Raw genomic sequence first — 58,305 nt, 5'->3', positions numbered from 1 at the left:
CCTCGCAGCCCCCTACCTCGGCCAGAAGCAGTCTCTCTAAGTCCCCAGAGCACTTCATTTAGACTCTTACAGAATTGGCTTATTCTTTCTTGTTCAAAGATTTACTTGAGCATTTTTCTTAATTAACCTTTATTAATTCTTTTTTCATTTCTGTAGGGCAGATACTGTCTTTTTTTTCTACTTTTTACCCCCTTAAGAAGCTGACGTGCTACATTGCACACACAGAAGATATTTAAATAAGCATTAATCAAATGTTGTAATTGATCAATTTATTTAAAGAATGATGATTTAACCGAAGGGGAAATTGGCAAATTTTTTTCCAGCCCATACCATCTACTGTGCACCTACTTAAATGTAGCTAAACTTGGAACAAGCAGTTTCTATACTTATTTAAACTCTTTATAGTTGATTTGTTCTTTGTTTTTGTTTGTTTTATCTGAAATAACCCCCAGAAGACTCTTCATTCCTGAAGGACACTGATCATCACTTTGGGAAGGAAGAAGGTAAGAGTTACATTCAACTTGCTTGGGAATACAATAATTGAAATTAGCAAGCATTGTTTTACACAGTCCCACTCTTGCTGCACTCATAAGATGCTAAAATTGATGAAATGGAAACCAATTACTTAAGTATTGCTAAGGGCAGATTATAAAACATGCAGGTTTTACCCAAAGAAGAATGATTCCTTAGCTTTGCTCATTACACTAATGAGTATTAAATACAGTGCAGGACTTTGACATGCAAGCTCCAGGTCAATATAGTGAGTTGGGCCAGAACATGATGCTCACAAAGGCAGGATTCGGTCTTCACACACAGGCTAACTTTGCTGTTCGTCGAGCAGAGTCTGCACCCCTGAATACACCCAGCTGTGTTCCTAAGAGAATAAAGAGAAATCAGTTCAGCCCAGCTGGCCCTGGCTCAGTGATTGAGTATCGACCTATGAACCAAGAAGTCATTGTTCGATTCCCAGTCAGGGCACATGCCCGGGTTGCGGGCTCGATCCCCAGTAGGGGGCATGCGGAAGGCAGACAATCAATGTTCTCCATCTTATTGATGTTTCTCTCTTTCCCTCTTCCTTCCTCTCTGAAATCAATACAAACTTTTTTTAAAAAGAGAAATTGATTCAAGCCCAGTCCCACTACCTCTTCTCCCATAAAATCTATGTTTATTAGAGGCAATTCTAGATGAACTAGGACCAAGAAAAAAAATTATGATTGAGTCATAACAACACCACCATTACAAGATACAGTAGCTGAGAAATTCCCAGGAGAGGGTTGAAAGTCAAGAGCAGAGTCATGATGCGCTGACAACAGACAGAGTCAGGGAGAGCACGCAGAAGGTAGTGATGGAGATTAGGTGACTGGTATGGCCCTCAAGTAGAAGACCCCTAAAGACAGTGGTAGATTTGGTGGTTGAAAGGACATGGCTATGTAGGGTTGGAAGCAGGTCAAGGTCTCAGAACAGAGAAGAGGCTAATTAGGGGACTTTCTGGGAGTGGCATACAAGGTCACCATAAGCCAGACCTAATAAGTGCTTTCACCCTTGGGTCCCAGAACACAGTTGCATAAATATGGGGAGAAGATCTGACTTAGCAACCGCACACCCACAGAGGATTGAGGGGCTTTGCTCACCAGTGAATGGTGAGTCAGCAGTGTGGTGAGGCTGCCAAAAGGCAGTCACCACCTCAGGCATGACACCTAGGTCAAGAGAGGTGAGGGCAAATGCTGATGGAAGACCACATGTGGTTTGGATGTCACACCTTAACAGATTAACAGGAGTGGGTTCGCCGTGATAGTAAAGATCCAGAAGCACATCACAGAAGAAGCAGTTGAAGATGGAGCTGGGGCTATTGAACATGGAGGAGATAAAACAGAGGAGAACACAGAGCGGCCATCAGAGGGGTGAAGGGGTGTCTCATGGGAAGAAGATTTGAACTCTTCCTGCTGTTACCAAGAGCTGGAATAAGGATTAGTCATCCTGAAGTTACTATGGAAAGCCATATTTTAGTTTAAAGCAAAAAGAATATTTTGCCTATGAAACCTGCTCAGAAGAAATTGTGAAGGTGTTGAGTAGGCTGAACAGCACTTTTGCAAGAATATTGCTGAGACAATTCTTGCAACATCTAAGTAGTAAAATTAAAAGATACAGTATTCTCCCCTGGCTGCTGTGACTCGGTTGTTGGAGCATCATCCCATACACCAGAAGCTCATGGGTTTGCTTCTTGGTTGGGGCACATGGCCAGGTTTCAGGTTTGATCCCATTGGAAACCTATCGATGTTTCTTTCTCTCTCATCCTCTCCCTGCCTTTCTCTCTAAAACCAATAAAAACATATTCTCAGGTGAAAATTGGAAAAAGAAAAGGTAAAGAATTCTGAGTCACTGTTGGAGTCATGAGTGAAAGGAGAAAATATTTCCACCTCAAAACTGATAGTGACTTGAAACCTAGATGGAAAGTTTTTCTATGATGCCTAAATATACAGTTTGACTGTGAGCTACTGTAGTCTTTCCCAAACTTCAGGCTTTCTTCTAATACTATCATCTCAGAATTTGCAGCATCCATCTTAACACCAGTGTTATTAATTCACTTAGTATTTTTAATTACATTGATTCCTTTTTTTTCCCTTAGATGTGTTGCTTGCTATGAAAGTGGAGCATCAGCGTCTGCTAGATATTTGTTAGATATTCACAAGTTCAAACACTATCCCATACCTGCTGAGTCAGAATATTATTTCAACAAGACTCTGAGTTGGATGTACATGCACAGTAAAGTTAGAAAAAAACTGTCTTATACCAACAGCATAACACTATAGCACACTCTCAGGATGGGAAGCCTTTATTGCCTATTTTATCTATTTTCATTTTCTTCACATTAAAAAAAATCTATCTCTGAACTTGAGATGCATCTTACAATCAATGGAGGGACTATTGTAATTAGCTATGTTTTTTTTTTATCCTTTACTTCTGGAACACTACATAGTCTGTCTTACACTCGATGTCATCTTAGATTTTGATAAATAAGGTAATAGACTTTGAAATAAACATATAATTATTAAAATTAAAGAACATTTGCCTAAAATCATGTTGTGTATGACCAATAGGACCATGGTTTTGAACAGAAAGGCTTTAGGAAAGCAAAATAATGCTTCAAACCAGAGGCTCCCAAACATCACTGTGTTTGAGGCCCTTGGGAAAACGTCAGATTCCTAGGTCCCAACCACAGATAGTTTTGATATGTTTCATCTCCCAACACTTTGGGTACCATGCTTAACATTAAGTCAAGGTAAATAATATAAAGTTGTAAACCTGTAACCTAACAAGATTCCCTCATGCTAAACTGCAACTGTTCTCAAAGTGTGGCCTATTGATCCTACGAGAGCACTAAGAACTGTTCAGGAGATACATGAGGTCAAAACACTTTTCATAACATTACCCAGACGCTAGTCACCTTTTTCACCATGTTGACCCAATAATGCAAAATCCAGATGTGTAGACATCTGGTTATTACAATTGAAGGTATGGCACCCAACTGTACTACTAGTCATTGTATACTTCATGCCATACACTGGCCCTGAAAAAAAATTGTTTAATTTAAAAAGCCAGCATCATTTAAAAATGACTTAAATTTTGTAGCAAGCAGTAAAATGTATTGATTTTATTACAGTTGATCTTTGAACAACACAGTATGAACTATGCAGGTCCACTTATATGCGGGTTTTTTTAAATAAATGCATTTTCTCTTCCTGGTGATTTTCTTAATATTTTCTTTTTTCTAGCTTACTTTATTGTAAGAATACAATATATCACATATACTTATTAATAGCCTTCTGGTCCACAGTAGGCTATTAGTAATTAAGTTTGGGGGGAGTCAAAGTTACCTGCGGAGATTTTACTTCATGGGGGTCGGTACCCACAACCCCCTCGTTGCTCAAGGGTCAGCTCTATATGTCAATTCTTGCACATCCATCTTTTTTTTTTTAAATATATTTTATTGATTTTTTACAGAGAGGAAGGGAGAGAGATAGAGAGTTAGAAACATCGATGAGAGAGAAACATCGATCAGCTGCCTCCTGCACATCTCCTACCGGGGATATGCCCGCAACCCAGGTACATGCCCTTGACCGGAATCGAACCTGGGACCTTTCAGTCCGCAGGCTGACGCTCTATCCACTGAGCCAAACCGGTTTCGGCCACATCCATCTTTATAACTTTCTATATAATGAGATAAGGTACCCCTGCCACCTCTGGTGTGCAGGCGGTTGTCTCAAGATAAAGCACATGCACAGATGTTTGAGTTGCACCATACACTCACCAATCCTATATAATAAAAGGCTAACATGCAAATCAACCAAATGACAGAGCGACCAGTTACTATGGCATGCACTGACCACCAGGGGGCAGACACTCAATGCAGGAGCTGCCTCCTGGTGGTCAGTACGCTCCCACAGATGGAGTGCCGCTCAGCCAGAAGCCGGGCTCATGGCTGGCGAGTGCAGCTGCAGTGGTGGGAGCCTCTCCCACTTCTGCAGCAGCCTAAGCCATCAGTTAGACATCCCCCAAGGGCTCCAGGACTGCAAGAGGGTGCAGGCCAGGCTGAGGGGACCCTCTACCCCTGAGTGCACAAATTTCATGCACCGGGCCTCTAATTTATTTATGAAGCACAATTCTTACTTGAAAATGTGACGAGTGGACAAACTATAGTTATTAAGACTTGGCTACTTAGCAGACATTTTCTCAAAATGGAATTAAGTATACTTGCCACTTTGAAAGAAAAAGACTTACAGTGTGTGTTATTAATGATTTATTTGAGTTTTCAAACAGAAACTTGAATTTTTGAAAACACACCACTAGCTTAACAACTTCCTAATATTTGAAGAATTTCTAATGAGGTCAGTTCTGATAATAATGATTGTGATTGCTTTATATTCTATAATAAAATGTGTCAACATTGGAAAGTTCTACAGTGAAGCAATATTTTTCAAATGACTAATGTATGATGTTTCTACATGGGAAAAAGATCCATTCAAAGCTCAAATACAGATCAATGGATTTTAATGTAATAGAGTACACAATTGTGGATATAATTTCAGATTCCACATTCAACTAGTCTTAAGAATCTACCAATTGTCAAGTTTTGGCATAATATCTAAGAAAAATATCCACAATTACTGGAAATACTCTTTCTTTTTTCAAATTACATAACTTTGTAAGGACGATTTTTCTTTCTTGTTTTAGAGAGAGAGAGGACAGGAGAGAGAGAGAAAAAAAAATTGATGTGAGAGGTTAACATTGGTCAGTTGCCTCCCTCACACACCCCGACTAGGGATCGAACCCGTAACCTTTTAGGTGTAGTGGACTAGGCTTCAACTAACTGAGCCACTCTGGCCTGGCCAAGGCTGATTTTCTATAATTACTTCAATAACAACAACAACAATAAAAAATAGCAACAGACTGAATACAGAAGCAGACATGAAAACCTAGCTGTCTTTTCTATAGCAGACGTTTAAAAAGTTGCAAAAATGGAAAATAATGCTATTCTCATTAATTTTTTTCAGTTTGGGAAAATAGTCATGTTCATAAAAACATGTTCTTTGGGTTAACATAATAGATGATGTAGTAATTTTAAATGAATTAATATTTTTAAATTTTCTCCCTTTTAATTTCTAATATAGTCAAGATCAGTAGCTATGACCTACATAAAGCAAAGCTGGTTGTGTTCTCATTTTTAAGAGTGTGAGGGGTTCCGAGAACACAAAGTTTGAGAACCGCACTTAAAAAACAAAGCTAGCGACCCCTTCAGCGAGGGAAGAGCGGGATGGGTGAATCCTCCCTCTTCCCCCAGGTGGTAACTGAGAAAATGCCAACCAGCATGAGGGCTGTAGGCAGGGACCTCATTGCGCTGCTGCCCTGAAAACTAGTCTCTTACTATGAAAGCCACAAGTTACACACGGTCCCGCCGAGCCACTGGCCGAAGTCGAACTAAAACACAATGCATCCGAATAAAGCTGGAGATAAGCAGTGCATCCCTTTCTGTGGGAAGGGGCCGGCAGGACTGCAGGAAGGGGTACTGAAGCAGCAGTTACCATGATGAGCCATTTCATACCATGGGAGGGTGGCTGTCAAGGGAGAACTATAAGATGCTCAACTTCCCACTTTTAATAGGGAGCATGAAAGGCCTTGTTCAAAAAACATAAACTTCTCTTAAGAGACGTGTGGGTGGGTGGGTGGGTGCGTGTAAAATGTAACTCTTTTTATGGTCAGTGTGCAGATGAGGACAAGGAATCAGAAAGCCACACAACCTGAGGGACCTTGGAGATGCCCTAGACCAGTGGCTCTTAACCTTCTGACACTTTAAATACAGTTCCTCATGTTGTGACCCAGCCATAAAATTATTTTCGTTGCTACTTCATAACTGTAATGTTGCTACTGTTATGAATCGTATTGTAAATATCTGATATGCAGAATGGCCTGAGGCGACCCCTGTGAAAGGGTCGTTCGACCGCCAAAGGGGTCGCGACCCACAGGTTGAGAACCGCTGCCCTAGGCTTTCTTCTTTGTTTTAAGTGGAAATAGACAGGGGGCTGGAGAAGTTAAGTGGTTTGACTGAAGTCAGTGCTCTGACATTAAGCCATGTTTTGGAGAAGGGCGATGAATGGGGATGATTTGGAGAGATGAGTGACAGGAAGGATGAGTGGGAGGTCGGGGGAGAGAGACACTTAATACCACTCACACACCACACACACACACACACACACACACTGGGCAGTGAGTTTCAAGGCAGCTATTAATCTAATTAAAACTGGTTGTCACACTCAGGCACCGCTACACACACCTAAAGTTTGGAGACCACCGCACCAGGCCCCATTCTTTGAACTCTGCAAGGCATGGAAATCATCTGGAGATCTTGTTAAAAGGCAGATTCTGATTCTGTAACCCAGGGTGAGTCTGGGATTTTGAATTTCTAACCAGCTTCCCGGTGACGCTGAGTCAACAGGTTCAAGGACCACACTTGCAGTAGGAGGCTCCGTGCCTCCAGTTCTCAGCGTGTGGTCCCTGGCCAGGCAGCAGCAGCACTGCCTAGGAACACTCTGGAAATGCAGGTTCTGAGGCCCCCCCGGGACCTGATGAATAAAAAACTCTGGGGTTGAAGCCTATAACCTGTCTTAACAAGCCCTCCAGGTAATTTGGTGCATGTGAAAATGTAGAGCCATTGCCCTAGGTCACAGTGCCTCCCCTCACCTTGTTGCCTGTAATCAGCTACCTACGTGTAGCAATACTGGATGTGCAACTCATTTTTTCCACTGGGTTGTCTGAAGTTTCTACTAGGAAATTCAACATTCCTCTAATTCTTTCCAGACACCCTTCAGGTTTGGTGATGACACCAAGACGCCGGGGCTTAAGCGTGATGCATAATTAAGGAAGGCCTCCTTTATTGGGATCTCCTTGACGTCCTCTAATTGGGTCACAATTCCAGGCATGGCACAGGGCTGAACTAAGAGAGATTCCCAACATCAGCACTCAGAAATAAAAACAACTCGTCAGACTTTTCTTTTAGAATAAAATATGCCCTGGGCTCATTCACCCTGCTTACCCGCTCTACACCCCTAGATCTGGTCCCGGATTCCCCAGGACCTCGGTTAATCCCAGGACCTTGTGAATCTGGCTCTCTGTCTGAATGGAAATAACAACGGGGGGCCCTTCAGATTCAGTTGCCCCCCAGACTCAGAGTCCACGTCTGGCCTTCCCAGCCCCCTGCAGTCATGAGCTCTGATGCAGAAATGGCCGTTTTTGGAGAAGCAGCTCCCTATCTGCGGAAACCAGAGAAGGAGAGAATTGAAGCGCAGAACCGCCCATTTGATTCTAAGAAATCCTGCTTTGCAGTGGATGATAAGGAATTATACGTGAAAGGTATGATTCAGAGCAGAGAAGATGACAAAGTCACGGTCAAGACCCTCGATGACCGGGTGAGTGCTGGTGTCAGATGTCCTTGGAGAGGAATATTGGAAATTGCATGTGGGTCCGTAGGAATCTGGCATTTATCTTGCAGGGAAGCAGCAGGGGGAGTTGCCGCTGCACACACCTTTGCTCCTGCTTCTTTCCTTCTCTGAGGTCTTGGGCTTTGAGAGCTTTTGTGATGTTTGCTTTGGAGAAAGGGGAAGGTGAGGGTGGAAGAGCTTGGACTGTTTAAGAAAGAGATTGGTGCTGATGGCTACTGGGTGGGCTGAGCAAATATAGCTCTTTAGGTTCCAGAGTGACTTACAGAGGAAGCTCCGGAGGCAATGCCTAGTTTAATGTAGAGAATTATAGTGCACCATTCAGTTCAATATTTACTGGGCGCCCACCACCTCTAGGTTACAGCGTCTCTTTCCAAATGTAATCAAATCTCAGCACCTGCCTCCCCAATGTTTATCACCTAGTGTAGAAGTCAAGATGGGCATGGCAGGTATCAGTCTCAGGCCACAAACTCGGACATATGAGACAGATCTTGTTTTTCTTTAAATTATTGAACTTAATCTCTGACTTCAATCTCTTTTCACTGGGAAATTATAATTTAAAAAATAAATGTTCTTCAATCATTCTTGGTGCCCCCCTCCCAGGCTTGTACCACATTTTCACAACCTTACCCAGAACCACACTGGGGCCTCACTGCCTCCCTGAAGGACCTGAAAAGAAACAAGTCCAGAGCCTGAACCTTGAGGTTCACAGACATTCCATCTCCCCTTGTGCTCCCTTGGGTGTCTCTCTCATCGAGGGCAGAGGGTAGGGGAGTGGAATTGTCTTCTTTCTTCAAGAGAATTGATCTATGTCAACAAATCCCCTTTCTTTTCTCTTTTCAGTAAAAACTTCAACTTTCTTCTAGTGACTTAGGCTTTTGGAAAGCAAAAGCCAGAAAGCCTTATAGGCTCTTTTCTGCCCTATTTTTTTTTTTTATCTCTTCCTTGTAATGGAGTGCAGAGCCGGTGGTGTGCTCGACTGGGGGACAAAGATGGGAAAAACACAGAAAGGAGAAAATTAAGTAATAGCCTCAAAATACTGTTCAGTCATGGACTATGATGCAAGTCCAAAGGCTTTAACTACTGGAGCAGAGGTGCAAACATTGTGAGAGCCTAGCCCTGGTGACTCCGTTGGTTGGAGCATCGTCTCAGGCACCGAAATGATTGTGGGTTCAATCCCTTGTCAGGGTGTGTACGGCAGACAACTGATCGATGTTTCTCACATCAGTGTATCTCTCTCCCTTCCTCTCTTTCTAAAAATCAATAAGCATATCTTGGGTGAGGATTTTAAAAAATTACGAAAGCCTTGAAAAGGCAGGGGAGAGAGGAAACACGTTATGGAGAGATGGTACTTGAGCTGAACTCTGAGATTTTCTAGACATCATTTCAACAGACATTCCAGACAAAGAGCCCACGTGAGTGGAGGTACTGAGGTGGAGATGCACAGAATACATTGGAGTCGTTCTTTCCAGCCTTCCGGCCTTTGTCTCACCCCAGTGCTCACAGCAAATGGGGTAAACAGAGGCCACTGCCCTGGCCCTGGCTGTCCTAAGTCCTACCTGGGTCCTGAGGGCCGAAGGACTCTACACTCTGCACACCTGTACCCTGCTCCTGACACATAGAATGGCATGCTGACTGGGGGCAGCAGACCAGAATTGATTATGCATTTTGACCAGAATTAGGTTAATCAAGGGTAGTTATTTGTGGATCATCTCTGAGCCTGGAAATGCACTGCAGTCTCTCACTGCTTCCTCTATACCAGCAGATTGGGGTACGAGTCACCCGCTCCACTCTCATCATGGTTCTTCCTCTCAATATCCAGACTCTCACTCTGAACAGTGACCAGGTCTTCCCCATGAACCCTCCCAAATTTGACAAGATCGAGGACATGGCCATGATGACCCATCTGCACGAGCCCGCTGTCCTGTACAACCTCAAAGAGCGCTATGCAGCCTGGATGATCTATGTGAGCGCCCTTCCAATCTATTTATTGTTTATCTCTCTGAGTAAAAACATGACCCACACGCTGCATTTTCTGCTTTCCTCAGACCTACTCAGGCCTCTTCTGTGTCACTGTCAACCCTTACAAGTGGCTGCCGGTGTATAACCCCGAGGTGGTGGCTGCCTACCGAGGCAAAAAGCGCCAGGAGGCCCCGCCCCACATCTTCTCCATCTCTGACAACGCCTATCAGTTCATGCTGACTGGTGAGTACTTTCTTCAATCCATATTCTAAAAACTAGTTTATAGTTAATTATTTGAGCCCTTCACAGGCCTCGGTCATCTGAATGGTTCAATGATCAAAGTGACCTTAGGAGACAGATGATTTCATGATGGAAAGCCAGGATGCAGTGTCTTCCACAAACACAGGCTGATCTGGGGGAATGTGGAACACAGGAGGAGCCCTGCTCCCACCTCCAAAGAACCCCCAACATGGGCACACATGAAAGAGAGACTATTGGTAGCCACTTAGGAATGCAAAGGGCACAGCAATGTCCCCTCACCTGTCTTCCTCCCAATTCCAGGCTCCTCTTTCTGTTCACTAAACTTCCAGAATGGCACAAGAAATAGAGAAGTGATAATACCATCACACCGTCATGCCTAATATCACTTCTGTCTGTCCAACATTTACCTGCCTTGCCGTGGAGCAGATACAAGTAGAAGCAAGCATCTGGGGTCTGATGACACTTAAGAGTCTACTACAATGTTGTCCAAACGCCAGTCATTCCCATGTCACATTCTCCATCCTAGTCATTTCTGCATGCTTAATATTCTTCTTCAAATTGTCTAAAGCTAGGGAGGATTAGTATCACTACTTGTAATAGCTTCCTAGGGGTTGCTGTAATAAAGTACCATGGACTGGGGACTAACAACAGAAATACCTTGGTCTGGGGGCTGGAAGCCTGAGATCAAGGGGTGGGCAGAGCTGGTTCCTTCTGACTCTCCTGGAGCTTTGGGTGGCTTGCTGGCAATAGGCAGCGCTCCTTGGCTTGTAGAAGTGCGTCCCTGATCTCTGCCTTCCTGTTCACGTGGCGTTCTCCCTGTGTGCATCTGTCTCCAAATTTCCTCTTTTTATAGTAAGGGCACCTGTCATATTGGATTGAATATCCACCTACTCTCAGTATGACCTCACCTTAACTAATTGCATCTACAATGACCCAATTTCCAAATAAGCTCAGATCCCGAGGTACTGGGGGTTAGGACTTCACAGTATGAGTTGGGGAGGAGGGAGAGACACAGTTCCAACCCCTAACACTATTATAAATGGAAAACCATCACTTTCCACAAGGAGAAGGTAAAGGTTAAAAAACATGCAATGTCAACCCATCAGTGTCCACACATTCTAATTCAAAGATGTGGCTTCTCACAGCTCTGAGTCTGAGGCTTCCTTTGTTGAAAAGGGAGATGAGGAAGTGCCACTGAAGAATTAAGATCTATGAACACAAGCCTCCCAGATCTTAATTGAACTGTGGGATTCACCGTTCACTTCCCATGCTGCCCATATGACATGTTTGGGAAATCTGCACAGATTATCTCGAAGAAGTTTACACATGTCCAGATCACCACACTTCTAGTTCGTGGCAAAGCCAGACTCTGACCACCCCCAACGTTGCCCAACTTTCATATTCTCTGTTTTTATTGTTTATGCATTTTGTTTTGCTTCCCTATGTCTTTCTAGATCGAGACAACCAGTCTATTCTCATCACGTGAGTAACCTGTGTTTGCACCATGATGACTGGGAGCCAGCGCCACCCTTTCCACTCCTTCACGTCACTTACTTTTAAATCAACAGCGGAGAATCTGGTGCGGGGAAGACGGTGAACACCAAGCGTGTCATCCAGTACTTTGCAACAATTGCAGTTACTGGGGACAAGAAGAAGGAGCAACAGTCAGGCAAAATGCAGGTGAACAGCTTCCTCCACCCCAGGCTCGCTGGGTGGGTGCCACGTGTATGCAGAGCTCTGTGCTCAGCAGAGATGCACAGCACAAGGTCTAGCCCCAGCGGAGCTTATGGGGTCCACCTAGTGGACTCAGGCTCTTGCACCAGCTCCACCAGTAACAGCCCAGTGACCTCGAGCAGCTGCATATCCTCCACTGGAGAAGGAATGATGTGGGCCAGTGGTTCTCAAACTGGAGCACGCGTCCATCACCAAGAGGGCTTGCTAATACCAAGGCTGAGCCCAGGCCCAGAATTCCTGATAGAAATTTCTATCTCACATTCACAATCCTGATATTTTGCATTTCTAACATATTCCCACTGTTCGTGCTATTGGTCCTGGGATCACACTTTGAGAACCACTGGGCTGGACAGTAGTTTCCAAACCTCTCTGGAGCCAGAACGATAAGTAATCATAAGTAATCATAAAAATAGATGGTAAACACTCTATTTTTATAAGTAGACTTCTGAGGAATCAGTCTCATGAAATATTTTTTGGTACATAAGGGCTGCGGGTTTGAGTCCCAGTTGGGGACATGTACCTGGGTTGCAGGTTCCATCCTGCCCTGGTGCGGTAGACAACCAATATATCTCTCCTCTCCTCTCCTCTCCTTCTCTTTCTCCTCTCTATAAAGCAATGTAAAAAATGTCCTTGAATGAAGCTTTTAAAAAATTATTTTTAAGTTTTTTGAGAAGCGATGTTTCTATTATGTGATCTCTTAGGTCATTTCATGGGTTCTATGTATCCTTCTGAACCCAAATGTCTATATTGGATGGGTCATGACACATGCAGTAACAGAGGCATATATTCTTAAAAAAATCTATGATTTATAATGAGATGTTATCAGAGAAGAGAGGCAGCCAGGGAAATCAGGATGGAACTTGGACCCTGCTGTGGCAGAAGCCACTTGGATGCTGTGCAAATAAGACCCCCTCTAGGGTGGGATCTGGAAGCCTCCTCGGGTGGGGTGGGGCTGTGGGTACACTTTGAACTGGCCACCACGTGAGCTGGTCAACATCTCTCCCTGGACCCTGCCCAGAGCATCCACACTTTTGAGTCATCAAGGGGCTACTTCAGAAGACGTTTAACGTCCTCTCTTTTCCTCTTCCTGTTTATTACCAGGGGACCCTGGAGGATCAGATCATCCAGGCCAACCCCCTGCTGGAGGCCTTTGGAAACGCCAAGACTGTGAGGAATGACAACTCCTCGAGATTTGTAAGACTCAGTCCAGTTTTCAACCCTCCCCCAAACCAGGCCCCTTCTTCCGGTGCCAGCTATGGAAATTGCTGCATAAACTAGGACGTAGCTGGCCTTATTCTGTCCCCACGTGATTATGGTCAATCTACCCAACTGGGATATTCTCATACATTTTGAAGACAGTGTTGGCTTGCTCCTGGCAGAGGGACGATTTAACTTTCCTAACTAGTCAGCATCACCTCAGAGCACCCTAAAGCCACATGATTCAAATTCCACAAGAGGGGAGCAATTCCTTTATGCTCAAGTTGGTGTGTCTCAGTGGAAACATTTTAAAGCACTGAAGTCCATTTAGCAACATCCATTGACTTATTAGCCACAGAAACCTTAGTGTGAATGAAGTTAGCAGATTAGAACTCCTCTGAGTCAGAAGGTATTGGAAGTAGGGAAAACCTGCTGAAGGCAAAAGAGTTCAAAACTTGGGAAGAAGTTTATATTGAAGATATTAAAGGATATGTTCATCCATCAACATTTCACTTAATATTAGCTCAACCAAGGATGCATTTACTTCCACATTGGCAAAAAACATAAACAAAATCACAAACAACACAAACAAAATCCAGCCCTCTAACTAATTTCACTGGCTAGTGGAGCAAGAACCCTAAGGGAAAGCCTTCATTTATGCCTGTAGTTGCAAAAGTGCATCAAAACGTCACATACGTCGATAGCAGAATGATCTCTAGCTTGCGTTTTATTGCTCCCTCTCCAAGATAAAATCATATTTGATGAGAAGGTAGGTGAATGAATTAAAGACTGTGGCTTCAAGCCCTGACCTCTTTTTCTTTCGCTTGTTCCTCTGTGCATTGCCCATTTGCACATCTGTCTTCCCAGTGCACAACGAAACTCTTCCTTGTAAGGGATGTGTTGCACAGCAGAGATGTGTTACACATACTTGGACCCATTAGTCATTGCATTAACCCGGCACCAGGTTCAAATGGAAGATGATGCTTTCAGGTACTCCCCATCGTCACCCCCATTTATGTTGTCAAAGGCCTCTTCTCTTGGCCCTGACCCAGAGGTCGCAACCATTCCGGTTATTCTGTCCACCTCTAACCCTCCAAACAAACATGTGCAGGCAAATTTTCCATCATCTTCCAATCAGCAGGTAACAATACTGAAGGCCCAACACTTACAGTTCAAACATACCTCCACTGACCCTTCACTGACTCCTCTTAAGCTTTATTCAGAAAATACTGAGAATATTTTTGAGTACCAACTACATGCCAGACTGTGGGTAAACAGGGAAGGCAACATTTTCACCCTCAAATTTGCTCACAGTGTGGTAGAGAGGACTCTAGCAAGTAAGACAAGAAGGGAGCGCGCACACACACACACACACACACACACATAATTTTACCTCTTCCTCCCCCCAAAATGGAGAATTCAGACTTTAAGTGGGTCTTTTGGGAGCCAGAGAGCCTGGCTGGAGCCTGGGAGATAGGTTTGCAGTAAGGAAAACTAAGGCAAGAAATCTCAGAATTAACAGCCAAAAACAAAAAATAAGTCAGACAGATGGTCCAATCAGACTGTCAAAAGTTTTACAAAGAATTTGAAAATTGCACCAAGGAAGTAAAATTACTGCGGTGTTTGTCCACTTGCCATTGGACAGGGGAAGTTCATTCGGATTCATTTTGGAGCCACAGGAAAGCTGGCATCGGCAGACATTGAAACCTGTGAGTCCAAACACTCTATTTTGGTACCTTGGTATTTGGCCACAAAGGCATCTCTGGGGAACCTGAAATCACATTATTTTTGTTGCTTAGATCTCTTAGAGAAATCCAGAGTGACGTTTCAGTTATCCAGTGAGAGGAGCTATCATATTTTTTACCAAATCATGTCAAACAAGAAGCCAGAACTAATTGGTAAGTTCTTAGACTACTGTTCTCATCTTCCAAATTTGTCACATTGAAAAAACAAACAAACAAAAATGCCAGCATAAGTTGTGCCTGAGAGGCTAAATGGATCTTCATGTTTCACAGACCTGCTTCTGATCTCAACCAACCCCTTTGACTTCCCCTTCGTGAGCCAAGGAGAGGTCACCGTGGCCAGCATCAATGACAGCGAAGAACTGTTGGCAACTGATGTAAGCATTGTGCTACGTGTTGCTTTAAGCTTGGATTATTGTGTTTATGAACTGAGAGGCACCTTAGAGATCTAATGAGAAAACTGAGATCCAGGGCTGCTGGGCGATTATACCCAAGAGCTCAGGGAATTAGCACCCTCCCCGCTGAGCTCCACTTCAGAATGGGAGTGCGGAGAGTTCTCCAAAGCAGCCTTCGTTCATTCACTAGCATTTTAGAGTACATTTCTGCATGTGCCAGGTTTTTAAAGGTTTTGTTGGATGTTTTCAGGTTACAAATCCACCTAGTGGTTCTTTAAGAACAGTTAGAAAATGCAGAAAAGTATAAAGCAGGAAGAGACAACCCCAGTCTGTAGCAGCCGCTCCATTCCTCCTGCTGCCACCACCTCAAGCTCCTGTCAGGCCCCTAGGTCCCAGCAGGCTGCTCAGATCTCTGCCTGCTGCTTGGGGGAGTATATACAGGGTTAAAAACTACAGTAACAATGACTCAACCCATTGAGCACTTGCGTGAGCTAGGACCTGACATGAGAGCCTGTGGCTGCATGGCCTCAGTTTAGCCTCAACACCCCTTCTGGGATAGGTACCACCATGGCCCCCATCTCACAAAGGTGGAAACAGAATCTTAGGAAAATGTAAATTTGCTTGAAGGCGTGGAGTTTATAAATGACAGAGAAAGTGTCTGAACCCAGGTCTGCTCAACTACAGAAGTTATATTTTTAACTAAAATACACCATCCCCGAGCAATCCATCTCCACCCTGCTGGCCGTGTCTGCACAGAAGCTGCAAGAGCTGTGGAAAGGGGTTTGTCCGGCACCCTAGGAGCACGGCCCAGGGCCCAGCTTCCTGGCCATCATTGTGTGAGGTTCCCAGGTGAAGCTAATTGTTCTAAAGCAGGCAGATAATGCTCGTGACCAAATACAGTTCAGTTAACATCAGTCGAGCCATTGCACCATTTTAACCAGGTTTCGCCAGCCTTTACCGACCGAAGGTACAGAAAGGGCAGGTTAGTAACTGATGCAAGGCCTGCAGCCCCTGAGAAAGGCCTCCCACATGATTCTGCGGGTCTCAGGTTCTCCCCGGAGGTCACCGGCTGTCAGGGGCTGCTGTTGCACGGCACCACCACCAACCCCCCATCCCCCGCCCCCTCCGCCCGGGCTTCTCCTGAGCAATGGTTTATGGCCAAGGAGGGGGGTCGCTGCCTCTGAGGGAGGCTTTCTCCAAGAGGCTCCCCGGCAGCAATGCCTTCACCTGGCTCCCTTCAGTTTAGCAACAATTCTTTGTCCTTTGACCTCAGGGGCCCCTCTCCAGGACACACATGCATCTGCCGGGGTGGGATGTGGAATCACAGGGTGGGGGCGTCAGAATCTCTCCTCCTTCCTCACCTCCTGGTGGGAACTCTCCCTCCACCAAAGGGGGCGCCACAGCAAGAGATCTTCGCTCTGCAATACCGTCCTGCTGACACTGACCTCCTGGTCTGTTCCACCAGCTCCCCAGGCACGTCCAGAGACATTTCAACTCCACCAGTGGCATTGACTAGGCTCGGCCTGCAAACCCGGATATGTCATCAATATGTATCCCCCCAGAGAAGGCTTTTCTAGTTTAAATTTTTGTAGTAGAAGATGGGCCAAGTGGTTATAAAACCAAGTCAGCAATTGCTGTAAGCTTTGAAGTGACCCGGTGCTATCTCCAGTCCCCGTCTTCTCGCATCCTGCCCATTACTCATCCTGCTTAGAAGCTCTGTTCTTCACCTGGACATTTGGAAAAATCTGTGAGGAGATAACATGGATGGTGCCTAACTCCATGCCTAATACACAGAGGGCTCTGCAAACGTTAGTACTTTCTCATTTGAAAAATGAGGGTGTTCTCTTTAGTGAGCTTCCCTTCCAGCTCTCAACTATTCTTGGTTCTGGACAGTGTTGGAATTCCTGGACTGCAATGCCAACCTCTCAAACTGTTGGACATTATTTCTCTGGCACTGACCATTAGACTTCCGTCTCCCTGTTTCACACAATGGCTCCCAATGGCCTTATTTAGAAAATATCCTCCCCAAATCTATGTACAGTGGGAAAGGGTTAAAGCCAGTTCCTGTTGAATGAAACAAAACTTGTTCACATTTCCTTCCCATAATCTCCACCCACCCACACAAACATGTTAAATTAAAGAAACAGATTTAACCCCTAACTTACTATACCCCACCTGTCATCCACGTGTGTGGGCAAGGGCTGCCTCACGTGCCGTAAGGAAAGGCTGAGTGAGGTCTTTGCCAGAGAAAAGCTGCATTTGCAACCCTGAGTCCCACTGCGACCGCTGTCCTTTCTTCAATTCCCAGAATGCCATTGACATCCTGGGCTTCAGCTCCGAGGAGAAGGTTGGGATCTACAAGCTCACGGGCGCCGTGATGCACTACGGGAACATGAAGTTCAAGCAGAAGCAGCGGGAGGAGCAGGCGGAGCCCGACGGCACAGAAGGTAACCGCATCTGGGAAGGGGGCTGGAATGGACTCGACCTGCGCGCCCATGTGAGACAAACGTAGTGTTCATCTCAAGAGCTGCTCTTGGGAAACTGTACAAACTGAATGTGAGGAGCCCAGAGCTCATTGTGCACATGCTGGGGGGCTGGTTCACTCGGTCAAGGAACCCCATGGCGGTGAATCCTGGACAAACAAAAAGCCTAATTCTCATGTGGATAATCACCATCCACGCTGCTCTCTCTCACCAGCAGTTTCCCCGTTACCTTAAGGTGGGCATTGGCAAGAGGAGATGGTAAAGCAAACTTCCCCTTCTCTCTGTGCCTATCATTATTAATATCCAGAACACTTTCCTAATCACCGGACCGAAGACGAAGCCGTTAGTAAGGTGGCAGCTGGGTTTCACCCTCCCATCACTTTCTCCTCCACTCTGACATTCATTGAACTTGAGCCTGAACCAAGGGCCAGTGTACAAATCTTCCTGCCCAGGACTATCCTCTATCCTGTGGAGGATCTCACCACTCCCCTCAGCCTCATTAAAGGCCAGGAATATATATATATATATATAGTCACTGATCATAAAGGTCCACCTGATTAAGTTAGATTTGCCCAAGACAATCTCTTTTTAGTAACTCAAAGTCAGCTGATTAGTAACCCCATTACAGAAATAATATCCTATCACATTCACAGGTTTCACCCACATGCAAATAGAGGGGATTATATAGGGAATGTCCAGCAGGGGGTGCAAATCTTGGGCACCATCTTGGAATCCTGCCTATCACAATGGTGCACATGGGGTGGTAACAGGAGAGAAACTGTGTGTCAGAGCAGGAAGCACTTCTGATTGGGGTAATCAGGGAAGGCTTCCTGGAGGAGGGGGCACTAACATTGACTTTGAAGGATGGGTAGGATTCTGAAAGGTGAGGGTGAGAGAGCAGTCTAGTCAAAAGGAATATCATGAGCCAGGGGCAGAGGAAGGAAGGTGATGGGACTGAGGAGCAGCGAGTGGTCCACTTGGGCTACAGAAGAGGATATGTGTAGTGGATTTATAAGAGATGAAAGTTAAAGGTGATTATTTTGGCATCAGTTTGGGAAGGCCTTGGGTGCCAGGATAAATGGTTTAGAGAATGTATGTGGTAGGCACCAGAAGCCATGGATATCCCAGGCAGCGCAGATGTATGTGGGACAGCCTGAAATTAATCTGTAAGCAGTCAGACTCACCAAGAGTGTGGGACCCTGGAAAAAATGTGTCAGGCTCCTCAGCAAGAGCAGACCATGTTGCCACATATGACAGCAGGGTCCCTGCCCTCTCCCAGCCCTGGTATCTGGGTGCTCAGTGTTCAGGGTCAGGAAGAGCCTGGAACGGGGAAAGGGGGGCTGTCGGGGGGCGGCGGGGAGGTGAGCTCTCATGGTGGTAGCAATCTCAGTTAATATTCACTGAGTGGTCACCATGCACCAGGTCTGCATCACAACAACCCAGCCACTGTGCAAATGACAAAACTGAGGCATAAGGAAGCACAGACAATGTCTGACCCAGGCAGACGGACGCTAGAGCTCAGGCTCTCTGTCACCATACTGTGCCCAACCACAACTCTTGGTAACAACGGAGATGCCAGCTTTTTTGAAGGTGAAATGGGCAGGATTTGGTGCCTGTTTGAACAGAGGCATGCCATTAGTGAGAAGGAAGGACCCCAAGCTTTCAAGAGTAAGTGACTAGAAGGATAATGGTACCAAACACCAAAATGGACACAGCAGAAAAAAACCGTAGTTTGAGCAAGGAGTAATGCATGCATTTGGCCTCTTATCAAACACTTAACAAGTTCTGTGCTGACTTTCATTAACTCCCTAACCAGCAATGTGGAGACGATCTCCACCAAGGAGGAGCTGTCCCTGGGGAGCAGCATTTTTCCATCTTCTCCGTGAGCATAATGCCAGGAGCCAGCCTCATCCCAAAGCTAACTGAGCTCCCAATGAACTATAAGTTGCCAAGAGTCAACTGCTTTTGACCATCTCCCAACGCTTAAAGACTGGGTCAGGTTTCATACTTCTCTCTCAGCTCTTAGTACAGTGTCTTATACAACAAATTAGAGAGGTACTTAACCTTCTGTTGTATTAGCAGACTCCAATATGTAACTGTATTTTTAAATAAAATTTAAATATCAGTAGAGCAAGATCAACCTATAATTAAAGATTGTGTCTAGAAGGCAAATTGAAAAAAAAAAAATTTAAAACCTGGAGCCCTGGACTATGGACTTTAAGCTTCACTGGACAAGGCCAGGCCTGGCGCACATAGAACATAAAAACACCAAGAAGGGTTCTAGAAAACATTTCTGGGAGGACCCGATTGGACGCTGTAGCATCGGCTGTTTTTGTGTGATGCCGTTTCTCCCCTTCCTTCAGTGGCTGACAAAGCTGGATACCTGATGGGTCTGAATTCTGCAGAAATGCTGAAAGGCCTGTGCTGTCCGAGGGTGAAGGTCGGGAACGAGTATGTCACTAAAGGGCAAAATGTCCAGCAGGTAACGGAGATGCTCTGAATCTAGTTGACTCGGGTATTTTGCTGTTTTCACCATCATCTTAAAGTTGGTTGGGTTGCAGGTATCAGAAATACACATGAAAATGGCTTCAACATTGGGGCTCATCAAGGGATGCAAATCAAGGCGTGCCCATTGGGTCTCCGGGGAGCCTGGAGCCCGGGACTGAAGAGCCCTCCAGAGGCAGGCGCCCTCTCTCCAGATTCTTCTCTGGGGCTCCCTGGGCTGCCATTTCTCTTCTTTTCTGTTGTGCCCTCACTAGGCAGATACGGTTTCTCAACCTCTCCTGCCCACAGCCACCCTGCAGCTCCCACATTGGTATCTCCATGGTTCTACCTCCCCCTGAGACTGAGACCAGTGTCGTTTGATCCCAATTCCAAATTCTCAGGAAAGACATTCTTTTTAACCCAACTTGGATCAAATATCCATGTCTGGTTCAATTAAGTATGGCCAAGGGCTAGACGCAGCCGTGGGCAAACCCGCAGGCCGGATCCGGCCCGTTTGAAATGAATAAAACTATTGAAAAAAAAGACCGTACCCTTTTATGTAATGGTGTTTACTTTGAATTTATATTAGTTCACACAAACACTCCATCCATGCTTTTGTTCCGGCCCTCCGGTCCAGTTTAAGAACCCATTGTGGCCCTCGAGTCAAAAAGTTTGCCCACCCCTGGGTTAGAGTCAAGTGTTACCACCAGAGTGTTTAGAAAACGAAATGTAGAAACGGGATAGTTCTCAGGAAAGGAGAAACATTATGAGCTGGGCAAAGCCTCAAGAAATAGTTCGTATTAGGTTGAACTACATAAAATTGTCATTTCCAACTGTTTTTAATCGTCAAGATGTCAACTTAACACAACCATAAACACACTAATTTGAGGGTTGAGTGGGTGATCCTTCCTCAAGGTGACCAACTCCGTGGGTGCTCTGGCCAAATCCATCTACGAGAAGATGTTCCTGTGGATGGTCACCCGCATCAACCAGCAGCTGGACACCAAGCAGCCCAGGCAGTACTTCATCGGGGTCTTGGACATCGCTGGCTTTGAGATCTTCGATGTGAGTTGTTGAGTAGATGACTATCCTAAAAAGGCCCTCCCACTCTGTGTCTGCTTTACTGGATCTCCACGGAATTTCCAAACTCCCTCAAACTGTTTTTTATTTGAAACACCCAGTACAACAGCCTGGAGCAGCTGTGCATCAACTTCACCAACGAGAAACTACAACAGTTTTTCAACCACCACATGTTCGTGCTGGAGCAGGAGGAGTACAAGAAGGAAGGCATCGAGTGGGAGTTCATTGACTTCGGGATGGACCTGGCTGCCTGCATTGAGCTCATAGAGAAGGTAAAGAAATAAATGCAACTCCCCAGGGATAGCTCCTCTTTACGTGGGGCCATCGCCTCTTCGCTCTAACTCTTTCCTGCTCATACGTTGCTGCCCCTAAGCCCACTGACCCAGGCTGTAAGCCCTCTGACAGTAGAATCCCCTTGTGCATAAAGGCTGTTTGGAAAGCACCTAGAGAGGTGCCTGGGTGGTTAAGACCCCAGGACTCAGTTATCCCCAAGAATATGATGGGAGCCCAGCAGGGACTGTGGCATTTCATACCCTTCTGGTTTGTCCAAAGACCCATGGAGGAGGGACCATGGAGTAGTGGGGTTCAATGTCACTGTGAAAACACAGATAACATTAACTTTAAAAAAAATCTTTTCCATAATCTTTTGAGCACTGGTCATGTTGGAAGGAGGTGAATGCTGATCAATCCAGATTATTGTTTAAAATATTACTCACATTTTAAAAAATAAAATAAAATATTACTCATATTACATGATGTCTATGTACATAACTACATTGTTGGTAAACCTATTGCTAAAAGTGGGCAACATTTACATACACATAATTTCATTCCATGTACTTTTGTTTAATTAATCACATACCATATGTCTAGTGCTGCTCTGTCATTGCACTGAACAGACCAAGAGCCTTGCTCTCACAGCACTTAAATTCAGTGTTCTAGTAACAGAGTGACAGCACCAAAGTGGCCTTGGCTCCTGCAGACCGTGGAGTCATTGGAATAGACTGGTATTGAATACTGAGGTACAGCCTGTTATGCTCCTTCTAGCCCATGGGCATCTTCTCCATCCTGGAGGAGGAGTGCATGTTCCCCAAGGCCACAGATGCCTCCTTCAAGAACAAGCTGTATGACCAGCACCTGGGCAAGTCCAACAACTTCCAGAAGCCCAAGGTCATCAAAGGCAAGGCCGAGGCCCACTTCTCGCTGGTGCACTATGCGGGCACCGTGGACTACAACATTGCCGGCTGGCTTGACAAGAACAAGGACCCCCTGAATGAGACCGTGGTTGGGCTGTACCAGAAGTCTTCCCTGAAGCTGCTGTCCTACCTTTTCTCCAACTATGCTGGTGCAGAAGCAGGTGAAATTCTTTTATCTCTTAACCTGTGGAAATCTCTGTGTACTTACTCATAACCCAAAGCTGCTTTTGAAGAAGCAGTAGTGAAACACAAGCTTCCAGTTGAGCTTGCTTTATTTGTTGTCTCTGGTCTCCATTTTCCTTTCTCCTCTTCTTCCTCTCCCTTATGAGGTGGAGCTCTATGGAGGTAGACAAACCTCTCAGTAGACATGACAGCCAATACTGCACTCTTTAATAGTCTTTTATTGAGATATAACTCAGAAAGAATAAAATTCATCCTTTAAAAATGTAGTGATTTTTAATATACTCACAGGGTTGTAAAACCATCACATTATCTAATTCAAGAACATTATCATCACCTTTGTAACCCTTAGCAGTTGCTTCCCACTCCTCACATGCCCACCTGCTAACAACGACTATTCTACTTTCTATCTCTATGGATTTGTCTGTTCTGGATATTTTGCGTATGAAATCATACACTCCGTGGTCTTTTGTGTCTGGCTTTTTTCACTTAGTCTAGTGCTTTCAAGGTTGTTCATGTTGTTGTATGTATCAGTACTTCTCTGCTTTTTATAGACGAATAATATTCCTTTGTATGTATATATACATTTTGTTCATCTACTCACTGACTTATGAACATTTGTGTTGTCTCCACTTCTTGGCTATTGTGAATAACGCTGCTATGACCATTTGTGTACAAGTTTTAATGTGGAAATATGCTGTCAATTTTCCCGGGTATATACCCAGGAGTGGAGTCACTGAGTCATATGGTAACTCCATGCTTAACTTTTTTGAGTAACTTCTAGACTGTTTTCCAAAGTAGCTGTACAGCCTAGTATCACTTTGTAAGGTTATTCATATATGCATTTCTAACATAATTGCCAAAATTGCGTTTAAAAATCATAAATTATCTTAAACACATAAATTTGTCAAATTTATTTTTAATTTGAAAAGATATGCAATATAATCATTCATTCTATAATTAGACAATTTAAAAAATTAATTGGCACAAGTTTCAACTTGAACAATTAACATCAGCTTCCTTTAATCTAATCAGAGTTCTCTGAAACTATTGAATAACATCACTTAGACATACACCAGGACTCTAAATATAAGACCCCCGGTGGGTATGGATCTGGGGAGGTGGTTTCCTGTCTCTCTTCCCCAACCCAAACATGAATCCGTGATGGACCCTGGACAGGAGAGTGGAGTGAGGGGAGTACAGGGGAAACTAAGAGATGACATTTCCCACATAAAACTTGATGACATATCAGAGACTAAATCGGAAATTGAGCCATTTAGGAAAAGTAGACCTGGTATCACTGACTCCAAATCAAATTTCCATTTTTTAGAAAAGAATATTCTACAACTCATTCCTTGTACAAAATTCTTGAGAACGTTCAGTTGCATTACTTCCGGTTACTTCCTCACTCAGAGATGAGCAGGGCTCAAGCACAGAAGGAGGAAACCTCATGAAAGGAAGGTCAACCCTCAAGAGAGGTGTCTCCATCTTGCCGGCGACTTGGCTGAGCGTCAGGTCTGACTTCTGAGGGAAAAGATTCTCCTTGGATGCGGAGGACCTCAGTTACATCCCAGTTACTGCCGTCCACACCCCACCCCACCCCATTCCCAGTGACAAAGGATCGCATACCCAAATCTAAGGAATTCAGAGGCACATTAAAAACACACATAGAAACCCTCAGGTCTCTTCTATCAGGAGAAAACCAAAACCTTCAGGGCTGGGGAGAGTGATGCCCTCAGAGCTCATCTGACACCTCCTCTGTGTCTGTCTCCAGGTGACTCCGGGGGGAGCAAGAAAGGAGGGAAGAAGAAGGGCTCCTCCTTCCAGACCGTGTCGGCCGTGTTCAGGGTGCGTGTTTGGCCCCTTCCACGTTCAGCTGCGGTTGTTTTGCCCAGTGAAACATTTGCTAAGGTAACTGTGCTTGTTCTGGTTTGTGCCCCAGGAAAACCTAAACAAACTGATGACCAACCTGAGGAGCACTCACCCTCACTTTGTACGATGCCTGATTCCCAATGAAACCAAGACTCCTGGTGAGTGCGAATCCCCCAGAGCAGAGCTCCTTGAAACGTATGCAAAATTCTGGGGGTGTGAGCGCATACATGCGTGTGTGTACGTGTGTGTGTGTGTGTGTGTGTGTGTGTTCATATGCACCGCTGTGTCCCTGAGAAAAGCTCTCTAGTCTTTGTCACTTCTCTAGACAATCTATGAAACAGCTGCCAGATTTAGCAAATAAAAGCACCAGACACCCCGCGAAATTTGAACTCAGATAAACAATGAGAAGTGTCTTAGTATAGCGATGATTTATGCGATATTTGGAAAGTACTTATACTAAAAATATATTCCCTGCTTATCTGAAATTCAGTTTCAACTGGGCACCTTGTATGATTTATCGGGCACTCCTACTATGAAATCACATCCAAAGTATTGGATATACATACATAGATACACGAAATCCATAACTTTCATAAGGTTCTTCAAGGGCTCTGTGCTTCCCTTTCCCCGAGAATGAAGAACCACCAGAACTGACAAGTAATTCTCTTAGGTATCCCATAATACAATCAGCATCAATCACAGCTGTTTCTTGAGCCTAGACCAGCCGTGGGCAAACTACGGCCCGCGGGCCGAATCCGGCCCGTTTGAAATGAATAAAACTAAAAAAATAAAAGACCATACCCTTTTATGTAATGATGTTTACTTTGAATTTATATTAGTTCACACAAACATGCTTTTGTCCATGCTTTTGTCCCGGCCCTCCGGTCCGGTTTAAGAACCCATTGTGGCCCTCGAGTCAAAAAGTTTGCCCATCCCTGGCCTAGACTGTATGTCAGCCACTTCATTACATTGCCTCTACTGCTTACCACAGTTCTCTGCGAGAGGAGTAATGATCTCCATCTTACAGAAGGGGAAACTGAGGATGAGACCACGTGTACAGGGACACTGTGCAGCCCAGCAGACCCTCCACCACACCCAGCCCTGGAGTCACAAATATTCCCACAGTACAGCTGTGTTTCAGGGTCGTTTGTCACGAAGGGAAAAACGAACCGTCACGTGGAGCTGTGGCTACAAGGTAGCTCACTCCGCAGTCAAACTGTTCTATCCAGAACATGGGTTTCTGGCACATGAGTAACCTCCCTGCCTTGGCAGCGTTGCAAGTGAGCAGAGGAATTAGATGGTGGAGAAAAGAAATCCCAGCTCCATCTTCTACTGCCCGTGGGACCCTAAGCCAGTAACTAACCTTCTGCTCTATAAAGCAAGCAGAAAACCTGTGCTCATTCGTCCATTTATTTAGTTAGTTCTTCATCCATTCCTTTATGTAATGGGCACTTATAAAATGTTTACTCACTTTGTAAATATTAACTCATTTAACCCATCTCAGAGGGTGGTGAAGAGTAAATGAATGAGTACACGGCAAGCATTTAAAACAGGACCAGTCGCATTGTGAACACTGAATTAATGTTGGCTGTCAATTATAATAATGATAATTATTATAGGATAATAATATGTAAGGTGATAAAATTATAAGAAATTATTATGAGAATAATATTATTTATAATAATGATAATATGGGAATTATTATTACTATTATTTAAAATCAAAAACTTTAATTCCCCAAACTACCTGGTCTACTATATGTAGTAGAATTTATTTGCCATGGAAGTTCTGTTCTGAAGTCTAAGTTAAAGGCACCGTGTCTGGGGCAACCTGCACCCCTCCCTAGAGCCCAGCACAGCAGGCTGCACCCTCTGCACCCTCCCCGACAGCCCAGCACAGCCAGTTCCCTCCAGTGTAGAAACAGAAATTGTTTCTCTGGTTGAGCATCAAATGAAATTGTTGGCTTGCATTGTCCTAAAGAAAATCAAGTTCCATTATTGTTGTTGAATATGTATTTGTACCTGTGCCATGACTCTTCTATAAGGCACATGGCCTGCAAGTGTCAGGTGACGGGAAATAGACTGACCGTCTGTGGGTTTAAACTGCATCTTAGGGGCCCCAGGGGCTCGGTAATCCGTTGGGTTACTATTCCTTCTGGAAGGTAGACGTTAGCGAAACCTCTGTCCCATCCTCTCTGTTGGCGTCCCCTTTGCTCTGGCACTCTGTTTCCTATCCCCTTCCTGGGGGTAGACTAACACGCGGATACCGGAGCCTGGGGATAGACTAACACGCGGATACCGGAGCCTGGGGATAGACTAACACGAGGATACCGGAGCCTGGGGGTAGACTAACACGCGGGTACCGGAGCCTGGGGTTAGACTAACACGCTCGTACCGGAGCCTGGGGGTAGACTAACACGCGGATAACGGAGCCTGGGGGTAGACTAACACGCGGGTACCGGAGCCTGGGGGTAGACTAACACGCGGGTACAGGAGCCTGGGGGTAGACTAACACACGGATACCTGAGCCTGGGCAACACTCCGGAAAGCACCCGCATGGCCACTCCTTTTCCAGGAGGAGGAAGTGGGACTTCAATGCCTTACCCCAGGTGCCCCTAGCTGGGGCTGGAGCCCTTGATCCAATTGCAAGCCCCCCTCCAGCCCACGGGCACCCTTGGTGCTTTGTACCTGTCCTCACTGTCCTCCAGGTTTCAGGGGTACAGCCTCTCTCGGCAACTGGAGCTGGAGCCCCTCGGAACTGGGCTCGGGGCTCAGGCCTTGCGCTTGCTCTGTGACCAACCTGGATCCGCCAAGTGTGTGCGGTGCATGGGCTGTGGGTGACTCACTGCTGCTTCCATGTAGGTTCTGTCCTTACTCAGGCGGGAGGCCAGCAGACCAGCAGGCGACTGCACTGAAAAGATAGTTATTCACAGTGTCCACAAGGAAAAGGCTGCCACGCCACACAGGGCCCCTCGGGGACCACTGGGTCAGGCAGGAGGAAGGGAAGTGAGGGGAGCTCTGGGCAAGAGCCTTTATTGTGGTTTCCACAGGAAGACATGGGTGAGGCGGGGGGGGGGGGGTTTGGGATTGGCTGCTTTGAATACCTTCAGAGGGCTCTGGGGGTAGAGGCTGTCCTCAGGTGTGGGGCACCTGGCCCTTGGGGAGCAGAGCCTGGGAATACAGGCCCTGAGGGTGAGAGGCCGATACAGGTAGTGGTTGGGGGCGACAGGCTCTGCATTGGATGGCTTGCCTACAAACTATGTGTCCGCAGGGGAGTAATTTGCCACCTCTAGGAATTGGCTGCTTCTGGAAAAAGCAGTCTCTCCTGGGCCAACATGGCGCCAAGATGTCAGAGTATCATAGAACACAGAAAGTAAAACACACAATCAGTACAACTGCCCATGAAGGCTGAAGTAGCTGGAGGAAGGAGTGGGGCCGAAGGAATAACTAAGGGGGGAATGAAGAGGAAAATGTCCTGCAGCAAACGTAACAGGACAAAGATGAGGCAGTAGCTTGGGGACCTTCGCAGGAGCTTTGCATGCTGGTACAAAGGCAAAGGCCGGAGGGGGTGGGGGGTGGAGGGAGAGTATGGACCTTCTATAAACTGCCGCAGCCTGGGTTGAGGGGGACATAGAGAGGGATCTAAGAGAACTCAACTGCGAATTCTGAGCCTGCACGAATAGAGGGGCCCTTGTGGGGTGGGGAGGGGGGCGTCCAGGCTCAGACCTGCTATTACCTTGGGAGGCACCTCACCTCTTCGGGCCCAGCCTCCCTCAGCATCCTCCCACCTTACAGAGCGGCTCTGTGGGAACTAGCAGCAGTCCCCACTCCCAGTGGACATGTTTGGCAAGCAGCATGGCGCTCTGGCCTCCCCAGCATGAATGATGGCCTTTACATTTTCTTCTGTCTGAAAGGGTTGTCTATGCTTTCTCTCTGCTCGTGGCCCTGGTGGAGCGGAGCCCGCCTCATCATGAACGGAGCCTGGTGCTCAGAGCGCAACAGCGAGTAGCTCCTGCGCCCCTTTCGGTGTGGCCAGGGCTGGTCTAAGCTCTCCACTCATGTGAACTCACTTTGTCCTCACAACAGCCTTATGAAGTAGATAGATATCATCGTTATATTTATGGTGCAGATGAGGAAACTGTGGCATAAAAAGTACAAGTTCACACGGCTAGTAAACAAGTTCCCAGGTTAGAATCCTCAGCGGAGAAATGATGGGGTTGGACTGGACGATTTCCATGGTTCTCTCTCATTGGAGATTCTCTGAGTTTCTGACACATTTCCTCCTTGCTCTTAACCACTTCGTCCTTGAGAATCGCTCTCCACTAGGATTTCTGGGAATGATGGAGAAGTTGTCTATCTGAGCTGCCCAGGATGGTTTATACGTCATGGGGCTGGTGCAACTAAGACAGTGGTTCTTTCATTTTAATTCACTTTGAATTTAAATGTAAATAACCACATGTGGCCAAAGACTACTGGGTCACACAGTGGTACAGCTCTAGAAGAATCTTCAAAATTGTATAAATGTGTAATCAGCTCTCCTCACAGCATTCAGGGGAACTTTTGAGCATTCTAGAAGTTTCCATAAGGTTAGGCCAAAACCAGCTTTAGCCCTTCCCTAGAAACTTAGGGAGCTCACAACTAAAAGCCATTATGTAGCCATATGCCTCTCCTCTAACCCCTCTCAGAGTCTCAAGGCAGAATTTTCTGGGTCCCCGTTTGGTTCGTGCCTGACCCAGGCTGGTGCCAAGAGTGACCACGTTGCCTCCCCACAGGGTCCGGTCCCTCTGGCTCCTCTTCTCGCCCCTCCCTTGCAGGTGCCCAATGCTTAACAGACGGCCGCCCTGCATGCGGCTCCCTCCGCCCTGCCACAGCCCCTGTTCTCTATGGTTTTCTTCCCCCACTGAAGGCACAGCCTGCGCGTTTACATCCCTGTCCTTGAGTAGGGACCGCAGGGCACCTCAGGCTTCACTGGGAGGCCCAGAGGGTCGGCCCCACCCATCTGCCTCCCTTGGGGCCTAGCTACAGGGCCAAGGACCATGAACAGGGTAAACATCAATACTTGATGTTGGCTCTTGCTCCCGTGGTGATGGGACGTAGACTCTACCCAATAAATCGGGCTTGTTTCTACTGAGACGTAGGCAAGCTCCAGTCACTCCCACCCTAGAGTGGGCACCAACCCTCTCCTCTCAAGCCTGGGTGCCGGAGTGGCCCACGGTGCCCAAAGCGCCAGAGGAAACGACGAGGCCGCCGGCGGCCTCCGCACCTCTCTCCGCAGGCGTGATGGACCACCACCTGGTCCTGCACCAGCTGCGCTGCAACGGGGTCCTCGAGGGCATCCGCATCTGCCGGAAAGGCTTCCCCAGCCGGCTCCTCTATGCCGACTTCAAGCAGCGGTAGGTGGTCTCGCCGTTGCCCTCTCGCTCTCGGGGCACCTTTGCATTCCCCCAGTGGCTGGGTGTGGGGTGGGCCCACAAGCCCCCCACCCCAGGGTGTCCATGGCTCTGTCTTTTTCTTGGGGGAGAGGGAGATCCTCTGCCCAGGGACAGTTGACACCACTCCTTTTCCAGCCTTACCCATGGGGGGGGCTTTGGGGGCACGGCCTCGCTGGCCTGGACCTCGGAGGGCTCTGCGGCCCCTGGGCCTGAGCAGCGAGGAGCAGGGTGCAGCCCTCAGGAGAGCTGTGTGGCCAGAGGCCCTCCCCCCTGAGGTCGTCCACCCCAGCTGCCACAGCCAGCAGCCCCGGGACAGGCCTGCGTCCTCCCTCCCCAGCTACCGGCTCCTCAATGCCAGCGCTATCCCGGAAGGGCAGTTCATTGACAGTAAAAATGCCTCCGAGAAGCTTCTGACCTCCATCGACGTGGACCGGGGGCAGTACCGGTTTGGCCACACCAAGGTGAGAGCAGAGGGAGCTGGGCACCCCCTCCCTCCCCCCTGTGTAACCGTAACCACAGCCCTGAGCTGCTTGCTAGCTGAGCAGAAGAAAGGGGTCTCTTTCCCCATCTGCTGAGTCTGACCGCTCCCTGCCCAGTGGCCCAGGAAGAGGGAGGCCGCGGGCTGGGCACAGAGGTCTCCATCTCGGTGCTGGCTGTTCAGAGGCTAGTGCAGCCGTGGGCAAACTACAGCCCGCGGGAAATGAATAAAACTAAAAAAAATTAAAAAAAAAAAAAGACCGTACCCTTTTATGTAATGATGTTTACTTTGAATTTATATTAGTTCACACAAACACTCCATCCATGCTTTTGTTCCTGCCCTCCGGTCCAGTTTAAGAACCCATTGTGGCCCTCGAGTCAAAAAGTTTGCCCACCCCTGGTCTAGAGGCTAAATTGGAAGTGGGAGCCCCAACAGCCGCTGAAGAAAGCGATGGGGGCTCAGGTGTCCTGGAGGGAGCAGAGTAAAGACACTCCAGTGGAGATGAAGGAGCCCAAGGGAGAGGAGAACATGGAAGGAATTACAGGGGCCATGAGGACTTAAGAAGAAGAGCTGTCACCCACAGAAATGGCCGCCATTTATTGAGCTCATGTGCACTGAGGGAGCCCGCGACACGTCCTCTGCACACGTTTCATTGAGCCTCCCAAGAACCTCGTGGCGATGGAGGTGGTCCTGACCTCAGGGGGTTGATGGGAGGGTGAGAAAACATAGGCTCCCAGAGGCAAGAAACTTGCTCTCAGTCACTTGGATGCTGAGTGGCAAAGGCTGGCTCAACGCTGGCCCAAGCCCAGCGCTCCACGTCCCAGAGGGACAGGTGGGACTAGAGCATCCACCCCGCCAGGGAGGAGCCTGCTGCCCCCCGGGTGCCCTGCTTCTTGGAACATCATGGAGGCCAAAGGAGCTCTGCCCGCGTGGGCCGGGGGTGAATGGGCCCGAAGTGGGGCCAGCCTTCTCGGATGGGCAGAGAGAGAGGGAGGCGAGGAGGTAGAAGTCTGGATCTCTCTCGGTCTGGACACAGCTGAGAGCGGAGGTCACTTTCTGGACTCCTCTTTGCTTACTGTGTGTGGGCTTTGTCGGGATCTGTCCATGTGGGTTGGTGGGGCCTGGGATGTGCTTTGGGACAAGACACAGGAGGGGCTGCTGAGGAGACCGGGCCCCTGAGACGTGAGACCGGGGAACCAGCCGGCATGAGGTCCCCACTCAGGCCTAGATGTCGAGGGCTGGGGTTGGACAGGAAGAGGTTCTCCTGAGGCAGAGGCTGCTCCCCTGCTGAGGACGGAGCAGGGCTGTCTCTCCTTTAACACAGGTGTTTTTCAAAGCTGGGCTCCTGGGACTTCTGGAGGAGATGAGGGATGAGAAGCTGGTGATCCTGATGACGCGCACACAGGCCCTGTGCCGAGGGTACCTGATGCGGGTGGAGTTCAAGAAGATGATGGAGAGGAGGTGACCAGACCCTCACCCCCTCCTTACCCTGCCCTCCCTCCTTAGGAGCAGACGATCACTTCCTGCTTTTAGTCTCGGGACTTTCATGTACTTGTTCATCCACTCAACCAACATCCCCTGAGCAGGAATTCATTATTGGGGTCTCTGCTCGGCCCTGGGGACACAGAAAGGAACCCTGGCCTCCAGGAGCTCCCATGGGTGGGAAGCAGACAGGTGCATGACTAATTTTAATGCCTGTGATGCGCACACTGTCAGCATTCTATTCAGGAGAGGGCAGGACTTGAGAATAGGTCCCCAACCTTGTTGGAGGTGGGGTTGGCATGAAAGGGTCAGTGAGAAGGAAGGACTTTCTGAAATCAGCTCTGCCTGGCCTGAGAGGGCGGCAGGAAAGGGAGCCCAACAAGCTGGTCACATTGGGAGCAAAGGTGAGGTGCAGGGAGTGAAGGTCCCCGTGTTAATGAGCCCCCACGGGACCATCTGGTCAGTGGGGAGCTGTGGAAGGTGTGTAAGGAGATAAGTGAGAGGCCCCGCCTGCAACTCACACCTCTGGCAGCTCCAAGGAGAGGGGGACCTAGAGGACAGGAGAGACCAAGACCAGTCCAAATAACAGTTGGCATGGACCTAAGTGAGGAAATGGCCCGTGGGTAAGCAGGAGGAATAGCAGCAACGGTAGCTGGTCATGAGTGGGAATCCCAGGAAGAGGGGCCTTTCGGGGGAAGCCCACCCTCCCAGATGTCCTGACCAGCGGTTCTCAACCTGTGGGTCGCGACCCCTGAAAATACATCCTGCATATCAGATATTTACATTACGATTCATAACAGTAGCAAAATTACAGTTATGAAGTAGTAACGAAAATAATTTCATGGTTGGGGGTCACCACAACATGAGGAACTGTATTAAAGGGTCGCGGCGTTAGGAAGGTTGAGAACCACTGCCCGATGCCCTGCATCACTCAGGCATTGTCACTGCCGTCTGGGCCATCAACATGTGTTAGTCAAGAATATCTCCCAGGCACCCGGCTTGGTGAAGTGAAGGAAAGCCAGTGCAGAAATTAAAAACATCCCAAGGGAGGGTGCAGTTTAAAGGAAAGAAAACATGAGCTACGTGATAGGAAGCTGCAGAGGGTGAGGAGTAGGAGACAGCGTGGGTGTCGACATTAGGAAAATGGATCAATTCAACGAGGGCAGGAGTCCGGGAGATGACCAGTGGACTGAAGGCAGGTCCGGGTGTACGCCGATACTTAAGCATAAAAACGGAGCCCACATGGCAAATAATTAGCTCTCAGAGTTTCAAAAGGTGAGAGCTGACAAATCAAATATGGGAGAAACACCCAATAAGCAGGAGGCACCAGCACACTTAGGCACAGCACTTCCAGGAGGGAGCTGGTGAATGGGAGACCCACAGTGGCCCCTGCCCCCTCTCGCCTCCCAACTTTTGCACATTCTGTTTCCTCTGCCCTCCCCCCTTTTAAGACTCTACTCTGGAGTCCGTAGTCTCTGCTCAGCTTGGCTGTACTTCCTTCCCACCCAGCCGGGAGCGGTGCAGGTCCTGGGGCCCACAGGGTAGGTGGGTGGAGACAAGACCTCGCTGTGGTCCATTAACCCCCGTCCTAACGGATGTACAGGGACTCCATCTTCTGCATCCAGTACAACATCCGCTCTTTTATGAACGTCAAACACTGGCCCTGGATGAACCTGTTCTTCAAGATCAAGCCCCTCCTCAAGAGTGCGGAGGCGGAGAAGGAGATGGCCACCATGAAGGAGGACTTCCAGAGGGCCAAGGAGGAGCTGGCCAGGTCTGAGGCTCGCCGGAAGGAGCTGGAGGAGAAAATGGTGTCCCTGCTGCAGGAAAAGAATGACCTCCAGTTGCAGGTCCAGTCTGTAAGTACCTTCTTAAGAGAAAAGGGGGAGCAACCTTGAGGCCCCATCAGGTGTCTATTCGAGGGACATTGGTGCCACCTCGTGGTCATATCAAGTATCGCAGCACCACCACACTCCTGTCAAAGGAGGCGGGCCCTGGCTTAGGGAAAGCAGAGCCTGTGGAACACACACTGCCCGCCTGTCTTCCACGGTGGAGTTAGACCTGCCTTGCTGTGGGTATTGTCATCATAATAAACGTTGTCAGGAGCGTAACAGGTATTTTAAATGTTTGTAAATAAGCCCTGGCCAGTTTTCTCAGTGGTTAGAGTGTCAGCCCTGGTCAAGGGTTCGTACCTCAGTTGCAGGCTCCATCCCTGCCGGTCTGGACCAGTGTAGGAGGCAGCCAATCGCAGTGTCTCTCTCCGTCGATGTTTCTCCATCTTTCCTTTCCACTCTCTCTGAATATCAGTGGAGAAAATATCCTTGGGTGAAAAATTTAAAAAAAAATGTACATAAAAATTAAAAATTCAAATTAGAAAGAGTAATTTTCTATACGTGATTTTTTATGATATAATTATAGTAAAAATACTTTAAAGATCCGCATTTTTATCAAGGAAATAGGGGAGACATGGCCATGTACACAGTGACACTCTGACCATGTAATTGCACCATTGCACAGAGTTAAGGTGTTTATCGTTTGTCCTTTTTTAAATTCCCAAATACCTTTTGCCTTCTGTGAAAAGCAGCTTCCCTTCCCCTTTACACGTTCCTAGTCCATAAATGTGGTTATTAGGTGCCCGTTCCCAAGCATATTGGCAAGAGGTTTGGAACCAGCCTGCTGGGTTTGCATTTCAGGTCCTCCATTTGACAGCTGCGTGGCCTTGGGCAAGATACTCATCCACTTTGTGCCTCAGTATTCTTATCTGTAAGATGGGCATAGTAATATACCCACCTCATAGGGTTGCTGGAAGGATCAGATGAGTCCATACGTGTAAAATGCCCAGCACATAGCACATGTTCAGTAAACACAGACTCTTACTCTTTGCCTGTCTGTTTTCATTCATAACCTTGGAAGATGTGTCTGGTCCTTACAATACTCTTGTGTGAGAAGCTATGGCCCAATTAAGTTTAAGAACTAATATGGTCTGTCCTAGAGACAGGTGTTCTGGGATGTGTACTTATTTAATCACTTACCCCTGTGTGTTTTGAATTTTCTGCTCTGTAGCTCTAGGAGGCAAGGCTAAGGAGACATAGACAGAACTTTCCTGTTGAAAATTAAAAGGCAGTGACATTTTCCAAATATTCGTTAATTTGTGATAACATTGGGATCAGTTACTTTTTAGCTGGTGGCAGTAGGCAGAGTGAGATGGTTGGGCACCGAGAATTAGCAGAGGCTTTATCAACTCCACGAATGCCTTGGCTTGAAGTTATTTGAGGTGAGTTTTTATGAAGTGGATGGTGCCCACAGTGGTTTAAAATGAAGCATGTGGATGCTATATGCAGGTGAGGGTGTGTGTGTGTGTGTGTGTGTGACCACTCCTTAGCACTAGTTAATGGGCTTGGGGAGGGCAAAGCCCTTCCTTCCCGGGGTCTGTCAGGAGCCTGAGCAACACATAACGCCCCGGTCCCTTCAGGAAACGGAAAACCTGATGGACGCCGAGGAGCGGTGTGAGGGGCTCATCAAATGCAAGATTCAACTGGAAGCAAAGGTCAAGGAGCTGAATGAGAGGCTGGAAGAGGAGGAAGAAACAAACTCTGAGCTTGTTGCCAAGAAGAGGAACCTGGAGGATAAGTGCTCCTCTCTCAAAAGAGACATCGACGACCTGGAGCTGACCCTGACCAAAGTGGAGAAGGAGAAGCATGCCACGGAGAACAAGGTGGGCGAGCCCCAGGGACCCCGCGGCTTCTTGGCTGGTCCTGACTCCTCTCTGTAAGGAAGAGGCAGGCAGGCGGGACCCCCACTAACCCAGCATTGCATGGAGTGGAGGCAGGAGGAGTAGAGGGTGGTTGGAGTCCACCCCATTCTACCCTGTTCTCTACCCTGCAGGCTTCTCAGCCCTCCCTGGGGGTACCAGACTCCCAGCCCCACCACTTCCTCCACAAAGCAGGAGGTTTGGAGTCCCATTCATCTTTGTTTCAATTCACTTGACACAGGAAAAGCAAACAAGAATGCCCCCAGGGCCAGGCAGATAATGAGGGAGGCAGGGGGGGAAGGAGGCAGAAAACTGGATAATGGCAGGGGGGCACTATTGGTATGGACTGACGCACTGACACACGCAGCCTTCGGTTAAGCCATCTGGAAATATTTCGTTGAATTCAGAATCCACACATCCTCAACCCGGTGTTTTTGCTCCTCAGTGTAGAGACCAGGGACATTTCACTCCAGTTCGTACCGGGACATGTGTGAGGATGTTCATGGCAGCATTGCCTGTGGTGGTGGGTGGGGGGGGGGGGGGGGGGTGGGGTGGGTGTCGAGCTGGAGGCAGCATCAGGGCCCCTGCTGGGGAATGGAGAGGTGAGACGTGGAGGATGCTCATAGAGAAACAAGATAGATATAAAAGAACTAGTGCTGAGTGGAGGAAAGTAGGAAAATGAAAGACACAGCATGATGCCATGTGTAGACTAGAATTACATGCACACAAAAGAGTAAATATTTCACAGAACTAAATGAAGAGCGTACAGTACATGATTCATTTCATATTGGCTGCCAATGAGATAGAACATAGGATGATGTCGGCCAGGTGTGGGATGACTCAGTCAGTGCTGGGTGGACAACTGGATGTAGTGGAAAGAGACAATAGGGAGCGGTGGAGATTGTGGCAAACTGGAGAGCATTTACTCTGTCCACAAGTGGCAGCCATGACCGCGCCAGCCAGCTGTTGCCAGGTGGGGATGGGAATCCGGCATTGCCAGGGCTTCCAACTTTCGGTAAGAGACCAGAAACCCAGATTTTATGTGACATCTCAAGTTTTTCAAAGTTGGTAACTTATTCAAAGAAAAGATGCCTGTGGTTGGATTCAGCCTACGGGCCAGGAGTTAGTACTCTGTGATCTGGAAGAATGTTGCACATAGGGCAGCGTTTAATTTAATGCTTTCAAGTTCCGTGTTCGGTGCCCTTGTCCTGCTTCCGGACAACTTAGGACCCCCATTCCGGATTATCCTTCCCCTTCCTGCCTCATTCTAAACCCCTGTCAGCCAACCTAATAAGCAAGTTCCCGTGATGCATCAGGTGGATAGAGATTGGCGTGTTCCCTTCAGAGGCAGCATATTCTCATCGAACGGTGTCCTTCAATAGAAGGACACCACTTAGCCAAGTCCTTCAATAAGAGAATCCGTAGCCTTTGCTGGACGCTCTGGTTTAACTGTCTGACTTGAACTGGTGTTGACATTGTCCCAGGTAAAGAACCTTTCCGAGGAAATGACGGCCCTTGAAGAAAGCATCTCCAAGCTGACCAGGGAGAAGAAGGCCCTGCAGGAGGCCCACCAGCAGACACTGGATGACCTGCAGGTCGAAGAGGACAAAGTCAATGGTCTCATCAAAGTCAACGTCAAGCTGGAGCAGCAGGCAGATGATGTGAGGGCGTTTCTCTGCTGGGTTCTCACACGTGGCGCCTGCAGACGTTCAGGAAAGGCGGGGTCTAGGCAGGATGCAGGGGTCTAGGTGGGATGTAGGGGTCTAGGCAGGATGCAGGGGTCTAGACGGGATGCAGGGGTCTAGACAGGATGGAGGGGTCTAGGGGGGATGCAGGGATCTAGGCAGGATGGAGGGGTCTAGGCAGGATGCAGGGGTCTAGGCGGGATGCAGGGGTGTAGGTGGGATGCAGGGGTATAGGTGGGATGCAGGGGTCTAGGTGGGATGTAGGGGTCTATGTGGGATGCAGGGGTCTAGGTGGGATGTAGGGGTCTAGGCAGGATGCAGGGGTCTAGATGGGATGCAGTGGTCTAGACAGGATGCAGGGGTCTAGACAGGATGCAGGGGTCTAGGCAGGATGCAGGGGTCTAGATGGGATTCAGGGGTCTAGACAGGATGCAGGGGTCTAGGCAGGATGCAGGGGCTGAGCCTATAACTCTGGAATCAGAGTTGCTGAGTTGCAATCTCAGCCCTTTCCAAGCACATCTGGAATGCTGAGCAAGCACTTAGACTCCGAGGCCTCAGTTTCCACTTTGTGAAATGGGGACACAACTAGCTCCACCTCAGAGGGTGTCCAAGGAAAACTCAGCACGTAGTGTTAGTGAACCATGAGCTAATATCGTCATCATCACCATCACCATCATCATCATCATCATCATCATCACTGGCATTTATTTCTAGGTCTTTGGGCTGAAAAAGCTTCAATTTTATTCTAACATTGCTAAAAATGAGTTCTATTTGTGACCATGAAAATGGTCATTTCTCCCACCGTGTTACATTTGTTCTTGAGCTAAGAGCCAGGCTCAGTGTCTCTGGGTTTCATGCACAACTGTGGCTAGAACTTGACCAGATGTCCCTGAGGCCAGAGAAGGTGTGCTCCACCCCTACACTCCCTCCACACACACACACAGGTGCCCACATGCGTGTGTGCGCGCACACACACACACACACACACACACACACACTTTGCCCTGGGCTCCCCGCAGTGCATGGTGTAAGTGGGGAGGGGGACAGTGAGCATTTAGACCAGGGGTGGGCAAACTTTTTGACTCGAGGGCCACAATGGGTTCTTATACTGGACCGGAGGGCCGGAACAAAAGCATGGATGGAGTGTTTGTGTGAACTAATATAAATTCCAAGTAAACATCATTACATAAAAGGGTACGGTCTTTTTTTTTTTTTAGTTTTATTCATTTCAAACAGGCCGGATCCGGCCCGCGGGCCGTAGTTTGCCCACGGCTGATCTAGACCCTCGGGCATGGCTGTGGCGGTGCCTGGGTAAGAGCACAGCCCTGTGGGCACCATGTTTCTGCAGGGAACCTGGCCCAGGACAGGCCACCTGGGAATCGGGAATCGGCTGAAAGAGGCACCACGGGAGCCTCTGCTGGAGGAGGAAAGGCCAACCTGTCCCCTCAGAGCCGAGGCCACAGCCACACCCCAGGGAGCCCAGGACGGCCTGGAGCCTGGCTACGGGGCACGCCCACTCTCCTGGGAGGGCCTCAGCCTTCCCCCTTTCTTCCCAGCTCGAGGGCTGCCTGGAGCAGGAGAAGAAGCTGCGGGCCGACCTGGAGAGAGTGAAGAGGAAGCTGGAAGGAGACCTGAAGATGGCCCAGGAAGCCATCATGGATCTGGAGAACGACAGGCAGCAAGTAGAGGAGAAACTGAAAAAGTAGCTGTTTCATCTGGACCTCTGTGTGCGAGCACGAAAGCCAGCTTCCCCTTTAACAGGCTTCTCTTTCATGCGAAATGCATGTATATCTATTTGCAGGAAGGAGTTTGAAATCAGTCAGTTACAGAGCAAGATGGACGATGAGCAAGTCCACAGTCTGCAGTTACAGAAGAAGATTAAAGAGCTGCAGGTGAGGCCGGGAGCCCCTGACAGCGCCCTGGACCGCGCCGCCCCGCCATCCCCTCTGCTTCCGTCGATGCTTCTTTCCTCCCTCCCCTTGCAGCTGGAGACAATGTCCTTCCTTCCCTTTATTTACGGAAGTTAATATTTCAATTTTCCAAGTCCCACATCAATAGGTGTCCTTGGACATGATTAACCTCTTACCAGTGAGGCAGGACATTGCTTTGCTCGCCACTCTGAGCCCAGTGCCCCCGCCGTCTTCTCGGAGGTCACCACCAGTGCCAGTTGGAGGTGCATCCTTCTGGATGTTTCACGATGGATTTATGTACATAAGACCTCAAAATATATCTATATCTATAAAAGCCTAAGCGACCAAATGACCAAACAACCGAACTACTGAACGACCAGTCACTGTGACGCACTCTGACCACCAGGGGGCAGACGCTCAATGCAGGAGCTGCCCCCTGGTGGTCAGTGAGCTCCCACAGCCAACCTCCCATGGCCAGCCAACCTCCTGTGGTCCCTCCCCCACCCCCCAGCTGGCCTCCCATGGTCCCTCACCCTGGCTGGCCAACTGCCTGTGTTCTCCCCCCACACCCCTGTCCAGCCTCCCTGATCAGCCCCAATGGCCCTGATCGCCAGCCAGGCTGAGGGCCCCCCCCACCTGTGCACAAATTCATGCACCGGGCCTCTAGTGCTATGTTATATATACAACACACGCATAAGCTTATATATATGCATAAAAATATAAGGGAACAAGAACATTATTATATATATATGTGTGTATATATATGTACATAAATATATACATAAAATATACATATAAATGTCATGCTGAGACTATCGTTCCGCATCTTACTCAATTCACCCTGCAGAGCTGTCCATGGTGGCCAGGGACCAGCTGCTGCGGACGCCCAGAGGGCGCGGCTCCCTCACGGCGGGCCTGACCACCTCCCTACTGGGGGACAGTTGGATTGTTGCTGAGTTTTTGACACTAATTTAGTTCTATAGTGTGTTCTTCAGTTCACGCGCCCTGCGCTCCATCCCGCACCCTCCTGCCCTCCCCACGCGGCTGCTGCCCCCACAGCAGTGCTGACACAGGCCCTTGCAGGCCCGCACGGAGGAGCTGGAGGAAGAGATGGAAGCAGAACGCACGCTCAGGGGCAGGATTGAGAAGCAGCGCTCGGACCTGTCCCGGGAGCTGGAGGAGATCAGCGAGCGGCTGGAGGAAGCCAGCGGCGCAACCTCAGTCCAGGTCGAGATGAACAAGAAGCGGGAGGCCGAGTTCCAGAAGCTGCGCAGGGACCTGGAGGAGGCCACCCTGCAGCACGAAGCCACGGCAGCCACCCTGAGGAAGAAGCACGCGGACAGTGTGGCCGAACTTGGGGAGCAGATAGACAACCTGCAGAGGGTCAAGCAGAAGCTGGAGAAGGAGAAGAGCGAGCTGAAGATGGAGATCGATGACATGGCCAGCAACATCGAGAGCGTCTCCAAGTCGAAGGTACCTGCCTCTCGGCTCTTGGCAGACGCGAGGCTGCCAGAGCCACTGCCCAGCGGACAGGTGTCAGAAAATGCCCTAACTCACTGCACGTTCTAACCCGAATCCCTCTCCCCACACTGCCTGCTCCCAAGTCCCCAAATCAATTCAAGTCAGTCGAGCTTGACCCAACAACCTAAGACAGTGGTTCTCAACCTTCCTCATGCCGCGACCCTTTCATACAGTTCCTCACGTTGTGGTGACCCCCAACCATAAAATTATTCTCGTTGCTACTTCATAACTGTAATGTTGCTACTGTTATGAATCGTAATGTAAATATCGGATAGGCAGGATGTGTTTTCTTTTTTTTTATATATATATTTTATTGATTTTTTACAGAGAGGAAGGGAGAGAGATAGAGAGTTAGAAACATCGATGAGAGAGAAACATTGATCAGCTGCCTCCTGCACATCTCCTACTGGGGATGTGCCCGCAACCCAGGTACATGCCCTTGACCGGAATCGAACCTGGGACCTTTCAGTCCGCAGGCCGACGCTCTATCCACTGAGCCAAACTGGTTTCCGCAGGATGTATTTTCATTGTTACAAATTGAACATAATTAAAGCATAGTGATTAATCACAAAACAATATGCAATTATATATTCAGTATTTGTTTTCCGATGGTCTTAGGTGACCCCTGTGAAAGGGTCGTTCGACCCCCAAAGGGGTCGCGACCCACAGGTGAGAACCGCTGACCTAATACAACTCCAGCCCTCATCATCTTCCCAGAGTTTTCCACAAAGTTTCCGATCCATCCGGCATTTTCTAGAACGAAACCTGTGGGTGGATTGCACCGAGGGGACTTGCTAGGTGAGCTTCTCTGAGCCCACAGCACTAGTCCCTGGGAAGCAGAACCCTGGGAGGCTAAGGGCAGGCCCAGGTTTTGCGGCACTAAAAGCACAGAAAACTCAGGAGGGGGGGGGGGTCTTTAAGGAAAATGTACATAAAATACAAACACAAAGTTAAGCATGTAAGTAAATATTTATTTAGAATGAGAAATAAGTCACAGATTACTGGCTCCTTGGAGAATGAGGCCCCTGTCTGCTCAGGCCTCCTCAGGCCATTGTCAGAAATGCCTGCCCAGGAGGACATTCCTGCTTGTGCCTGGACTCCCCCGGCCCCCGCCCCACCTGGGACCACAGCTCCATGCAGTCGGGGCCCACGAGAGTGAGGGCTTGGAGCCTAAACGTCGCCAGCTTCATGGAAAACTGGCCTCTGTGTGTGACCAAAGCAAAGAGGTCCCCGGAGAGGAGCCGTGGGCTCCTAGATTCAAGAGGTGCCCTGGCCGGTGAGGCTCAGTTGGTGCACTGAAGGGTCTCGGGTTCGATTCCCAGTCAGGGCACGTATGCAGGTTGTGGGTTCCATCCCCAGTCAGGCTCCAGCAGGAAGCCACTGATTGGTGTTTCTATTTCTCTCCCTCTCCCTTCCTTTCTCTCTAAAATCAATCAAAGCATGTCCTCGGGTGAGGATTTAAAAATAATGAGCTCAGAGTTGTCCTTGGGACTGCTCGGCTGGGTTAGAAGATGGGTGACCCCAGACTGGGGCTGTGGACCTCCTGCAGAGGGCTGCCCAGAGGTCGGGGTGTCTGTGGAGGGAAGGAATGGAGAGAGGATCAAAGAATTAGGATGGTCTCCTTGGTGCCTCTTGCTGCCTTTATTGAGCTTCTGGGTTCACACTGCTCATTCAGCCCTTTTATTTCTTCCTCACTGCAACTCGTTTCTCTCTCCCTCTCTCCTTGTAACGTAGCCATTTTCCCCACCTGTGTCATTTTTCCCCCTTCCCTTGAGAAGTGTGTCTGTATGTATTCTCTTTCTATTTCTCCCTCCCGCCCCGCACCCCCCACCCCACCCCCAGCAAGCCAAGCCAGGTTGCAGGATGGGTGAGTTACAGGAAACTCCAGGATCACCCATGTGCTCTGCCCATAACCAGACCCACCCTACTGCCCCCCTATCATAGCACCATGCTCTCAGTTCTCATTTTTAATATTCAGTGGAAGAAGCACTTTATAGTGCCTTATTTTTTAAAATATATTTTTATTGATTTGAGAGAGAAAGGGAGAGGCAGAGAGGGAGATAGAAACATCAATGATGAGAGAGAATCATTGATCAGCTGCCTCCTGCATACCCCCTACTGGGTATTGAGCTGCAACCCGGGCATGTGCCCTGACAGGGAAGCAAACCATGACCTCCTGGTTCATAGGTCAATGCTCAACCACTGGGCCACACAGGCTGGACTATTGCCTTATATTTTTTTACATGGTTCAATCCTTTGATTTTTCTCTTTGTGAGTCCCCATCCCTTTTTTGACTACCCCCGAGTTAATGATTTCACACCCCTAAGTCATCTCCTCAAAGATGCCCTGAGCTCTTTCCTCTGAATCTAACGTCCTTGCCTCTCCTGCTGTCATCTCACACTTTGCAGCCTAAGGACAAATACATGCTCAATATATTTATTTTATGTTTATGAGGTGGGAGGGGAGGGACGAGGTCTACAGCATATGCAAGGTTTTTAAACAAACTTCACAAAAAGACAGGACAGCTAGCAGCTGCGGGAGGGGCTCTGGCGCGCGGCCGCCACCGCAGGAAACTTTTTGTGTAATTAATGAGACGCTCAGCACTCCCACCTGATTACGCTGCTGCAAACAGACTCATCAGGAGGTCATGTTATCGACATGGGGCTAGAACTGCTTATGTTGTAAGGAGAGCCCGGGGCTCCTTTGAGTGGCATTTTCTCAAAGGTCTGTTCACAAATCACTAAATACTTGTCTGCCAGGGCAGGCTGCTCCCAGCTACTGGTGATTAAGCAGCAACCACAAATAAAAACACAGCACAGATGAAATGACTTTTTAAAACTTCCCTCCGTGCGCTCTCTGTATTTTCATCTAACCTAACAAGAAGCTAATCTACCAGACAGCCTGGACCACTCTGGACACCAGGAACCCATTTCCCACTCACGTTGGCTTGTTTTTAAGAGTAACATGGAGAGACTGTGCCGGACTGTGGAGGACCAGTTTAATGAAATCAAAGCCAAGGACGACCAGCAGACACAGTTAATCCACGATCTGAACATGCAGAAGGCGAGACTGCAGACCCAAAACGGTGAGGCCGGGCGGGTCGCTGCGGTGCCGCGGGCCACGGGGGGAGGCAGGCGCGAGGCTGACCGGGGCCATGTCCGTGCGTTAGGGGAGCTGAGCCACCAAGTGGAGGAGAAGGAGGTGCTGGTTTCACAGCTCACCAAAGGCAAGCAGGCCCTCACGCAGCAGCTGGAGGAGCTGAAGAGGCAACTGGACGAAGAAACCAAGGTAAGGACCACCGTTCCTGGGATGGCAGCGCCGGATAGCACCTGAGAGCCGGGAGGCCTCAGAGCTGGTGGGAGGCCGGGTGCCGCGGGCCTGTCCTCTGCCTGCAGTGTGACAGGAGCTGGGTCTGCGAGGTGAGGGGACCTTGGCATCGGATCTCCTTCCTCAGCCCTAGAAAACTCTTCCAGGTGCTCCATCCTCTGGGGTTCCCTGTCCCCCCAGGGGGTTCTGATGCACTTCCCTCTCCAGCTAGGGGCGTCCCCTTCCAGCCCTCCACACACACACTGCCCTGGCTTGACCATCCCTGCCTTTGTGTATTCTTTCTGCCCAGCAATTCATCCGGCCCCTCGAGATGGCCTCTTCTTTCTTCATCACACTTTGTGCAGCCCCTGCTGCAATACCCAATTTTAAGCTGCCCTCCTCCGAACAGACTACATGATTGTAGAGGCTCCCCTGGGACATCTGCATAAACATGAACATCATCATCGTGTTCTGATGCCAATATCTAGCCATTTGTGTTCATATTGCAGGTCTCCCACTGATCTGTCAACTCCTAGAGGGCAGGAATAACTCCCCACCGTAGTTGTAAACAGCAGGTACAGTGCACAGTAGGACAGAGCACACAGCAGGTGCTTCGTGAAGCTGCTCCTTAGAGTGAGAATCCAGGAGTCCACAAACGTGTGTAATTCTAATTCTGAGGGCCGCGTGCACCGGTGAAGACTTATGGAGCCACCTTTTGGCAATCTCTCACGCTCTGTCTAAAAAGGAGCCAGTGCTACATTTGTCTCCGTCTTTCTGTTGTATGGAAAGGGCCAGGGAGCAGTGAGAACCGGAGCCTGATGGGGTCACGAGAAGGTCCGCTAACGGAGCACGCTGTCCTCCGGCCAGGATACCGTAGCCGCTAAGTTCTCCTCAGCAAAATCTTGTTGTTTATTTATTTCTTTAAAGGGATGCAGATGTATAAATTGCTGCATTTGGTGATACCACAAAATGCTTGTGACCGGGATGGTGAGCGCTAAACCATCCGTGGTCCTGCCCAGACAGGGAAGCGTGTGGAGGCCTCCGGGCATGTCCTCCTTGCAGGAGGAGGCAGAGTATGGAAATGGCACAGATCAGGTGCACGGAGGTGGGGCAGCAGCCCATGGTGGCACCGAAGATGCCTTTGGGTGTTCATGGTCGCAGGGCTCCACTGCATTGTATCGACTTTTGTTTCAATTCTTCTGATCACATGAGGACGCGGTCTCCGCTTGGGGGCCATCTCTCTAGCACTTGCTGATTTACTGACCAGCACCTAGGGGGCAGGCCCTGGGCACAGAGCCACCGCGGCCAAGTACCTACCCACGGAGAAGGCGATGACGCTGCTTTGCCGCCGTTGGTTGATTCTTAGGGGCGCCTTCTCATCGCGGCACATATTAACGGTGTTCCATCTGCTGTAGTGCGACAGTTTACTTTTAAATCAAATATAATTAAATATAACAAAGGAGTCAGCTTTCTAAAAATTAAGTACATAAAATAGGCGATGCGCTGTTACAGCCAAGTTTGGGAAGGCAGCAAGGAAACGATTCAACTTGGGGAAATGCTGGTTTACGTGGATATACCTTACCTTGGGAAATGGCCAGATATTTTTGCCATTTGTCACCCCTGCGATTCCCCAGGCCAAGAACGCCCTGGCCCACGCCCTGCAGTCCTCCCGCCACGACTGTGACCTGCTGCGGGAACAGTATGAGGAGGAGCAGGAAGCCAAGGCCGAGCTGCAGAGGGCGCTGTCCAAGGCCAACAGCGAGGTTGCCCAGTGGAGGACCAAGTACGAGACGGACGCCATCCAGCGCACGGAGGAGCTGGAGGAGGCCAAGTACGGCCCCAGGTTACGTAGGAGAGGTGACCCCAAGGCACAGGTGACGGAACAGAGAACCGACCCTTCCTGGAGCACCCCTCCTCCCAGGCCTTGGGTTTTCTGAGCATTCACATAGGTGCTCCTGTCCCTCCTGTGGGGACTGTCCATTCCACCTGGCTCCCTGGTGCCCACTCTGTGACCTGCGTGGCCACCAAGCTCTTTGGGGTCCTTCGGATGTTACTTAAATCCTCTCTATTCATCAAACTCTAGGTCTTGCTCTTGTCAAATTCCAGTCCGTGTAAACCAGTGGTTCTCAACCTTCTGGCCCTTTAAATACAGTTCCTCATGTTGTGACCCAACCATAAAATTATTTTCGTTGCTACTTCATAACTGTAATGTTGCTACTGTTATGAATCATAATGTAAATATCTGATATGCAGGATGGTCTTAGGCGGCCCCTGTGAAAGGGTCGTTCGACCGCCAAAGGGGTCTCGACCCACAGGTTGAGAACCGCTGCTGTAGACTGTTTGTTTCTCTTCCGATGTAGCCCTTCTGAAATAGTGCCCCTTTGCCAAGGGCGAAACATCTGGTTCTCTTAGGAAAAAGCTGGCCCAGCGGCTCCAGGAAGCGGAGGAAAACACGGAGGCCGTGAGCGCCAAGTGCGCGTCCCTGGAGAAAACCAAGCAGCGGCTCCAGGGCGAAGTGGACGACCTGATGCTGGGTCTGGAGCGGGCCAACGCCGCCTGTGCCACCCTGGACAAGAAGCAGAGGAACTTCGACAAGGTCCTTCCTCCCGCGCGGTGGCGGCGGCGATGAGAGCGACGGCCCTCATGCCCACGTGTGAGATGCTCACACAACCTGCCGAGCATGGAGGCCCCGTCCGGGGAGCTTGGGGATTGGCGGTGTCTCTTTACTTGGGTGACGGTCCCTCGAAAGGGAATTCTCTTTTTAGTTAAGGCTAATTCTGTTTCCTTTGAGATGAAAACATCTTCAAGAACACAGTGGATCACGGTGGGGGTGGAGTCTCTGCTCTAGAAGGGGGCCCTATCTCCCTAGTCCTAAGGATGGCGGGGTAAACCGCGGTGTTGCTGACGGTCCCCCACCTTTCCTGCTCCCCACATGCCCTGCGTCACCCCCAGGTCCTGGCAGAGTGGAAGCAGAAGCTGGATGAGGGCCAAGCTGAGTTGGAAGCAGCCCAGAAAGAGTCCCGGTCACTGAGCACTGAAATCTTCAAGATGCGGAACGCCTACGAGGAGGTGGTGGATCAGCTGGAGACGCTGAGGCGGGAGAATAAAAATCTGCAAGGTGAGCCCTGGCCGGTGCGGCTCAGCTGGTTGTAGCGTTGCTGGGTACACCACAAGGTGGCAGGTTCGATTCCCGGGCCAGGCACATACCTCGGTTGTGGGTTCCATCCCCAGTTGGGGTGCATGCAGGAGGCAGCCAATCAATGTTTCTCTTTTTCTCTAAAAATAAAATAAAATAAAATAAAATTTAAAAATCTGCAAGGTGAGCTCTCTGCCCACCACAGGTGTGTAATAGTCCCCTTCTCGTCCAGCCACCCCTCCCCCATGTGCCATAGCCACCCCCGGACGCCTCCTCCTTCCCGCTGCCCACCCAATCCGCACATCTGCTCAGTTTTCCACGAGGCCTGAGGCCTCCTGTGAAAGGCACAGTGGCAGAAAGTCGCATCCTCAAAACCAGGGGGCACAGTGGGGTGCGAAGGTCCCTGTGGGAGAACGTTTCCCGGATTCCGTCTCAGTTGGCATGTGGTCCTGCGCATGGCCCCCACACTTCTCCCCTCGGTCCTCTGGGCCGCTGCAGAGCTTTGGGGAGTTTGGGGCCACACGCTGCTCTTTCGCTGGCTCTCTGCACAGCTCAGGTGCGGCAGCCCACCCCCTCTGCTCACGCCTCACCCCGAGGGCTCGGCCTGCTCTCTCCCACCTAAATGTCCTGGTGAATCGCCGCCCTAAGCTGCCTGGCCAAGGCCTGCGCTGTCCCCCGGGACCTGTCGCGCAGCCTCGATCAGGCCGGTCCTTTGCAGAGGAGATTTCCGACCTGACCGAGCAGATGGCAGAAAATGGCGAGCACCTGCAGGAAGTGGAGAAGACCAAGAAGCAAGTGGAGCAGGAAAAGTCGGACCTCCAGGCTGCCCTGGAGGAGGCGGAGGCAAGTTCTGGGACGCAGCACCCGGGAGCTCAGGAGGGCAGGCTCTGAAGGAGGGGCCAGCGCACCCCTGGGGGCCCCTCCTGCAGGGAGGCCCCGGGAGACAGCTGCGCTCTGCTGCGTCCTCTGGGGTCCTCCTGTCTCCCCTTTTGAAGATAAATACATTTGTTTGTTACGTCCTCAATGTTTCCTCTCGGGAAGCAAGAAATCCTTCACCAAACGTCCGAGAGCCGGCTCTGAAGCCCTCGTTTTTAACCGTTGCACACGATCACCTCTGGCCACTGGGAGTCCTGCACTGACCACAGTGCCGCGGGCTGAGCTCATACTCAGCTGCGGCCAGTGCAGGGCGGCGCTCGGGAAGTTTCTAGGGAAATTTGCGTAAATTTGTAAAGTTTCACAGGATAAAGGGAGAGCAATTGCCCTGACATTTTAGAGAATAGGGTGGCTCCCGACTTATAGCCTTATTAAATAGACACACTCAATAAAATGTTCACTAATTCAAAGGGATGCGCTGTCCCCCTCAAGACCTGGTTGTTAATAAAAAAGTTTTAGTTCTAGTTTCATTACTAGAAGGGACATTCAGGAGCAAGTCATTTGAGCTTCTTGAGTGTTGTTCTACTCATCTGTAAAATGGGTGTTGTTATCATACTCATCCTATATAATAAAGGGCTAATATGCAAATTGTCCCCTTGGGAGTACAACCTACCTGAGTTCGACTGCTAGCTATGACATGCACTGACCACCAGGGGGCGGTGCAGAACAAAGGAAGGCCCTGGCTGGCAGCTGGAAGGCCCCAATTGGCCCTGATCGCTGTCCAGGCCTGGGGACCCTACCTGTGCATGACTTTCGTGCACTGGGCCTCTAGTTTGATCATAACAGTGGAAAATACACATTCAAGTCCCACAGCACTTCCAATCGCTCCTGTGTTTTTATCAGGGCTCCTTGGAACATGAAGAGAGCAAGATTTTGCGTGTCCAGCTAGAGCTGAGCCAGGTAAGATCTGAGCTTGACCGCAAAGTCACGGAGAAGGATGAAGAAATCGAGCAGCTAAAGAGAAACAGCCAGCGGGCGGCAGAGGCCATGCAGACCATGCTGGATGCGGAGATCCAGAGCCGGAACGACGCCCTACGGCTGAAGAAGAAGATGGAGGGAGACCTCAATGAGATGGAGATCCAGCTGGGACACTCCAACCGCCAGCTGGCGGAGACCCAGAAGCACCTGCGCACAGTCCAGGGCCAGCTCAAGGTGACCGTGGGGCCTTTGGGGGAGAGGGGGTGGCTGGGCCCTCCGCCTGTGGGCTCCGGCCTCACCCCTGCTTCCCCCTGCAGGACTCCCAGCTGCAGCTGGACGACGCCCTGAGGAGCAACGAGGACCTCAAGGAGCAGCTGGCCATCACGGAGCGCAGGAGCGGCCTGCTGCTGGAGGAGCTGGAGGAGATGAAGGCGGCCCTGGAGCAGACCGAGCGGGCCCGCAGGCTGTCCGAGCAGGAGCTGCTGGACGCCAGCGACCGGGTGCAGCTGCTGCACTCCCAGGTGCAGCCGGGGTCCCTCCACGGGGCCCTTTCCTCCTCTGAACATAGACGGTCATGCGTGTTGTGGGAAGTCAGAGCAAGGAAGGGTGAACGACTGCATGAAGGGGCTGGAGAAGGCCTCACGGTAGAAGCCATAATCTTAGAAAGTCAGGATTGTCGTTCAAAATACTTATTTTTGTCATTTTTATGAAAAGTTTTTAGAAGTTCCTTTTTATAAACAAATAGAGAATGCAAGCAAAGGAACAGAAGAAAAGTGCTAACCATATTGTTAACATTTTAAGACTTTTCATGCTAAGCCCTGTTTATGTCCATAAATATTATATTTTTTTGTAAAAATGGGATCAAACATTTTGCAACTTATTTTCATTTAGCAATGTGTCATGGACATGTGTCTACATCTTTAGAGATTTTTCTATGACTGTTTTTAATGGCAGAAAGGCAGTCCATTTTAGTTGTGTATTATGGCATTTTTATCTAACTAATTCTCTATGATTAGATGTTTTATATCATTCCCCCCAAAAAAATTACTATTAGGACTGCTATGATGAACTTCTTTATAATCAAGGTTTCACCTATATCCATTATTATTATTTTCCTAATATTCCTAGAAATAAATAAATTCCTAGAAGTAAAACTTCACGATCCAAACAGTAAAGACATTTTTAATATACTGTAAACTGATCTTTATTTTTATTTTATTTTTTTAATTAAATCTTTACTGTTCAGATTATTACATTTGTTCCTCTTTTTTCCCCCCCCATAACTCCCCTCCTCCCAGTTCCCGCCCCACCCTCCGCCCTCACTCCCCACCCACTGTCCTCATCCATAGGTGCACGATTTTTGTCCAGTCTCTTCCTGCATCTCCCACACCCCTTTCCCCCCCCAAGAATAGTCAGTCCATTCCCTTTCTATGTCCCTGATTCTATTATAATCACCAGTTCATTCTGTTCATCAGATTATTTATTCACTTGATTCTTAGATTCACTTGTTGATAGATGCATATTTGTTGTTCATAATTTGTATCTTTACCTTTTTCTTCCTCTTCCTCTTCTTAAAGGATACCTTTCAGCATTTCATATAATCCTGGTTTGGTGGTGATGAACTCCTTTAGCTTTTTCTTATCTGTGAAGCTCTTTATCTGACCTTCAGTTCTGAATGATAGCTTTGCTGGATAAAGTAATCTTGGTTATACGTTCTTGGTATTCATCACTTTGAATATTTCTTGCCACTCCCTTCTGGCCTGCAAAGTTTCTGTTGAGAAATCAGCTGACAGTCGTATGGGTATTCCCTTGTAGGTAACTGAGTTTCTTTCTCTTGCTGTTTTTAAGATTCTCTCTTTATCTTTTGCTCTTGGCATTTTAATTATGATGTGTCTTGGTGTGGTCCTCTTTGGATTCCTTTTGTTTGGGGTTCTCCACGCTTCTTGGACCTGTAAGTCCATTTCTTTCACCAGGTGGGGGAAGTTTTCTGTCATTATTTCTTCAAATAGGTTTTCAATATCTTGCTCTCTCTCATCTTCTGGCACCCCTATAATTCTGATGTTGGTACACTTGAAGCTGTCCCAGAGGCTCCTTACACTATCCTCGCATTTTTGGATTCTTTTTTCATTTTGCTTTTCCGGTTGGGTGTTTTTTACTTCCTCGAATTTCAAATCATTGACTTGATTCTTGCGCTCCTCTGGTCTGCTGTTGGGAGTCTGTATAATATTCGTTATTTCAGTCCGTGTATGCTTAATTTCTAGTTGGTTCCCCAATATAACATCGAGGGTCTCATTAGTTTTCTTGTAGATCTCATTAAGTTTATCGGCGGCTTCTAAACAGTTCTTGAGAGACCTTAAAAGTGTGGTTCTGAACTCTATATCTTCCATTGACAATTTTGTCCTGTTTCTTTGTCTCCGAATTTTGTTATGCTTCCTTGGTGCACCCCCTAGTGGTCTTTGTTCACAGTCTTATAGTTAAACCTTGATTGTTGTAGCTAATACCAGGGAGGGTTTGACCTCCAGGCCAAGTGGCTATGAGAATCAGCTGTGTCAGCAGTGAGAGAACTTCTGTCCTCTAGGGAGGTGCTAATCTAGCCTTTGCCTGAGGCTATCCGGCAAATGCCTCTGTGCAGGGCTTGGGCAGGGCGGGTCGCACAGGATCAACAGGGTGGGCCGGAGAGAGCAGTTATGGCAGCTCTCAGTCCTGTCCCCAGGGGCTCTGCCTCTCTGAGTCCCAGCACCCGCTGCAAACGGAGAGAAAGCTGCACCGAAGCTGACCGAAGCCAGACAGTCCCACTTCTCCCGTTTGAGTCTGGGTCCCTAAAGTCTGGGTCGCCTGTATCTGGAGCTCAGAGTCTGCGACTCCCTCCCGATTGAAAATGCCAACCGCGCCCTGATCTTTAATTAAGTCTCAATTTTTATTACCCATTGGGAGCTCCTTCCTATAAATTCTCAAAGACCTTAGTTATTATTTTTAAAACTTGACCAATTTTATTGTTGAAAATATTTCTTTTTTAAAAATTCTTATTTCTTTCATTACTGAGGCAGAATATTTCATCATATTTTTTGCCACTTGGATTTCTTCTATTGTGTCTTACCTATTTGTGCTTCTTGCCCTTTTTGCTTATCGATTTGTTTTACGTTAAGACAGGGAATATTTTTCAGTAATAATCATTGCAAATGTATTCCAGTTGGTCCTCACTTTTGCAATTCCATTTATGGTATATTTTGATCATTAGAACTATTTTTCATTTTATGTCACTATGTCAACAAATCATTTCCTTCTTCTAACACCTTTTTGAATAATCTCTTCTTCCCCAAATATTTGAAAGTCCATTTTTATCATTTATTCAATTATTTCACGTGCAAGTCTTGGGTCTGTCCTGGGACTTTCTGTTTGGTCAACAGCAAAACAGTATCTAGCAAACCCCGTGTGACAATGTGGAACGGAACCTGACCATGGTTTACACCCTTCCCCACCGAGCCCTCTCCCTCCCAACTGTTTGACGTGTCCAAGGATAACCTACCTTTCTGGTATCTGATTTTCCTTGTAGAACACAAGCCTGATAAACATCAAGAAGAAACTGGAAGCTGACATAGCCCAGTGCCAGGCAGAGGTGGAGAACTCTATCCAGGAATCCAGAAACGCAGAGGAGAAGGCCAAGAAAGCCATCACGGACGTGAGTGCCCTTCTTTCTCTTCAGAGACGCCCTTGGGAGAGAGGGAAGGGGCTTCTAAGCCCGGGCCTGACACGCAGGTTCCATCTCCTTAAGACCTAGGTCCTTCAGGGGTGGCTCCCTGAAGAGATGGCCTAGCAAAGTGGGGGAGGGGAGTGCAACGCACACTCCGTGGCGGCTGAGGGAGGGAGGCACGTATCAGCACACACAGCACCAACCTTGGCATCTTGCGGTGCTCCGGGCAGGGATGGGCTGGGTGGATGGCCCACGGATGTTTTCTGTGAACTTACCCAGGCGGCCATGATGGCCGAGGAGCTGAAGAAGGAGCAGGACACCAGCGCCCACCTGGAGCGGATGAAGAAGAACCTGGAGCAGACGGTGAAGGACCTGCAGCACCGTCTGGATGAGGCTGAGCAGCTGGCCCTGAAGGGCGGGAAGAAGCAGATCCAGAAGCTGGAGAACCGGGTAGCTGGCCCGAGGGGACTCCCCCCAGAGTGATGCCCAGCTCCCGGGCAGAACCCCCGTCTGGAAACGTGGGTGGTGGGAGGGTGGCCACTGGCTGAGCCGACTGCAGCCGTAGCTTGAGGACCTCTTGCAAAACTCCCTGTGAGCCATGCATCCTACCGGTTTCCTCTCCGCCGATCCCTCCCCCCAACTCACGCAAATCCACTGTGGACTGCTTCTGCCTCAATAACTGCAGGGCGGTGACATTTGTAAATGTTCACATTCTGGTTTTATAGAGTTTCAGACCCACACAAATGGGTGGGGAGATACAGCTTACAATTTTAAAAGTACACATTTTAGTGGGATTTAAATTTTGGACCAACCTCCACTTTGATAAATAGTGGCCCATCCTGTGTAAAACCTGGAGTCTTCCTCCATCTCCCACTCCTGGATCACCCCCTCCCCTGACTCCCCCATCTCTGAAGGCATCTGGGGCATCCCGGGGAGGGCGGTTGGCGCCTCCTGCGGCCGGTGCACCACATCAGTCCCCACACAGGGCAGCCCTGCGCTCTGCCATCTGGGAGTATACTTTGTGGTTGTTTAGTTTCTTGGCTGATCGGCCCCTTTGTTGCTTGCTTCCCTTTAGGCCTGTGATGGTTTATTTAATTTGTTCTTAAAATGGGCTCCACTACCAGTTAATATTTTGAAGAAGGGCTGTGAGGAGGAGGTTGTCAGATGCCTCTTATCCCCGGGAGAAAGGAAATGAGAGAGTGGGAGGGGAAGAGGAGGAGGAGGCGACCGAGAGAAGGAGACCACTTATCCCAGCAGGAGAGACCCAAATACAGCCATTCTCCCGGCCAGCCTCCCCTGGAGGTGGTCCCAGCACGGGCGCACTTGAAATGTGAAAGGGTTTTTTGGCTGGAAACGACACAGCATGAGCAGCGAAAGTCAACACCGGGGAAGCTGGGGCTTCCAAAAAATATCTTTCCATGTTGTTTTTAATTATTTCCAGCCCTATTCTATTAACACAAGCTCAAACCTACCCTTCTCGTGGCTCCTCCCTCGAGGGAGGAACTCGATCCCTTGCCACCCTCTGATTCTGTGATTCCTGGGTTGGCAGGGGTCCCTCAGCCAGCCTCCACCCTCCACCCTCCCTCACCCCCGCAGGATGAGGAACCTTCAAAATCCTCCCATTGCCAGCTGCCCAGTTACCTTGGTTTCATAAACCTTACAGAGGCCTGGAGAGCTCCCCCCACTCCCCTCCTCCCCCTGGGGAAAGAAAGTTTTGTAGAACCTGAAGGAAGACAGCTCCCAGGACCCACAGGGTATGGGAGGGGGTGGGATCCTGTTTGGAGCGGTGGCCAGAGGTGGCCTTTTCCACTGGTAGTTTTCAAAGCTGACCTGGGGAGTCTGCAAGCCCAGAGCAGCCCCTGTGTGTGGCAGCGGGATCCCCAATGGCTGGCCGCCACCCCACGCCCCACTTCTGGGTTCTCTCTGATCATGGAGTTGGGGCCACAGTTGGTGACCTGAGTTCACGACGGCTGTCCTCTGCTGTCAAGACTTCAGGAAAGGAGGGCGCAGCTATGAAATTAACACCACCCGTGTAGCGCCATATCCTCTAAAAAGTACTTCCATGCCTTTTGTGTGATCTGATCCCCACACTGGAGGTAGCTTGGGCAGGAATGACCATCTCCACCCCAAATACACAAAACCTCATTCCCAGTGCGGAGCTGCCTTGCTTTGGCTCACTCAGCGGACCCGGACTCGAGCCCCTGGACTGCTCCTGGCTCCGGTTCTCGCCGGGACCCCGCTGCCTCGCTCGGTCAGGAGCCGGGCAGCCTAGAGCAGCCATGCAGCCTTCCCTGAGCCTGCGGGGCAAGTGGGGCTGAGGCACAGCTCTCGCCAGGCTGCATGGCGCCAGAGGAAGCGGCTTCCTTGCAAAGCCGGACCCGGCAGCTGAGCTGTGTGCACCTGCCACTGCCCCTGCCCACCGAAGGTGCCTCGTTCTCATTTGCACAAAGCCCGCCGTGTGCACGAGTGTTGGCCTCGTGAATACACGTGGCTTCTGATCCTCCAAGGAGACCCTGAGATCACCCTGCAGGACAGGCACCCGGGTCCATGAGAGAGCTGGCGGTCTGGCCTGAATCCGCGTTCTCTTTCCCAGGTGAGGGAGCTGGAAAACGAGCTGGATGCTGAGCAGAAGAGGGGAGCCGAAGCTCTGAAGGGGACACACAAATACGAGCGAAAAGTCAAGGAGATGACTTACCAGGTAGAGGCTGGAACCTGGGTGAGTGCTCGGACCGGAGGCGGGGGTGGCCGAGCCTAGAAGGATGCTCTGTTCGCAGGCCGAGGAGGACCGCAAGAATATTCTGAGGCTCCAGGACCTGGTGGACAAGCTGCAGGCCAAAGTGAAAGCGTACAAGAGGCAGGCCGAAGAGGCCGTAAGTGGGGGAGCTCTCGGGGGCCCACGCTGGCCTGAGTGTCCCCCAGCCTTGCTGGGAGTGTGTTCCTGTTTCCTACAGTCCACAGAGCTCAGGCAGTTTGCACAGGCCATAAAGCAAGGACACCTGTACCCTCCCTCCCCCGGTCCATGTAACACATCCTGCCTACCTCCTCCTCTGTGCCCTTGCCTCACCCCATGTGACCAGCTCCCCCCATCCTTTCACTGGGCCTCAGCCCAGCTCACACTATCCCACCCACCCCAGAGCGTCTTAGCCCACCTGCTGGCCTCTCTTCACCCTGACTCCCTAACCACCTCAGCCCACCCCACCAGCCCTCCTGCCCCTGTGACCTGACCTTAGACACTTCATCCCCCTCCCCTCCCTGGGCCCTATCCTCCGAACCACCGCTCCTGCTCTCCCTGAGGTCCCCCCACCTCCTCCTTCCTGGCCCTCCCTGATGCCCATCTCCCCAGTCCTTCCTTTTTGATCTGCCCTCGATCAAACAGGGAAGAAATGAAATGGGCTGAAACCGGCATTTCCCAAAGTATCTCCTGGGGACATTGGGTCTGAGGGGTGTCAACAGCAGGAAGCTGGGGCTGGAAGTGGGGAGAGGGTAGTTTCTTTTATAGAAAAGAAATCGATTGGAAATGCTGGGTTTAAAAACGTTGAATCAGTTGCTTGACATGAAAGGGACAGATCTGCGCTGGTTACATAGCAGGGAGATGCGTGCTCATCGCATTAGAACAGTGGCAGCGGGACTGGCCAGCTTGGAGGGGCCCAGAAGGCCACCTTTGTCAGGAACCCTTGGCTAATGCTGAAATAGACCCAGACAAGGGCCTGGCCATAGGCAGATGATGCTGGGAGCAGGAACAGGGCAATGGGTACTTGGGCCATTGGTCTCTGACACCTCCAGGTGCCAGGGGAGGACTCTGGACTTAGGTCTCTTTCAAAAAGCTGCTGTGGGAGAGACGGCATAGAAAAGGGTGCAGGGACACAGGGGTGCAGGGTGTATCCTCACCCCTGTATTGCTCAGCTTTCTCTCCCCTGGCATCAGTGAAGCTGGGACCCAAGCTGTCCTGGTTCCCCAGATCCCCAGAGGCCTGCAGGGACTGGGGGCCTCAGAGCCAGAGTAAGGGGCTGCCTCGGCCTCCCACCCCTCTGTCTTCCGCTCAGGAGGAGCAGGCCAACACACAGCTGTCCAGATGCCGGAGGGCCCAGCACGAGCTGGAGGAGGCCGAAGAGCGGGCAGACATCGCCGAGTCCCAGGTCAACAAACTGAGGGCCAAGAGCCGAGATGTTGGGGGCCAGGTGAGAGCAGACTTCTTCCCTAGACGTGCTGAGCCCCAGGGAGGGTTCAGAGGGTATCTGTGGGTGCCTCTTCCCTGTGCTGGTCGTTGGCTCACAGATGCCGCTACTTTAGCCAGAACCCATGGTTCTAGGCTCCAGGAGAAAAGCAAGGGACCAGGGGCCACACATCTTATCCCTCCCATCCCTCCCTGTGGCCACAGGCCCTGCTTTCCAGGGGGCGGACTCCTTCCCCAGGGCTTGAGGGCCTTGCTTTGGTCATGCATCTGTAATATTTGTCTAAGGTTCCAGCCCTTGCAGCCGCCCCACTTGCAGACGACACTCAGCCTCGCCTTCGGTTTGACTCATATCCTGTGTACGATTCTTTTCTCCCACAGAAGATGGAAGAATGAGGCCCTCCTGATGCCTGTTGCCATGGGCACCTCCAGGCGAGTGGAGGGAAGATATTGTGAGAAATAAATTCTCCCAACCACTCAGACACTCGGCTCCTCTGTGTTTATTACCGCGGCCCATGGCTCGCCCGTGGGCTGCCTTTTAGATCCTCGCCTGATCTCTCCTTCATATAAAGACAGTAAGGAATGTGAAAGGGGAGGCTTCTTGCCCCAAGCAGAAAGGGGAAGTCCAGCCCATTGCCAGATAAATCACTGGCCTCCATAGCATCTCAAAATAAAGACCCTTTCCGGTAACTATAGCACATGTTCTTCCTGGAACTCATGATTCTTTCCAATTCAGTTCCCCATTTCTCCCTAAATTTACAGATAGGGAAACTGGGCCGGGATGGACGTAGTCCTCTGACTGTAGTTGTTCAGGGCAGGGTGGAGCGTAGACCCAAAGATCAGAGACTCTACCCAGGGCTCTTTCCTCCAAGCAAGTCTGCTTCCTGTCCCATCCCTCCTGGTCCCACCCACAGCTCCCAGGCAGTGGAGAGGTAGTAGGTGCTCTCAGATGCTCCGCTCCCGGAGGACAGGTGCTTCGGAAGACTGGACAGGGGCCTGTCTTGCAAGCTTTGCTCCTTCCTCTGGCTGGGGTCACTCCTCTCGACCTGGCTGGATTCCCCTCACGATGCTCAGGGCCATCGGTGAAGGGAGCAGGTAGGCCCCAGGAGCCACTGACTTCCAGACTCAGGCCTGAGGCTGGGACCAGGCACCTATAAAGGAGCTACTGCTAGTTTTAGGGCGCGCTCCCAGGCCCAGGGATCCCACGGATTCTGATTATGCTGCTTTGCTTACCCTGAAGGAGCGGGATTAGGAGCCAACACTACATTTGAGTCCCAGCCTGACCACTTCATGCCTGTAGCTGTGTGGCCTGGGG

General features: G+C 49.3%; 1 protein-coding gene across 1 annotated transcript; it reads left to right on the top strand.

The window, feature by feature from the left end:
* The first annotated feature begins 7,757 nt into the window (after window positions 1-7,757).
* Window positions 7,758-57,386, top strand: LOC118672279 (myosin-13). The gene is made up of 39 exons (XM_036341882.1): window positions 7,758-7,961; window positions 9,814-9,957; window positions 10,040-10,196; window positions 11,669-11,696; window positions 11,783-11,894; window positions 13,050-13,142; window positions 14,791-14,854; window positions 14,945-15,043; window positions 15,161-15,264; window positions 17,591-17,729; window positions 20,129-20,247; window positions 21,165-21,314; window positions 21,431-21,601; window positions 22,377-22,686; window positions 24,480-24,553; window positions 24,648-24,735; window positions 29,852-29,969; window positions 30,346-30,469; window positions 31,811-31,947; window positions 33,572-33,827; window positions 35,441-35,683; window positions 37,204-37,380; window positions 38,961-39,106; window positions 39,206-39,296; window positions 40,398-40,787; window positions 43,794-43,920; window positions 44,005-44,123; window positions 45,776-45,972; window positions 46,554-46,737; window positions 47,094-47,259; window positions 47,996-48,120; window positions 49,054-49,362; window positions 49,446-49,649; window positions 52,682-52,807; window positions 53,099-53,269; window positions 55,413-55,517; window positions 55,594-55,689; window positions 56,863-57,022; window positions 57,310-57,386. Exons 1-39 carry the CDS (start codon window positions 7,758-7,760, stop codon window positions 57,384-57,386), a joined length of 5,904 nt encoding a protein of 1,967 aa, XP_036197775.1.
* Window positions 57,387-58,305: the final 919 nt, after the last annotated feature.

The sequence above is a fragment of the Myotis myotis genome, unplaced genomic scaffold, assembly GCF_014108235.1.
Source record: "Myotis myotis isolate mMyoMyo1 unplaced genomic scaffold, mMyoMyo1.p scaffold_m19_p_17, whole genome shotgun sequence".
Taxonomy (NCBI): domain Eukaryota; kingdom Metazoa; phylum Chordata; class Mammalia; order Chiroptera; family Vespertilionidae; genus Myotis; species Myotis myotis.
Note: the sequence above shows the minus strand (reverse complement) of the source record. Positions and strands in the feature narration are given on the sequence as shown.

Bases quoted from the DNA above. Each gene is read 5' to 3' on its own strand.
- LOC118672279 (XM_036341882.1), top strand. From the start codon at position 7,758: ATGAGCTCTGATGCAGAAATGGCCGTTTTTGGAGAAGCAGCTCCCTAT. The intron at 24,554-24,647 runs GTGCGTGTTTGG...TTTGTGCCCCAG, and splicing joins CCGTGTCGGCCGTGTTCAGG to GAAAACCTAAACAAACTGAT. The intron at 33,828-35,440 runs GTAAGTACCTTC...CGGTCCCTTCAG, and splicing joins TCCAGTTGCAGGTCCAGTCT to GAAACGGAAAACCTGATGGA.